Below are 72089 nucleotides of genomic sequence, written 5' to 3'. Positions count from 1 at the left end.
CGTGCTTATGAAAAGCACATGACTGTCATGCCTCTGCAGCAGAGCTGATTGAGGTGATTGCGACGGCGGGTTCAGGGGCGTAGCCAGGGGGGGGGGGGGTTATGAGGCATCAGCTCCCTCCCCCACATTTTTTTCGTACTGTCATGCACAGCCGACTAAACCCCCCCCCCCCCGCGCCGGAAATCATTCTGTATTTTCTCTAGAATGTCATTTTCACTCTCGAAAAGACATTCCAGCGCGAACATTACGACGAACTCGGGCTAGGTGTCGTGGCCATGGCCGTGCACCTGGAGTCACATAACGCAAGAAGACCCATCCGAGCACGAATACACTTTCACTCAAACGAATAAAATAACGAACTTTTTTATTTCTTTAAGTATATCTTTTTCGTTTTAAATGGTAGAAATTTCTGTTGACAAACGCAGATCGAGCAAGCTAAAAAAATTTGCACTTCTTGCCGCGAGTGGCGACAGAGAGGCGAAAGCTTAGAAGCGGTTACATTGAAGAGCGTCGCACGCACGAGGGAGTTCAAATGGTGAGAAGTCACCTAGGGGTGCTGCAGTGCAATTCTCAGTAAAGTCACTCATGACCCATGGAGGGTCACGATCACCCTTTCTCTATTAGGGGCATCAAAACGCAGCGCCGCGGTACAGGTGTTCATCGCAGGCGTTTCACTAGGCTATTAAGGTCCCCGCTTTACCAACTAAAAACAACACATTAGTCATTGATACGGGAGCAAAGGCTGTCGCTGCAAAATGGCGGTACGTTATTTTAGGGTCCGTAGTGACGCAGTTCAGTGAAAATGTACCAGTTTATCTTTGTAGGCGAAGCCTCTGCGATACATTTCGAACAAGTGTGTGCTTCCCAGCGACACAATTCATCGCTTGTCATCGCTTGCGCAGTGAAGGTGCCTCTGAGCGCATGTACGCAGTATTTGAGCGTTTTGTGCAGTCCAAGGTGCTTGCGGATTATCTCTGCTGGAGGCCGCAGCGATCGCAGATGGCTATCGTAACGACACCGCAGCAGTCGCATTTTGGCAGGTGAGGGCTCTTGTGTGCAATTATGAAATGAGGCTTGGAACGGAGAAAGGTGTTGGAACTGTTGAGTGCGCAGTGCTTGTTATGAAGAAATGCCATTGCGCTGGGTCTACAAGAGCGAGCGATTCTCGGACGCTGATTGTGTTTACGACGCTGTGGCTCCAATACATCACCGATAACAGAGCATCCGTCTCAAACGACTGCTGCGATACGCACTCCTCAGCATAGTCGTCCCCCTCGGCGCATCGACGCCTTGCAAGCAGCTACAGTGACGTGCCGATAATTATTTACTGTGCGCTATGTCACCACAAGGTAGGCAATGAAACCGTGTTGTGGGGCCATCTTAGCCCGAGAAGGTGTATGCATAGGCCAGCGACAGTCAACGCTTTGTTTTTGATAGTGGTGCTCACTCAGTACATAACCGATGACAGTGCGTTGTGTGTGTTCTTTGTGATGACAGTGCGTTGTTGTGGGAAAATCCGTTGTGCGTTGTGTGTGTTCATCGCAGCGCATGATGACAAAACACACATATTTCTTGATGAACTATATATGCACCAGGAGGTACGAAAATGCTTTTTGATGACACCCGAATGGCTTCGTATATTTTTTCCCTTTTTTTTCTATTGGACTGGAAGTTACACGGTTGAAGAAATGTCATCCTCCCTAAAGAAAGTCAAGCTGTTTTTCTTTTGAAGTCTCCGATTTCTCGGTAGTAGTGAAAGGGTTAACAGCCAGAAACACATTGCTCATCCAATCGCTGCGCTTTACTGCTTCCGATGACTGATGCATAGGCATCGAAGCATTGACAAAAGGCTGACCAAGGCATTTTTCACTGGCTACCAGTTTGTAAAAGTAGTGCAAGTACTTCTACAGTTGTGTCCAAATTTTCAACATGATACCTAAGTGGTGTGTCGGCACGAACCTAAGCTTTCTTAATTTTCTTCCTCTGCATTTGGGATTCTGAAAACAGTATTGAAGAATGATTAAACGCTTGATGGGGTTTAGGTACTCAAGAGTTTTCATGTTACTGATCGGAAACCAGTAATATCTTTAGCCACATACAGAAACAATGTGCAGCGTTGTCCATTCTTTTGGGGAACAACGCATCTGTATTCACGCCATAGCAATTTCAACATTCTCTTCCGCAGCCGCTACGACGCCATCAGTAGCGAAACCCTGAAGTAAGCTTAGGAAGCACGCAGGCCTTCAACAACGACTGCTGAAAAACTCGTGGCCCGTTTCAGGCCAGCTACAACCGGTGGCATTGGTCAGAAACAGTTTGCATTGACTGTAGGCCTGGGCCAATCTCTACATATTACCGACGCCAAGGTCAAATCAGGTTAGAGCATCAGGCCTCTATGAGCACTTGAGCACTAATGCATGGAATTTTTCCAAGATTGAACAACACTAGACAGGAGCACACAAAAACGATAACGAGCTGAAGGAACGTTATTATGTTTCTAAAAAAGACCCCCTTCGAAATTCTTAAGGCTGCAGAAATCCCGGGACAAGATATACAAGGTATGCACACACACAATGTCATTGGCAAAAGTGCATGGTGAAGCCTTTCAGACCTATTCAAACAACAGCAGTGCTGAACACACAGACAGTTGAATGTAGTGAATAGTACAGTGACGTAGGATAACGAATGAACAAGGTGGGAGCTATCGAACTAATCCCCGACTTTGAATCGCACGTGGTAGTACATGACGAGAGGGGAAAAAAGCACTGATACAGTAAGCAATACGATGATGAAGGGCAGTCATTGTTACAGCCCAAATGAATGTAACTCCATAAATTAAAGCAATCGGACCGCATTGCGTTGGAACAAAATGGCGTAAGTACGCCCAACGGTGGTCCATAAGCTACAGTGAACTAGCTGTACCCATGCTATTGCCGATGCTGGAAGTCAGATGCGCTACAATGGACGAATTCGGTGGTTTGCCCAGCGCTGTAGAATTTGCGAGAAGAACACTCTAAGGTCGAACCGTGTAGAAACAATATATGGTCATATCAACAAAGAACCGCACAATAGCTGGTCTTTACGTATATATGGCATGTCCCTCTTGCTCTTAGAGACCGACGTCGTGCACGTTTCGCGGCTTCAGCCGCGAAACGTGCACGACGTCCTTTACCTTCGTCCTTGAAACGTGCACGACGTCCTTCACCGTTCTTCACCTACCATGCGCCGAGACGGCGCTTCACCACCCGCGGGTCCTGTTACGGAAGGGCGAACGAAGCGAGAAAGAAGATCGCGAGACACTGGCTGCTGCGTGTTACTAGTCCGCCATTTTTAACGCAGTCGACTCTCCCTGTATATAAATTTTAAAAGCAGTCTTATGTTCCCAACATCCCCGCAACAATATCGTCTCAAATGGTGACACACGCACACGTTTATTATTGTGTTTTCATGCGCGCGCCTATCGATTGACTTCGGAATATCCATGTGATGCACGTGACAATTCGCGGGGGACACGTGCGTGAAGCAACATGTTTTCGCGCTCTCAGCTTTCTTGACATTGTGCTACAGTGCAGGAACATTCTATGGCTTAGTGAAAACGACGCAATGGCGTGATACAACCTTTTGCTTGCTCTTACAGAGTGGAAACGATACGCTGTGCTCAGGTCGATTTATTGTAGCCGTCATACTTTCACGCATCAAATTCTTACAGATCCTTTAATGCATTGATCTGTTTGTTTATTAAAGTAAGGGCATCGATCGCCAACGTTGCGCCCGTTAAGCTATGTCTCTTGGATCGCTATAGATAGAGTTGTATGCACAGGAAGCTATTGAAGCGGCAGACCGTCGTAAGGAGCGGAAGGAAGCCATGCTTCCCAGAGCGGTTTTAATTTTAATCCTGGTAATTACAGTAACTGTCCCTGAAAAACAAGCAGACCTCTTCGGTAAGCGGTTCAGCGTCATTTATTTGTGAAAATCATTTGGGACGTTAATGCGATCTCATGCCTGTTTTACGCTCAATCTCTAAAAGCCTAATGATTATGCAGATTGTTGAAGGGGTACGTAGAAAGTGGTTAAAACGCTGCTGACGTGCGCTGCGCTTTTTACAGCGAAGCTGTGACAGTGCAGAAACCGTTGAAAACGTAATATGCGCGGTTTCACGGTTTATGGAAGAACTGCATCATTTGCCATGTTTATAATCACAGGAAATTGAGGGCAGGCTGGGAGAAATGTCCGGACAAAATGGGGTATTTGGGTGTAAGTAAATGCGATAAACCCTTGTGTTGTATGTTTTAAAGCTTTTTACAATAATCCCCGATTGCCGTGGGAGAACCGAAAGTGGCAATTATTTAATGCAGCAGATAATGCTGACAAGTTACTGCAGATATTCACCGAAAGCTATAGTGTGTAGGTTCACTATGCGCTTCGGAAATAATTCAGTGCTTGTATAGGCATCCACACGTAATACAAAGCGCATAGCAAGTTTTCCCGATCACAAAGATGAAGTAAACAAAATAGGTTGTGCATATTTGTACATTACGATGTTTGTATGTTCATATGTAGAAAGGCGGAAAGATTATGTCACCCAACGTATCTAACATTTGAGCTACGCAGTAAATTAAAACGGCCCATCACCGACAACGCCACCGTGCAAATAGTTGCCGCAGTAATTTGTGGGTGCTTTGATGTGGGAAAGTGCAGGTGAACGATAAATGGTCTTTTAGACTGCACAAACTAGCAGTTCTCTCTCTTGTATATCCTTAGAAGTCCATGTTAGGATGGAGAAGAATCCCTAAAATTGAACTTCTGAAGTGTTTTCTGCCACTTTAATTTTATGCTCATTTTATGCGTAAAAAGTGATTTCATTCTGTCTTTGCTCGCTTCCGTACATAGCAGTCAACGCTGGGAAGGCTACGCAATAATTTCGGTGAAGAAAATTTACTACTCCGGGTTTCTTTCTATGCTTCGTCCATGCTTCGCTACGCGCGAAGAGCGTTTCCTCGCGCTAGTATGCAGGTGACGCTCTCGGTGACGGGTTGCAAATAAAAAAGAAAGCAATAAGAAAATGCAAAATCATCTAAGACAACATATTAGCAGCCATATACTACAGTGTGTTTGTTTGTAAGAATTAAAACTTCTTTCAATCAATACTGAGCCTATATGCAAACAACAGTCGGCCACAGTTGCGGTCAAAAACATCGAACTATATTCAAGTGCGAACGAAGCCATTGCAAGAGGTCTCTCTAGCATCCACAGCGTTGATTGTTATGTATGAAACGGAGTATTGTATCCTAGGGAGGAAAGTGACGGCACAGCCTAGGGAGAACAGGACCGATCATTTTCACAATTGTCACCCTTACGCCCCTTCCGGCTGAGAAGGGAGCCATCCTGTGACCTACTGAGATGACTAATGGACAGAAACACTGGATGCAAGACGATGAGCTCATAATAACATGAATCTGCGGATGTTTTCCATTTCTTTCTTGCTTTTTTCGAAGTATATTTATTCAAAATATTACAGCATTGATCTTCATTGCATATTCTCACGTAGGAGTGACGGTGAAGAATGCAGCAAAACTGTGAATGATGAATTTAGCGTTTTATTGGGCGAACCTTTGCCCTCAAAAACAGGCTACTCTCAGCGAATAACGACAGCAATGAACACAGTCGCGATCACCGAAAATCGGATCAGCGGGTCAAGCGTGTCGCTTTAATACGTGAGTCATCGAAAGTTGCAGAGTAATCGTTGGTGCCCGCATGTCTTCCAGAAAGTACCACGCTATAAGCGTCGAGCATACACGCAATCAGATCACACAAACTCCTGTGACAACAGACAGCGGATGGAACCACCGATAACATTCGATAAAATTCCGATTCATGCAGGCTGTTACATACGGGACCTTTTCCTGAACCTACTTCGAGTTCACCAGACCACATCGAATCACGTCACAGCTAATTAAGGAGCGCAGATGCATATCTACCACGTTCCCGAGGCACCGAACGTCCAAACAGGTTGGCGTCCCCTTCCTCGCTGGCCACAGGTGGAGTTATTCACTGCTTGACTCTTCCCGAAAGTGTAGCGGAAGCATGGCACGGTTCCAGGTAACGCAGGTACCGAGCCAAGCTGCTTTGCAGCACTGAAACATCGCCGCCTTCCGCCTATTGTGACGGCGCTTGCAAGCCAGCAAGGCAATACCGCAGAGAGAAGTAAGCCCTCAGACAATTGGAGCCCAAGGAGCGAACCTCTGCGCCGGGTGTGACACAATCGCACGGGCGCCTACAATTGGCCGAAAATGACGACACCTGATCGGGCTCGCCGATTGGCCGAAAATGGCGTCACCTGAGCGGGCTCGCCGATTGGCCGAACGTGACGTGTCTTCGGGACACCGAAGGGGTTAAAAGCCAGAGACCGGAAGCAGCAGGAGAGCATTCCTTCATTCGTATTTTTCGAGCTTCTTCCCACGGGCCGCAGCGTCCGAGTTGCTGCTGGCCCTTAATGAATTTATGACATTTAATTTCTTTGTACTCTCACTGTAAATAAAGTAAATAAGCCTCCAGTTTTTCATCCCGACGTCCTCCTCAACCTAGGCCAACTCCCCCACCCAACGGCAACGTCCAAAATCTGGGGGACAACAACTGGGACTGTCCTCCAGATCCAACACGGCGCGTCCTTCGCTGAGCGGTATCATTCGTTAGACGGTGAAACGCGGTCACGCGATAAGCAAGTATGCGTTGCAATATATTAGAACAAACTCTATAGAGTGATCAGGTGGCATGTAGTAGAAATGATGCTCGATGAATAATTTTTTGCTGTACTCGTTCTACTAAATTCCTAGATCCAAGTAGCTGAAAGGCACTGAGATTTTAAACGCCTGCGAAAAAGCAAGTCAATGCCTACAATGTTATCAGCACGCTGCCTGCACTCTGTAAGAAGTGTCTAAGTGTGCTTTCTCTTTTTTTTCTAGCTTGGATGTCAGTAAACATAAGGTATTGTCAGCATGTATACATTTCCCAACCTGGGCAATAGGCAGCGCTGCGGGAGCTCTTGAGCAGCGCCGCACGCGGCAAGTAATGAATACGTCGCCGGGCAGTGCGCTTACGTAGACGTGTTGTGTATGCAAGCACGGGCTGCGAGATTGTGTCTCCCGCGCATTTGTCCGCACAAGCCTGCCGTTCAATGCCCCAACAGCCTCGTAAATACGAAGGGTTGACATCGATCTGTGAAATCCTACATATTTCTCGCAAGGTAGTGCAAAAAACACAGGTGATACTTCTGCTGTTGTTGGCAGAGTCAAGTTTGTGAGGCTTGTCCGCTTTCGAAAGCAATTTATACTGTTTATTTATTGATTTGGCATGCAAAATTTTTGTCCACATGCCACATTCAGTCGAGAGGGCTCCCGCATGTAAATTGGATCCATTATCAAAGGGGACACCGGGTCTAGTAACCTCCGCTGGGGGCCACCACTTTGCGTGGGGCGAAGCGGCAGCTTCTGGCAGGAGCAGCTAGTGGTGTCATCTGATGCAATATCACTGCATAATTAAAAATAAAACAAAGGAAGAGGTAAATGATTCGTCAAAAAATGAAAAATAATAAGGAGAAAGAAAAAAATGATGAGCGAAATGCAGGGAGGTTAGCCATGACTGAGCCCGGTTGGTTACCCTGCTCTGGAGCAAAGGAAAAGGGGAGGGACAGATTAAGAGAGGAAAAGAAAGTCCATATCACAAGTACTGACAGAGACGATGAGACCATTGCGTGCACTACAGAATGACTGTGACGTCGCTGAGGTGTCTAAACCCTATGTGAACTGACACCCGTGTCACTTAGGAACTTTGGAGCGCTGTCGAGTCCTACTTGGATCATGCGCTTCTACACGGAGGCTTTTGACCACGATTTTACGCGATCCGGACACAGTAGATCGTGCTTGTACGCTGTCGTCTGCACCGTAATTTTCAACGAGCTCAACCAACTCAATCCGAAGTGATGGACCGTGCAACATCTACCACCCTTGACCACGACCGAAAAATTTTGTCCGTTTCGAGCTTGATAGCTTTCGAAAGAGCGCGTTTTGCAACGGTAAATAAATAACACAAGTGCTAGCAACTTCTTATCGTATTGAGCGCAAAAAAGACGGGGACAGAGGGAGAGAACTCATAAACAGCACGGGCGGTAACTTTCAACTGTTTTATTCACGGCTGTTTATGTGTTCTCTCCCTCTGTCCCCGTCTTTCTTGCGGTCAATATGATATACAGTAAATACCAACTAGGCCAAAGTGAAGTTCTTCTGCTAGCAACTTGCTGGTACGCAAAGGTTACCGGTGAAGTGCAAGCTGTCAAACGCGAGAATGCAAAACGTGCCTTTTAAGCGCAAATCAACTGACCCTCAGTGTGTCGCTCAATGCACTACAAAGTAAAGCTGCAACAACACACTCGTCGTTACAAGGAAACTGTTATGACTGAGCTGTTGGAACCACAACGATGTGTAAGAAGATAAAGGAGCTCCCGTGCATCGGCCCACGCGCAACCGCAGCTACCCACGGACTCGGGCTGCGGTTTATTGCTAACCCCACAAAGATCAATCCATTTCTGATAGGCTGAATTTGAAGCCTTAGAAATCTGATTTAATGCTGGAAACCCGATGAACGGCCCATATTAGCGTTCTTCATATTCTGGAGGGAGTGCTCGGTTGCGAATAGTTTAGCAAATGAATTACAAATTAAACAATTACCATGCAAATTAATTTTTTCGCGGTTTTTTACATACCGATACTCCCCATGGCCAGAAATACGTGTGACAAAGTTTTAAATGTCTTTGAGTTTGAATGGCGTTCGAGCTTTGTTGGGTTATTGAAACCCTTTCCCTATGCACTCGATCTCCTACAAATGGTGCCGAAACTCATCGGTTACCGCATATTATTACAAAGTTACCGTCCAATATCACTTACATCATCACGTTGTAAACTAATCGAACATATTATTGCCATCCAGATTAATGAGTATTTAAATGCGCACGCAGTCCTAATTTCCATAACCAGTTTAGATAGGATACCCAACAATTAGACAGCTAGAGACAGTAATACATTCACTCGCTTCATATCTCGATAAGAAGTCAGATTGATGCAATATTTCTTGGCTTCAGTAAACCTTCCGATAGAGTTCACCATGACAAACTAATATTAAAACTCAGACGCATTGGCCTCTCGGAAATTTTAATCATATAGATATAAAACTAACCATTTATGTTGCTGCTGAGAGTGTCGCGCGGTCCCTGTCTTGGAACTAATCGGCGGTGGGTTTAAAGGCTAAGAGCGCCGAGGGCTGATGGCTTCGTGTGGGGTGTGTTCTCACAACTTAGTTCGGGTTGAAGCGAGAGGCAGCACCTGGGACAGTTCGCTCGATGTTACTACTGCACTTCCCACGGCAGCGTCCCATAGGGTATCTCCGTGGTGACCGAGTGACATGTGGTCCTGATTGTCTGTGCGCCCGTGACACCATGCTTCTCATTTTTTTTAGTAAGCGAATCTCTAGAAGTACGTACGGCCGATAAACCTTCTATTCTCACTTCTTATAGCTGTCTAATAATGTGCAATTGCAATCGTTAGTTCGATTTTGTGATGAAAATGAGACGGTATTTTCTGTATTATGTTCTGTGTACACTAAGCCCACGTTGCAATCATCCGTATGCAGAATTTCGGTTAGATGTACTACTCTACTAATCCGGTTAACATCGTTTTTGTAAGAAAGCGGATATGTTGTGCATATGTTGTGAAAGCGTGTTGCGAGCACAATCGCCAGTGGCGCCAGCTCCATGCTATGTGCACAAGCATGTGAGACTGTATCCAGTAAAGGTTGTTATTTGGTACATTGACCGGTTTTTCACTTCAGCGCAACTATTTTGCTTTTGCAGTCCCAAAAGGCATTGCTGACTTCGTCGCTGAGGTGATGGTACATGTTTTCAATGCTACCCGCGTTGAAATTCTAGTCTCATCATATTCAGGTAAGCTCCTTCACTATAAATAAGAGGATCCTAGTGGTCTTTCTATATACTATGTGTGTGTATCATGTTAATCTACAATCAAACTTCAAAAATACTTTGCAGAATTGAAACAATTATCATAAACATTATACTGTTTGCAGTCTACACGAGTTATTCAGGCCATTTTTTTTCAAGTGCGATTAGATAAATAATTTGGTTTAATTGTATAAACTTTCTGTATTCTTCTTTTGCTATGGCATACTGGACATGTCATATTAGATATATCATATTATAAATGTTGCATACTGCACGGAGACACATAAGTCAACATTGTTTGCATGAATTTATATTTTACGTGATTTTTTATGGAGACAGCAAAGTATGAGAAAACAATGTTATGCCACTGGGCCCTCACGCATTCAGGTAAAAAATCTCTCAATTGTGTTTCGAAAAAACGAAGTACGCATCCATATGGGAAATTAAAATAACCTATATATCACATGGACTACGGGAGTCTGAGCTTTGGCAACCCGATAGGACGAAACAGCACATTATAATGAGAAAAGCTCAGCGGACTTGGACGGTGAACGCATCTTGTAACCTGCGTGTAATGACCATCAGCCACTGTGGCTCACTTTCCAGCGCGAAATAAAGTTTTAGACAAGGGTGATATTCTGAATCGATAACTGCTCGTGATTCTATCATCTTCTTGGAATATCCCGTGCCTTTGCCTTGGACACGTTGAAGTAAACGACCGAAAGCTTTCCTGGCGCTGTGCAAAGATAGCGGGCGTGGTACAGCACCAGGAACGCTGTCAGCAGGAACCGCATGGCCCTTTGGTCTTAAGCGAGAACGCGTTGCTGCGAAACTTCCACGATACTGGAGGCGCAATCTGTGGGTTCTGCGGAACGTGATGCGCGGAGGGCAACACCATCTGGTGGTCTTTCAAGGATACGAACATCATTGCATTGCTGGACTGAAGTCTCCCGTCTCATTGGCGGACGTGCACTCGGCATCGGGACAGGAACTGTTCTTGTGGCTAGAGCAGCTAAAACTACTTGCACAGAAAACCAACAATGACTACGAAGACGACAGCGACACGTGAAATAGCGAAATAATTAGCAAAGACAGCTTCGCTTAAAAATTGGTTTCAATCCACGCAGTGAAGTTGGCTGGCCAGCGAAACTGGGGTATCACCTGATCGTACAGACGAGTGTGGCACAGCCTGCAACTGTGTCTTGCCCAGCCTGAGCTCGACGCCGTTCTGGATTTTAACGTTGCTGTTGATTTCGTCACTCATTGTCTTCGCGCGGCTCTACTGGCATCCTAACTGTTCATTTCTGGCTTTTGGTAGAACCGCTAAGTCATATGTGGCCTGAGTGGGAAGGCGTTGTGCATATTGACGTTGCTATTCCCGTTGCCGCTCAGCGTTCTCGCGCCGCTTTTTGGGAATACTAACTAAACGTGGCATTTTCATAGCGCTGTCAAAAGAGAAATCAAATCTATTGCTAGGCTAGTTGTTCTTCTATATATGAAAGTATGGTTACGGCACTCCCTGCTTCGTATGGTAGAATTGCTTCTTGCCGGCATCTGCAGCCTATGCAATCATGACACTAACATGGAAATGCTGGCGGCGAAAGCTGTGCGTGAAGAGGAGCTTTCTGGTTCTTTTTGTTCCTTTCCCCCACATGGCCAGCGCACCGGATGGATGGATGGATGGATGTTATGAGCGTCCCCTTTGGAACGGGGTGGTGGATTGCGCCGCCAAGCTCTTGCTACTATACTGCCTAATGTTCTAAGTTAAACAATAAAAAATAAACACTATGAACTCCCACACCCAAATTTTCTGTTCCCCTATTGGTAACTGTGCTTTTGTAGGTCTCCCTTTTTGTCGTTTCCCTATTTTTCGTCCACCAATCCTCCAATCGCTTTCTACTAATGCCTAATGCGGACATGTTTACTTCTCCATTGCTCCTCCCGCTGAACCCAAGGGCTTCAAGGAGGCCAGTGGTGCCTAAATCGCCCGCTGGGTAGACGTCTTCACATTCTAATATAACATGCTCCATAGTTTCCCTAGCTTTACCGCAGCAAGCACATGCTTCTTGGTCCTTCCTATATCTCGCTTTATAGATGCGTGTTCTAAGGCATCCCGATCTCGCTTCGAAAAGTAATGACCTTCTACTTTGAGTTATCATAAGTTGTTTCCTTCCTGATTTTGTTTTTTCTTCTTAAGTAGTTACCCATGGCAGGTTTCCTTTCCATTGCCGCCACCCATGAGATTATTTCAGCCTCTCAGGCTTTCCGCTTGACCGTCTTTGTGGCTGTGTTGCCCACCCTACAGGCCACATACTTGCTGGTAAGCTTCCTAGTTCTTTTCGTCCACTGTGAACCATTGTTTTTTTCTGTGCAGATACCTGAACACTCTCCCAGTCCATTTACTTTCTTCCATATTCCTCAGGCGTTAGCACTCACTCGCGGATGCGAGCGCCATCTGGTGGTGTTCGCATTGGTAAGTCTTTGCGTAAGGACAGGAAAAATGTACAGAGGGGTAGATATATTGGCAACGCCAGGATCCGCTACTTGAGCAGGTAACAACTTCCAAATATACAAGGATAGCTACGATATCCAGGTTAATAGTGGTTCTTTCGCTTGTGCAGTGGTCACAGTTCTCTTTTTTGGCGTCGAATCAAAGTGGTCCGTTGAAGCCGAAAGGCGCTTTGTTGCCGACAACGTCATTTTGATCGGGCTGTAGGATCTGAGCGACGAATTCGCGGAAATAGTTGTGCTGTGCGTGCCAAGTGCGGCCTCCGAGCTAGCCGCATCAGCTATTTTTAAATTCAACCTTTTGCGCCTCAGAAGTTAACAAGAAGGAAGTGTTTGTGCGTAACCGGCATCCGAAAGGTGCAAGTACTTGTTCGTGGGGTCGCTCCACTGCTATAGACATCATAGTTTTTTTTAGCAACTGTACGGTGTGCCGGTTCTCCCTGCGTGCCTTTCTTTTTTCAGTGGTATGGGATTGGGAAAGGTCATTGAGAAACGCCAAGCGAACGAGAGACCGCTCCGTGCTGCCGAACTATGCGACTGGCAGATGCTACGTCAACTGCTCTCCGCGACAGCGCTGTGCGTGTCTCGGTTAGGCAGGGGCCAGGGTTAGCTCGGTTATAGTGTTCTAGAAGCCTGTAGCATAGAGAAAGGATTTTTAGAATGACAGGAAGCTGAGCTAGTTGGTTGGGATTCATAATGCAAATTAAGGTGCAATTACGTTCAGACAATGGACACAAGAGGAGAGAAGCAGACAACACAAATGCCGCATATCCTGGTCCCTTTCGGAGTCGGCCGGCTCGTGTTACACTCAACGTGGAAAGGCCCGTCCACATTACCGGCACGTCAACTCGCAGCACGCAGTTTGCCGTTCGCGGGCCACTGTGCGGCGTTCGTGTTGTCCACTTCTCTCCTCTTGTGTCCGTGTCTGCATGCCTTACCCCTTCTTTCCATTAAGAAAGGATTTCTATATGCCTGTAGCTCGGTCATAGTGGAGGCTATGCTCGGTCGCTCAGCTCAGCAGGCTCCGTAATCGGCATTTCATCGCTACATACATACGTCACCTTTTTCTGCTAGTGTGCTATGACGTCAATATTTTTGTTTCTCCGCTGTGACGTCCTAATTGCCGCGCTAACGATGGGTCTCGACCACGAGAAGGCGCTTTTATTGAATTTTTGGAGCTGAATTAAAATTATTTTGAAATGTTTGCAGCGTCCAATACTTCGTTGTGGGTGTCCTTGCATACGGAAGCAGCCTAGAACATACTTTTTATAGCCTCAAAATTTAATGGCCCAACCCCTTTAATGCCATTGCTGACGACGCGTTTACTCTGCTCATGTGCATGAGCTGCTCAACAGTTGAGGCAATCATTAAAGAGTGCCGAATATTCGAGCAGGCCAAAAGCCGAAGCGCCTCGCAACAATTCGCCAGTCTTACCAATACTGCCCCAACGGCGACGAGTGAAGATCAACCCGCACAGCTGCATGCGTCGCCATCAGAGGATGTGGTACGAATCGTTAGACGTGAACTGGATGTGATGGCACCCACCGCTTTCTGTTCGCGTAGCCCTGATACTACATCATCTTCAGTTCACCTCGTAAAAGCAATCGTTCGCCTGGAACTTGAAAACATTGATTTACAGTCTGTGTGTGCTGTCGCCGATCCCAGAGCTAACAAACGCCCTTCTACCATTATCGCTCCACTCCGACGTTTCTCTCCACGTTATCGCAACCCGACTGAGTGGAGAACTGCGGACGACCAGCCGATATGTTTCACCTGTCGCCGCATTGGTCATGTTGCCCGATACTGTCGCAACTCGTGGTCCTCAACACCTCGCACTTCCACCAACCTCAGCCGTTTTGATGGGAATACCCGCAATGTTTCATGCACCGCCGAGTCTAAGAGCGCCGCCAACTCTGCTCGGAACACGTGGTACAGCCGCCCACCATCACCGCGCGGACACCAGTCTCCTTCACCGCAAACATGTCGCCCATCTTCCCGTTACGCCGCAGCTTTTGGCCGCACCCTTTCGGAAAACTAAGAAATGCAGCCCTCGGAGGCGGTGCTGCATTGCCTACTACCACAGCAAATCCTCTGTATGTGCCCACAAGGAGAAGTGTAATCGGCGGGAAAATAGATGGCGTACGTGTCCAAGCACTCGTCGACAGTGGAGCCCACGTTTCTGGGATGAGTGCTAGCCTACGTAGACGTTTAAAGAAGGTCCTCACCCCAGCAGCTGCCCGAGTGCTTCGTGTGGCCGGCGGCGGCGTGCTGGTTGTTCTTAAGATGTGTACTGCGCGTTTAATTATAGCTGGCCGCCTACGTCTGCTCTCTTTGCTGTGATCGACAACATCCCTCACGACGTTATGCTTGGATTTGACTTTTTATTTACGCATTCTTTTTGTCATCGACTGCGTGACCGGCAACCCGCCGTGGTTGCTCAGTGGCTATGGTGTTGGGCTGCTGAGCACGAGGTCGCGGGATCGAATCCCGGCCACGGCGGCCGCATTTCGATGGGCGCGAAATGCGAAAACATCCATGTGCTTAGATTTCGGCGCACATTAAATTACCCCAGGTGGTCGAAATTTCCGGAGTCCTCCACTATGGCGTGCCTCATATTCAGAAAGTGGTTTTGGCACGTAAAACCCCATAATTTATATTTTTTTTGCGTGACCGGCGTTCTTCATTTAGAACTGGCTCAACTCACCGATGCTACAAGTACCACCCCCCGCGCTTCTGCTCGCTTCAAGATGTGCATCTGTCAGCTGAGGCAGTTACTTACGTCACTTTGACAGCCCAGCCACAGGCTCCTGACGGTAAATATGTGCTTCACCCCATCATGAACGTGCTTTTGAACAGGAACGTTCCTGTTCCGCATACGTTGATCATGGTTACGAATAACGACGTCGTTCAACCACTTCTTGATTTCAGCCTGTTTGTTCCCTCAAGTGCTTCCAGCCGGCATGTTCTTGGCTAGCGTTTCTGGTGGTTGCGAATTTGAGATTGAGAGGCTGAATGCCGAGATGGCTTACTAGCGCCAATTTCAGCTGACAGCTACGGTTCTTTCACGGATGAGTTCGCGAAAATGATTGCACGTGACCTCACCTCTACACTGTCCATGGACATACGACTCCTGCTTGAATCGTACAGTGAAACCTTCGATTTCGACGACAGGCCATTATGCCAAACTTCTGTTGTTCACCACCGTATAAACACTGGAGATAAGAATCCTATTCGTCGGCGTCCCTATCGTGTATCGCACGCTCAACGTCGAGTCATCCAATTAGAAGTGGACGCGATGCTCCGCAAAGGGGTCATCAGCCAGCCCTTGGGCTTCCCCTGTCGTCCTTGTCAAAAAGAAAGATGATACGTGGCGTTTTTGCGTCGATTATCGCCACTTCAACAAGATCACGCGAAAGGACCTCTACCCACTACCACGCATCGATAACGCCTTGGACTGCTTACACAGCACTAAATACTTTCCGTCCATCGATCTTCGATCCGGCTACTGGAAGATTTCAGTTGATCAAATGGACCGCGAGAAGACTGCCTTCATCACGGCGTATGGCTTATATCAGTTCAAAGTCATGCCCTTTAGCCTATACGATGCTCCTGCGACATTTGAACGTACGATGGACGCTCTTCTACGGGGCTACAAATGGATAAATCATCTAATAATAATATAAATAATTTAAATCATCTCACACTATATGGATGCTAACGTCTGTCGTGCTTTAAGAATCTATATACGGATATTCTGCACTGATAGAACAAAGTTAAATACTGCAAAATTACCCGGTCAGTTTATAATAATATTTGGGGTTTTACGTGCCAAAACCACTTTCTGATTATGAGGCACGCCGTAGTGGAGGACTCCGGAAATTTTGACCACCTGGGGTTCTTTAACGTGCACCTAAATCTAAGCACACGGGTGTTTTCGCATTTCGCCCCCATCGAAATGCGGCCGCCGTGGCCGGGATTCGATCCCGCGACCTCGTGCTCAGCAGCCCAACACCATAGCCACTGAGCAACCACGGCGGGTACCCGGTCAGTTTCCATTGGTATTAAAACAAATGCGAATTCCGTTAGTTGGGGGGCACGTTCCTTTTTTATAGTTAGCCGATACGCGTGCTAAGGTCGCCTGCGACCGATCTTTGGCGCTTGTACGTGTTAGCAGGGCGCGGTCTACGAGGTAGGACATAGGCTTCGGAACGCAGCAGATACCTGCCGCGCGTAAGAATTCACAAAGCCTGTGAAACTTAAGAAGTCAATCACAACGAATCGGCAGAAACTGAGTTTCTTCCAACAGCTTTTCAAAATTTAACGAGGTTTTTCTTTAGGCAGAGTCAGTCGTATCAGTCTAAATGCATGACTTGTAAACAAATTGAACCAGTTATAATTGAATTTAGCTGCGTGCACAGTGTCGGAATGCACGGCACTTTGCGCAGACGGAAAGCTCCAAAGCTGGAAGGAGCACTGTTTGCAGGCGTTCTTAAATTTTTGAAACGAAATAAATTGACAACTCGTCGCATCGAAAGCGAAAACAGCACCTTCTGATTGTGCGGCGAAACTATGCCATGCTATGAAAACAATGTGTTGTTTCGCGGTATAAAAGGAGTCACGATCAACTTCAGACCTTCCGTGGCAATTATTCCTGCTACCGTGCCTGCAGACAAAAGTACATTATCTGGATTATTCTTGATACCTAAAGCTTCAGTAACACTAAACCTGGGGCCGAAAAATATAAGCTAGAAAACAACCAAATGAAGCTGAAGCTTACATCATTAAAATTGATCAAAGCGCCTGCCTTAAATAAGTACACTGCGTGCTTGGAAAAGGCAGCAAGATGTTTAAAATAAACAAAAATAACGCGATGTTCTACTCGCGGGTAATGAAGAAGTCGACCTGAGTGAAGTGTTTCGAACAAACTGGTGTAGTATCTGTCCACATTTACCAGTGCTGAAGTTTCTTATCCAATCCGTTCTCTGATGCGCGACGTCTGGTTCTTTCTAGAAACGACGAAACGATACATTGCTGTATTTCCATCACGATGACACACAGAATACTACACTACAAAATCTTTCGACATCTGCTTTCTTTTCCATTTCGGGCTAGTGCGTGGCGGCATCACGATGGTTTGTGGACTACGACGCATTCAGCGCGTGGCGTGATAGGACACCCTCGTTTGTTTCAATCCTGAATCTGCTTCGGCCGTTTCTCGGCACGGCCGATAGGTAGCGACCATTTACTTGGAGTCGCAAATACGGCTGCGCTGTAACGAAGTTTTGGTGAAAGTTTATAACTTTATCCGAATTTGAAGGCGAATGCCTAGCTGGTCCTTCTGCTGATCTGCTGTTGATCTCTCAGTTGAACTTTCTGCTGATATACTGTTGAACTTTCCGATGAATGGTGGGCTGATCTACTGTTCAATTTTCTGATAAACGCTCTGCTGACCTGCTCTTGAACTTTCCGATGAACACTCTACATGTGTGCTGGTAAACATTCGGCTGATTGGCTGTCGCGCTTTCCGCCGGTACTTTTGTCAGACTTTCTACCTACATTTCGTTAAACTCTGTTAGGCTTCCCAAGAACTTGCCATTGACGTTTATATACATTCTGCTCGCATTCATCAATTGTTCTATTGATGTTTTTTAAAACTCTCAAATATAGCTTATTTTACCTTCTGCCATAGTCTTATGCAGCCGATCACATAGATTAGTACGATCTATAGTACGATCACATAGTACGATCACATAGTAGTACGATCACATAGATTGTGATCGTCGAAGTCTGTATGTAAGCTCTCGAACCAGTTTCTCTTTAATCATTTGTTGTGAACAGAGGCCATGCCAGTTGTTTCATTTCATTTAATTTATTTTTTCCTTTAAAGGCCCGAAGGCATTACATAAGGGGGGAGCAAAATCAAGGCCAAAGAGAAAGAATAAATTGACAAAAGAGAACAATAAGAAAAAAAGAGTATGTAACACTTAGTTGTAGTTGTACACTTTACTTGCATATTGTATTCATACGCTTATACGCTATTTTATTCAAACTCTGCCACTGCGCACTTAAATCACCACAGCACATATATTCCACATCCACTTCTAACGACATATCATTGTCCACTTGATTTACAGCACAACTGTGCACACCAGCCCCAGGAATCCTGAGCTGGCGCTCGGTATCCACACTCACAAGCACCACCTCATTATATATAAGACAATATCAAGCTTACTGTATCATTTGTACAGATTCCATCTTGTGAAATGCAAAATAGATATCCATGTCTCTATAGTAGATGCCGTAGTCTTTCGAGTTCTGACCAATCCTCTCTAAGAAATGCGAGTTCGCCTGGGCGTTTTCATTCATGTTTCCTGAGGGGGTCATCGCGTGGTATTTCCTCTCAGTCGGTATGTTATGGATGACAAATTCAGTCGCCCTTGCTTCGCCTATGTTAGGAGCGGCGTAGGAGCAGAGCACCTTAAGGTGTGAAAGTAGTTGAGCGGCACACAGTTCACCAATATCAAACCTCTCAGTAAGTTCAAGTGGTGTGGCTTCAATTGCACGTCTAACATATTGGAACTCCAACAGCCACATTAGCTCCTTGCCTATCCGCACACACGAAGCGATACTCAGTAATTTCTCGCTCGTTATCTGAGTCTATGAAACCATTCATTGGATGTAGGAGCTTTTGTAGATCATCCGGAGCTTTATGTTGACATGGAACTTATTATAATTAGCTAGCCGCTTTGGTAGCAAGGCAGCAAAAAAACTGTGGATGGCGGAACTACCCTTACTGGGAGAACCTGTGCCCAGAAAAACAGGCTGCACTCAATGCTCAACGAAAATGGCGAACACAGTCGGCGATCGTCGAAAATCTGGTCAGCGAGTCAAGCGCGTCAACTTTTATAGATCAGTCGTCGAATGTTCCAGAGTGATCGCTGGGACCCGCGTGCCTTCTACAAAGTTCTACGTCATTCACGTCGCGCATGCATGCAATCAAATTACACAAGGTTCGGCGAAGCCAGACGGCAGACAGAAGCATCGATAACATTCTAGAAACAACCGATATATGTAGACGCGTCCTGCGCTGAGCGATAGCACTTTTTAGACGGTAAAAGCGCTCACCCGTAAAAGATAAACGAGTTCCCGTATCAATATGGCCAGTTGACTCGAAGTGCAGTAGGCTAATCGCCTGATATCCATAAATGGAATGCGTGGCGAGATCTCTTTCACCAAGTTGGGTCGTTCGAGGTGCTGCTGTAGCTTTGGATGCACATACTCATTACAGACTGCAGGGTTAGGTATTTTTCCCCAGCAAACAAAGCCCCACACATATGATACACGGAGAAGGCATCCACATTCTTCTCCGGAAATTGCGGACTTAATAGAGAGCGCCACTCATGTGTCACTTTTTTCAAGTCCCTCTCGCACCAAATGCGGTCACACACATCACACACTGCACCAAGAGCACAGTCAACAGCCTGTCTGGTACTTGGCCGTCGCTCTACTCTGTCACCCTTGTATTATCGCCACAGCGGCTGCGCCCGTCACCACTTGACCAGCCCGCTGGACACCACCCTCCGAACCTCGTTCCGCTCGCCTTCCTTCGCCAGGAGCTTTCTGTTCGCCCTGGTCGGTACTTTTATATCTCAAGGCGGCTCGTCTTGCACTTGTAGCAGCGGCCTATCTCTGCCAATTCTGCATTCCCAGCACGCCTGTGTCGCATTAGGTCCGCACGTTGCTCTCCTCGGGCGGCTGCTGCAGCATCATCCATACCCGCTTCCACCGACGGTGGTTACGACGAGCGGCATTTCGAGCTGCTCTAGCCTCCTCCGCCGTGCTGTACTTTCTCATGCTTCCCCGCGCTCTACTAGGGCTGGGGGAGTCGTGACACATGTCGATGTGGAATGAAGCTGTGAGCCCACGCGCGGACCTATAGAAGGCAAGCGATCGCACTGTCGCCACTTCGAAAACATTCTTCGGGTGCCACCGTTGACATTTCCTTCGTCGTCCGTTGCCCTTTCTCCGAGCCTTGCTCCGGCGCTGCTGTTTGCCTTTCCAGCCGCACTCAGTTTTTCTGTACCTCACTACACGACCTTGAAACAGGGTTGTAAGTATATCGCCTTAAAGAGTAATCGGCCACGTCGTTGAGCGTACAGCGGCACCTTGACTGTTTAGATTTACAACTGCTGCTGCTACAATCCTGAATGATAGAAGATGGGCAGGCGCTCAATATCGATGCAAACTAACGTGCTGGCAGCGTCCTTTTTTTACGACAGACCTGAGGGCTGAGTTTGTTCTTTACACGGTGGACAGTGCTGCCATATGTACAGCAAATGGCGCAGGTGCGAACGTTTTTTTTTTTCATACTTTGCGGGCATTTTTCATAGCCCCTTCCCTTCACACATACACACGCACAAAACAACAATAAAAGCCAGACAAAATCCTCACGTTGTAATTACGGTCAAGAACACAGTAACAAAAGTGTGAGTGACAAAACTAGCTTTTTAGAAGGAGAACTTCTGCCCAGCGAAACAAGTCACACTCGTGCAGAACGATTGCATCGAGCGCTATCGGCGATGGTCGAAAATTTGGTGTGCGGGCTAAGCGTGTCAGCTTTAATAACAGACGGGTCGAATGTTTCAGAGTAATCGCTGGGGCACGCGTGTCACCCAGAAAGTTCTACACAATGCGTGCTGTACGTACAATTAGACTACACAAGGTTTAGTGACAACAGACAACTGATAGAACCATCGACAACTTTCAAGAAATTGCGATACCTTTTCTCAGCGTAACGTTTATTAGCCGGTGAAAAGCGGTCACCCAAGAAAGATAAACACGTACACGTGTCAATTCCCCCTCTTAAAAAGCATCGTCCCACTGCTACAAATAAACAAGAAGAAAAACAAAAGTACCGGTTGTAAAATAAAATAATGTAACAAAGAGAACATACCACGAAATACGTCAGCGGATGCAGAAATGCTTAAGACGCGCAGCATGAATTACGAGAGGTCGCGAGCGGCGGCGCTGTGATTGCGAAATGATGTCTGGCATGACCTGAAGTCGAGTGCGCCCATACGTCGGATGATCATGTAGGGTGCGAAATAGCGCTTCAAAAGTTTCCTACCAAGTCCTCGTTGGCGTAATCGGAGTCCATACCCAAGCATGGTCGCCGGTCCGGTATTCAACGCAGCATGGTCTCGGCTCTTTCTCCTTCATCGGTGACGTGCGGCAGCATAGGGTTGAGAGTCCTTGTTGAGTTTCTTCCATAAAGCAGCTTAGATAGCGTGACCTGCGTTGTTTTTCGCTATTCCGTATTCTAAGCTAAGGTGACGTACGAAAGAACAGCATCCCATGTCTTGTGCTCGACTTCGACGTAAATTGCTAACATGTAGGTGAGGGCCTTGCATTGTTAAAACGCTACGTAAGACAATTCGTCGGCCGGTGGTATGCCGTTGTACTCCTGTGGCTTGTCTGGCTATATTGAACAATGCTCTACTATAAAGGATGTTCCTCTGTCGGTGATGCGGACTTCTGGGGCACCATGTCGCAACAGGATGTTCTCGACCAAGAATTTCGCCACGTCATGTGCACTATCTTTCGGCAGGGCGTTCGTTTCAGCGAAGCGGGTCGGGTAGTCCGTCGTTACAACCATAAACTTATTTCTGGGTGTTGACCTCGGATGAGGTCCAGGTAAGTCCAGTCCGATATTCTAGCACGGTTGGCAAAGAGTATCGATTGCTTGCAGCAATCCCACAAGCCTTGTTGGCACTGTCTTGAGTTACTCACAGCCTCGGGATGTCTTAAACTAAAGGGCGACGTCAATGGCCAGGCATTACCAGTAATACTGCTCCTGAATCCCTACAAGGAAACGGGAGGATCAAAGGTGCCCAGCAGTCGGATGGCCGTGAAGGCTATGAAGAATCTCGGGCCGCAGAGCTTAAGGCACAGCGGGAACGTAGATGGCACTGTCTGGTGAAAAGTTTTATTTTGCAAACGCCATTATGCAAGGAAAACAAAGACAGCGTTCAAAAACCAGACTTTGTATTGCTGGAGGAGACCCTTGAGCAGTTTTTCCTTATCCCTAGAAAGACTCGCAATATTATCGAAAATGGGATCAGGAACGCACACCGTCGAAGCTTCGGTAGAAGGCGACATGACAAATGCATCGCTGACAGCTACAACTTCCTCAACGTATGCGATCTTCATGCCCTTGATCAGTTACTTATGTTCTCGGATAAAATTTGTCAAAATTACCTGTGCTTTGTTTCCCTGTTACTGCACGATAGCCCTCGCGATGCCTATTTCGCGGTCGAGAAGCAGGTGTCGGTCCTTCCTTACGTAGGCTTCCATTTGTTCGGCTGCTTCAGCCCCATCGAAAATCATGACGCTGGCGTGAGGCTAAATGCTATCTGGAAGACCTCGCTGGCGGCATCGTTCGATTTGTGGACAGCGTTATCGACTTTAACATTAGGTCATTGGCTGCGCCGTCTTCATTGAGAATATCCATTCCGAAGATCACTTCGCGTAAGCACTCTTGCATGATAACGGAGGTCGCCATGTAAGTTCGATCATGCACTGTAACTCTTGCCCTGCAGATTAGTCATAGCTATGAGGTGTCCTCCAGGTGTCAGAATATGAGGGCCACCCATGTAGTCTTTATTTCATTAAACTGCACGCGAAAGCTCCACTGATGACGGAGTAGTCGGCTGCTGTGCCTAGAAGAGCGGCGACGGTGCGGCCGTGACCGGTACAGGAACACGAAAGCACCTGCACCAGATGTCACGTTCGACCGACGGTTAAGAACAAGTTGAAAAACTATGAATGACGAAACTAACTCTTTTACAGCGAAGCTGTTTATGGCTTGATTCTGTTGGGTCGTGTCTCCGTGGTCATAGATAAACATTTTTTCATACTTGGGCAGATCCTGAAGATAGTGCAATACCGCGCCGACCAGTTACGGAGGTTGGGTTCGCCATTAAGTGGCCGACATTCACAGCTTCGCAGGTCATCCTTTTTCACAGAGTGAAAGGGCCCTGTATTTCGCCGGGCGCCCTTGTACCCAGCAAAGCAAGCAACCATCGAGCATCAAGCGCAGCAGTAGCGGCGAACGCAGTGGCCGATCGGCGAAAAGCTGACCTGCGTATCATACGTGTCGGCTCTTATACATGATTCATCCAAAGTTCCAGAGTAATCGCAGCTACCAGCGTGTCTTTAGAAATTGCTAAGCAATTTGCGTCACGCACGTAATCAGATTAGAAGGTCCGGTGACAACATACAACGAATGGAACCATCGTTGACATTGGAGAAACCTCCGAAACATCTAGGCGCGTCCTTCGCTGAGCGGTAACGTTGCACGTTTGTTATCCGGTGAAAAGCGATCACCCGAGAAAGGTAAACAAATACATTTATCAATATGCTAATGACATGACCTGTATTAGATGCATATGAGCACGTGCTACAACTATTGCAATAAGATATCTGCCTCAAACATATGTTTAGAATTTCGCGTAACCAAACTTAACTAAAAGACGAACTAACAGGCACTGTAAAAATTGTCTGGGTAACGGAAAAATACCACGAACCAAATACTGCTGGTCTCATTTGTCTAAGATGCTTTGAGAGTATGGTTCTCATTACATGAAACACCCTTCCAAAGTTTTAGACTAGCGAATAGCTTTTGTTGTATGTAGCAAGGAGATCGCGGGCATTGGATGCAACATAATAGATGATTAAAATAGCAAAGCTTGTCGGCAATATTTTTGTTATTATTTTGGCGCGGACATTTCATGCAAACGCGCTTACTCTCGTCAGCGCATCTTGACTGGCAAATGATGGCTGCCAACTTCATGTGCTAGAAATGTTTTTTTGCCGTTGTAAGATAGCTTGGATTTTTCAAATAAGAAAATATATTAGAGCGAAAGTGCAGACGCACGTGCTCTCAATTTTATTCCAGGTGGAATCCCTTCTCTGGTTAGTTCGACCTTACACTCCTCTTGGGTTGTCACAACCACAACAAGAATTTCATCAACTAAATCTGGATTGGACTTTATAAACCGTGTACTGCATGGGCTCCCGACAAATACGAAATTCTACATCATATGCCTTTTATCGGAGGAAGATTTCAGGATGCTTATTATGCCATCGGTAAGTCGCTTTCTGTTTAACGATGTTCTTAGCATAAACGGGAAAATTGTCATCAAGCCAACAGCAGCACGTAGCTGCAAGAGAAAAGCTCCATACTAGTTTTTAGAAAGAAAACTTTGCGATGAAGAAAAATTTCCTTTGGACCGAGATTTGTACCAGGGACCAAACACTTACAGGGCTATCGCTCTACCATCTGAGCTAAACAGAAAATAGAAGTTCGCTTAGCGAGGCTAAACAGTCGGCAACTGGAAGCGTTGGCACACTGAATACGGCAAATCAGATCAGCGTGCTTCCTGAAACTCATTCTTCATTTCCATAGCTTCTACACCTCGGGAATTTTCACGTACGCTTTTAGATTTCGCATGAAAAGGAAAAGAAAGCGTCTAAATATTCTAGAAGTGTCGTTTACGGGCATTTACTGGCTTGCGCAGGGTCGTAACTTGCTATAATATGCCTTCATCGAAGAATAGAACGATCAGGACGCTGCTTTCGCGGTTCTTCGTCGCCTGTGGCGATGTGCCGAGCTTTTCTGAACACCTTTATGGAGTAAGTGACGATGCTCGTTACTATGAGCGACTGCCTCAGCTGTACAACTTAAGCTGCGCTTTCATGTACTCTTGTCGGCGCGATGCGGTCCTACTTCATTTTCCGGCAGAGTAGGTAGTGAAGCGCAGGCGTCTGGCATTATGGATGACCCATTCTATCATCTACTTTTCTGGAAAGACAATCTTCCTTCATAAGTACCTGAAACTTTGTGGTGTTTGCTTCAAATCGCAGCTGCTCTACCTTGCTCTACCTTACTCTACCTTATTGGGTCCCAACGGGAAAAAAAAATGAATTTATATTGGTGCTCAAGATTTTCAGACGTAGGTAATGCATATCAGCGCGATCATAAAAGTCGCACTTGAAGAAGTTCTCCAGATCAAGTTAGCAGCCTTAACACGGGAAGAGGATCTCCGCGTCCTTACTGCAATTTCCTAATCAATGCTGTACGTGTGCTTGCATTTTAGGAAATTGAATCTTTAAAAACAACACCTTAGCACCTTTTCAGAGATTTCTTATTGGCATATCAAATTCTCCTTTTAAGCATATTTGTTTACGGTGCCTAAAACTAAACGTTGTAAAGAGTGGATTTTTCACTTACGATGTAACAGTTTCTGACCTGCTGAACTATTATTTCGCAATATTAATTCCAGAATATTTCCTAACAGATCAACACATTATGGACTCACCTGGTTTACTCCTACTGGGTTGTGTTTGGCAGTGGCCACAACTTTTCTAATATAATATTGAAGCAGAGGCCATGTACATTTTATCTGATGACCGCCACAACAGAGGTAAGATTTTATATTTTTGCTTACATTATCAACAGTAATAAACATTTGGTTTGACAAGAGTAAAATTAAAAATGAGAGGCGGCGTTTTTTTCTCGCTGCTGTCATTACTTACAGTTATCATTTAGGTCCTCAGAGGTAAAGCTTTTCCCTAATTGATGCAACTGAATGCAAAAAACAATCTTATCATCCACACTGGACTTGAAGCACAAAATCAAGGACACAAGATGGAGAACCAGATAGGACGAGCAGTTCCTGGTCTTGTTTATTCAGTCGTCATTTTTGACACTTTATTTAAGGATTCTTGCAAACTCGCCCAAATTTAAGTTATACTAATCTTCTCATGACCAGAATTTACTATGCAGGTAGAATTTCACGAATGCTTCCTATAACTTCTTTCACCTTGCGCACTTATATAATATGAGGGAGTTGTTCATAGGACGGCTGGAAGTGGTTGGAACTGATAGGCTTGCACAGGCACTCGTTTTACTTAATTCCGGCAGCAAAAAATAATGTTACCACGAGAAAGAAATGTTTGAATGATTAGGCAGGGTGCTAGGTCATCTGATGTTCTTTTCCATCAAATAAATTTACTCAAAAATTCCCTGAGGCAAAATACCATCCAGTTAGAATAATGGGAAAGTCGGACATGATATCGACACGTGTACTTCTTTGCCTTTATCGAGCGACACGTTTCGCCGCCTAACAAATGTTATCGCACAGCGCAGAACGCGCCTGCATGTATCGGAAGTTTCTGGAATGTTATCGATGCTTCCATCCGCTGTCTGTGACCGAACCTTGTGTAATCTGATCGCATGTGGCCGCGACGCGAATAATGTAGAACTTTGTGGAAGGCACGCGGGTCCCAGCTATTACTCTGGAACATTCGACGACTGATGCATAAAAGCCGACGCGCTTGACCTGCTGATCAGATTTTCGACGATCGCCGACTGTGTTCGCCGCTGTCGCCGTTCTTTGAGTGTAGCCTGTTTTAGAGCGCAGCTCTTTGGCGTCCGTTCCTGGGTTTCGCGTCGTCGTCGTCGTCGGCCTCGTAACCAGCTCCGCCCCCCTTTCATCCCCCCAGCGCTAGCAGCGACCGACTGATACCGCTGGATGCAGCTGTCGCCGCTAGACAGTCAAGATAACGTGACTGCATAGAACACCGTCGCCGCCATGCAGAAAGAGGAGGAAAGGGTCCCCCCCCCCTGTTCTTGTGTGGCGGATAGGGTGCTCTTCAGTTGCATCAGTCAGTCGCTGCTATCTCTTCCCTCCTCCCTTTATTGTGTTGTCCGCTTGCTGCGCGCGCTTCTGCCCCCATCGTTTGCCGCTGGGTGTACACGCCGCCCCCCTCCCCCCTCTTCCTGCGAGTCTCCGGTTGTCAAAGCGCCGGCTCGAACTTAATTCCTTTCTTCGCTCCTCCTCCAATGCAACCCCTGTGCGGTGGCAATCAGAGAGCCAGATCGGTGGCGGCGGATCTGTATATGTGCACCGCCCGAGCCGAAATTGCCGCTGCCGTTCGCCCTGTGCGGTGGCAATCAGAGAGCCAGATCGGTGGCGGCTTGACATAAAGACAAACAGCAATTTCCTAACACTTATGCGGGAGAACATCCCGTTCCTCACGCTCGTAACGCGTCCCACGGCTGTGACAACCTCGCGAGGCACTTGTATAGATCTCGTCTTTGAGAATCAAGCATTGGTGTACCAAGTCGAACATATATCAGTCTATTTCTCCGACCACAAAGCTTCCTTCATGACTGTCAAGAACTGTTAGTGGAGTCTTTGTTAAAGGAATACGTGTGAAAAATAAAAAAAAATTCTGTGATAGCGCATACATGTGTTGCTCGATTTCTTTGCCTCAATCTATCGAAAAGGTGAAACAGCTTATTTGCTGCGCTCAAATTTCGCATTAGGAAGTAACGTAATCGTCGGTAATTTTTTTTGAGTGGACAAGTTCGCCCAATCAAACGCTAGTCTCGTCTTTCTCAGTTTGGCTGCTTTCTTCAAAGTCACTACCACGTGACAATATGTCAGCAAAACTACACCAATGAATAAGCTAAGATCCGAAATTTGAAACTCGCTAGGGCACTTGTTGCAGGCACAAAATTTTAACGAGTAGTAGGTTTCGCATTGTTAGAAAAATTGTTCATGAGAAGTGAGGAAGTATGTGTTGAAAATTTTTGCTAAATATTTCCCCTAACGGCTCTTACCTGTGGATATCTTTCCTACGTGCTCCGCCGGAAAGTTACTCATACCGCAATGTAAATTCCGACTAAATACGGAGATGGGTTTCTCGAAACAGGAGTCGATATTATGTTTTTAACACGTTAGCATTCTTCGCGTACCCAACTTTCAGTGATCCCATTATCTATCTAACCGTTTTCCGGCCTACCTGTGTGCCTGCGTAGTGCTTTACCAAATGGGTAGCACCTCAGGCTGGTGTGCTATGGCAACAGGGTTCAAAACCAACCATCTGATCAACATGAGTCACTAAGTATGTGGCATGTGTGCATACATGTTGTTCTTCAACGGGCCTCCAGTGCGCCGGCAAGGCTCGCTGTAGTCTAAGGGCTGGGAAGGTGCTGCTGTTTAAGAAAGTCTTTTTGATGTGAACTTGGGCCACTGGGTATGTTGCATATGCTTGTGCCGCTCTTCAACAAACGTGTTTGACGCCAATCTGGGAGCTAAGTACGTGCCACTGGGAATGCGTCTCTCTAGAACGAGGGAAAAGATTCCTTAAATTTCCCCGTTTATGAGCGGAATCGAATCCACCTCGCAAGGGTTCCTCAAGGAAAGAAACGTGACGCTTTAGAAGATTGCGCCACATATGCACTGCGCATGGGGTGCTTTTCGATGAAGGTATTTCGCTCCGATGCTTTAGCAATCTGTGCCCCCATGGATGATGTACTGCTTACGTGCCACTATTCAATGAACATCTGGCCACCTTGCTTCACTGAGTATTTGACATATGCGGAAAGAAAGATTACGATTCTGAGTGTCGCACACAAGGTGCACCAAGCTTCTGGCCTCGGAGGCCACGCGCGGACTCCTCGACTGCACCACTAGATTGCACAGCATCCCCAGAAACACCAGAGAGAAATTCATATGCAGTACACGTCTCATGCGTGGCTCTTTTTGACAGGGGCAATACGTTCTGAAACGCTAAGGTCTGCACTCTAAGTCGGCGGCTTGGTGCCGGCTGCGAAAGTGAGTTAGTGAGTGAATAAACTTTTATTTGATCCAGCAAAGCGCGATAAAACGCGCACCCGGCTAATCCCACGACGGGACTCACAGATCTAGTCTGCCGGCCCGATCGCGGGCGCGCTGCACGGCAAGGATTTGGTCCTCAAAGACGGGACTTCGCAGGAGCGCGTCCCACTCTTCCTTGGTGAACTTCGGGCCCAGCGACCCGCACTCCCAGAGCATATGAGGCAACGTAGCTACCTCACCACAGGCCATGCAAGAACAATTTGCAGAAATCTCGGGATATATACTATTAAGGGACGCCGGATTTGGGTAGGAGTTCGTTTGCAGAAGTCTTAGTGTGACTGCCTGCGGACTGCTTAGCTTGGACTGAGGCGGGGGGAACACCCTTCTCTCTAAAAAAAGAATTTAGTGATTTCGTTGTGTGTGAGAGGCGCGTCTCTGTGTCCGGGGAGAGAGTCGCTAGATCCGAGGGCAGCGCGGTCGATAAAGCCACACGCAACCTCGGGGGCAGACTCATTGACGTTCAGAGGAACCCCCTCAATTGTCCCGACGTGTGCAGGGAACCAAAGAATCGAGTGCATGGAGGTGTTGCCGTGTTTGGCGCCTTTCAGAATTTGAACTTCCTGCCGGGCTACCCGGCCTTTCTGGAATGCCCTGATGGCGGCTTTCGAATCGCTATACACCTTGTCTCTCCGACCGTCTTGTATGGCGAGTGCAATGGCCACTTGCTCGGCCACCTCTGGGTTCGTCGTCCGGACGGAAGCACAGTTGATTGCTTTGCCCAGCGTGTCAACGACGGAAACCGCAAAAGCCTTGCCGTCTCGGTATGCAGCGGCGTCCATGAAGCTTGCGGCGATTTTGTCCTTGTTTATTTGCTTTAGTAGATTCAATGCTCTTGCCTTGCGACGACCTGCGTTGTGAACGGGATAAACTTTGCGGGGCAAAGGGGCGACCACGATCTTCTCCCCTGTTTCTCTGGTGATTTGGGTGTCTTCAGCCAAGTTCTTGGTGGGTGCGAGTCCGATCTCTTCGAGGATACGCCTGCCGGCCGGCATGGTGGACAGCCGAGTTAGCTGGGCCTGTTCCTGAGCTTCGGCTATCTCCTCCATGGGGTTGTGTATGCTGAGCCGAAGGAGGTCCTCTGTATGCGTTCTGACGGGCAGCCCGAGGGTTCTCTTGAAGAATTTTCTAATGAGGGCATTAAACTTTTCCCCGCTCGCCCCTGAGCCAGTTGTGCATGGCCACCGTGTAGGTAAAGTAACACAGCACAAAGGCGTTGATAAGCCGAAGCAGGTTGTCCTCCTTGAGGCCACGATGTCTGTTTGTGACCCTTCGGAAGAGGCGAAAAGCATTGTCGGTTTTCGCAATTATCTTGCGTAACGCAGTGCCGCTGCCGCCGCTTGATTCTATGAACATACCCAGGACTCTGATGGTGTCGACCCTGGGTATCGGGTCACCGCTCCGAGTGAACAGGTGAATGTCACTTTCCGAGACCGGTTTCCAGCCCTTGGGTCTGCGGCCTTTTTCTTTTCTTTTTCTTTTCTATAAAGCAGAAGCTCAGATTTGGTCGGGAGCAACTGAGGCCGGTAGGTAGCAGGTACTGCTCCGTGACGTCTACTGTCTCTTGCATGGCGCTACACTTGCCCTTCGCTACCGCCGTTGCACCAGATGGTGATGTCGTCTGCGTAGATGGTGTGTTTGATACCTTCAACTTGGGCCAGATTCCTCGAGAGGCCGATCATGCAGATGTTGAAGAGAGCAGGCGAAATGACTTAGCCTTGCGGCGTGCCCCGTGGGCCCAGGAGCACCTCGTCGGAGACAAAGTCGCCGATCCGCAGCTTCGCTTTCCTCCCCGTCAGGAACGAACGGACGTAGTTATATAGTCTGGGGCCCAGCTCGAGCTCTGCCACGGAGGCCAGAGTGTATTCGTGGAGAACGTTGTCAAACGCTTTCTCGAGGTCGAGTCCGAGCAGGGCCCTGGTGTCTCTGGTACTGCCGTAGATGATTTGATGTTTGATCATCTTCATGGCGTCCTGCGACGAGAGGCCGGCACGAAAGCCAATCATGTTGTGAGTATAGATGTTGTTCTCTTTGAGATATCTGTTTAGTCTGTTGAGGACGACGTGCTCCGCCACTTTCCCGACGCAGGAGGTGAGAGAGATCGGTCGTAGGGTGTCCACGTTCGGAGCCTTGCCGTGTTTGGGGATCAGGACGACGTTGGCGGTCTTCCATTGCTCTGGGACGCTGCCGTTTTTCCACGTCTCGTTGATCTTCTCGGTGAGGTATGTGATCGAACCATCGTCAAGGTTCCACAGCATCTTGTTTGTGATTCTGTCGGTACCTGGCCCACACTTCCCCTTGAGCGCGAAAATGGCTTGCCTAACTGCCCCCACGGTCTTCGTCCGATTCCGGACGAGCTGGACCGAGGTAGTCGGGGAACCGGTCTTCCTCGTCTCTGTGCTTTATGGGAAGGTATTTCTCCATGAGCTTGGCAACCAGCTCGCCCCCGGAACAGTATGTGGTAGCTTCGTGAAGGGCTCAGGCGAGCGTGTGTCTCTGACTCGATCCGGTGCTGCCCTCGTCGAGGAGATGTTTAGCATGCCCCAGGACTTCCCGTTACGCATCTGCCCGCCGATCGAGTCACAGAACTCGTCCCATTGCTGCTTGCCGAGGGTCCTGCAGTGATCTTCGATGTCCTTGTTAAGCTCGGAGATCTTTTTCCTCAATCTTCGGTTAAACCTTTGTCCCTTCCATCTTAGAAGCAGTGTCTGCTTGGCCTCGATCAGATGGGCCAGCCTACTGTCCATCTTTTCTACCTCCAAGTCGCTGACGATCTTCTTAGTGGATGACTCGGCGTCACTCTTGATTCACTCGCACCAATCTTCCTGGTCTTTGGGGACGGGTACGCTGTCGTTGCCACAGAGCTTGCGAAAAAGGTCCCAGTCCGTAACAGTGAATTCTCCGGATCTACTTCTGGTGACTTCGAAGCGGGTCTCGAGCACATAATGGTCGCTACCAAAATTTATTGCGGTGTTACTCCACTCGGCTCCCTCGACGTTTTTCACGAACGCCAAATCGGGGTCGCGTCCTGGCTCACCGAGTTGACGATTCGTGTGGGGAACGCCTTGTCCGTGATGAGCGTGAGGTCCATTTCGTTGGCGTTCTGCCACAGACGCCGGCCCTTGCTCGTGTCGTAGACGTACCCCCCCCCCCCCCGCGCCGTAAGGTGCGTTGAAATCTCCGACGACAACCAGGGGATGGGTGCCGGCCAGGTCCACGGACTTCTTGAGTATCGTTTTGAACTGCTGTTGCGAGTCCCTAGGATTGCTGTAGATGTTGAGTATAAACTCGCTGTTTCTCCGCTGCTTGCGTTGTCTCGTGTTGAGCAGAACCTCCGCCATGACGTATTCGACCTTGCAACTCACCAGCTTCAGGTCGCGAGGCAAGTGTGTAAGCCTCCTATCAACTAACGTGCACACTCCCCGACCTTCGGCCTGCACGCAGACGGCACGATAGCCAGAGAGGGATGCGGAAGAGACGAGGGTTTCCTCTAATGCTATTACTTGTGGTTTGTTAGGTCGCGTTCTTAAATATTGCTTCAACGGAGCCCTCTTATTGGAGTACACCCTGCCGTTCCACTGCCAAATTTTGAACTCCTCTTTGGAACTATCCATGATTAGATAAATTGTCTGGGGTACCCGCTGTAAGCACAGGTGCACGCAGGAAATTCTTCCCACTCTGGCGTGCCGATATGCTGGTAGCCCTGATTTGAGTCCCCGACGCGTTCGGAAAAACGACCTGAGTTAAGGACGGATACCAGCAAACTATCGCAGGAGACGAAAGATCTGATCAAGAAACGCCAATGTATGAAAGCATCTAACCCTACAGCTAGAATAGAACTGGCTGAACTTTCTAAGTTAATCAACCAGCGTAAGACAGCTGACATAAGGAAGTATAATATGGATAGAATTGAACATGCTCTCAGGAACGGAGGAAGACTAAAAACAGTAAAGAAAAAACTAGGAATTGGCAAGAATCAGATGTACGGATTAAGAGACAAAGCCGGCAATATCATTATTAATATGGATGAGATCATTCAAGTGGCTGAGGAGTTCTATAAAGATTTATACAGTACCAGTGGCACCCACGACGATAATGGAAGAGAAAATAGTCTAGAGGAATTCGAAATCCCAAAGGTAACGCCGGAAGAAGTAAAGAAAGCCTTGGGAACAATGCAAAGGGGGAAGGAGGAGGATCAGGTAACAGCAGATTTGTTGAAGGATGGTGGACAGATTGTTCTAGAGAAACTGGCCACCCTGTATACGCAATGCCTCATGACCTCGATGGTACCGGAATCTTGGAAGAACGCTAACATAATCCTAATCCATAAGAAAGGCGACGCCAAATACTTGAAAAATTATAGACCGATCAGCTTACTGTCCGTTGCCTACAAACTATTTACTAAGGTAATCGCAAATAGAATCAGGAACACCTTAGACTTCTGTCAAGCAAAAGACCAGGCAGGATTCCGTAAAGGCTACTCAACAATAGATCATATTCACAACATCAATCAGGTGATAGAGAAATGTGCGGAATATAACCAACCCTTATATATACCTTTCATTGATTACGAGAAAGCGTTTGATTCTGTCGAAACCTCAGCAGTCATGGAGGCATTAAGGAATTAGGGTGTAGACGAGCCGTATGTAAAAATAATGAAAAGATATCTATAGCGGCTCCACAGCCACCGTAGCCCTCCATAAAGCAAGCAACAAAATCCCAATAAAGAAAGGCGTGAGGCAGGGAGATACGATATCTCCAATGCTATTCACAGCCTGTTTACAGGAGGTATTCAGAGACCTGGATTGGGAAGAATTGGGGATAAAAGGTAATGGAGAATACCTTAGTAACTTGCGATTCGCTGATGATATTGCCTTGCTTAGTAACTCAGGGGACCAATTGCAATGCATGCTCACTGACCTGGAGAGGCAAAGCAGAAGAGTGGGTCTAAAAATTAATCTACAGAAAACTAAAGTAATGCTTAACAGTCTCGGAAGAGAACAGCAATTTACAATAGGTAGCGAGGCACTGGAAGTCGCAAGGGAATACATCTACTTAGGGCAGGTAGTGCCGGCGGATCCAGATCATGAGACGGAAATAATCAGAAGAATACGAATGGGCTGGGGTGCGTTTGGCAGGCATTCTCAGATCATGAATAGCAGGTTGCCATTATCCCTCAAGAGAAAGGTATATAATAGCTGTGTCTTACCAGTACTCACATACGGGGCAGAAACCTGGAGGCTTACGAAAAGGGTTCTACTCAAATTGAGGACCACGCAGCGAGCTATGGAAAGAAGAATAATAGGTGTAACGTTAAGGGATAATAAATGAGCAGATTGGGTGAGGGAACAAACGCGAGTTAATGACATCTTAGTTGAAATCAAGAAAAAGAAATGGGCATGGGCAGGGCATGTAATGAGGAGGGAAGATAACCGATGGTCATTAAGGGTTACGGACTGGATCCCAAGGGAAGGGAAGCGTAGCAGGGGGCGGCAGAAAGTTAGGTGGGCGGATGAGATTAAGAAGTTTGCAGGCAAGGCATGGCCACAATTAGTACATGACCGGGGTTGTTGGAGAAGTATGGGAGAGGCCTTTGCCCTGCAGTGGGCGTAACCAGGCTGATGATGATGATGATGATGATGATGATATTTGGTATCACCAGGCGCTCGAGGGCTCCCATGCGATCGGCCAGCGCGCCTAGGCCTATCGTCGGGTCTCCTAGGGCGACTTGCACCTGTCCTAAGCCTTGTTGTAACTGCTGCACGCTCTTAGTGAGCGTGGCCAGCACGCCTTTGATCTCATAAGTTTGCGAATCTGAATCGTCCTTACTGGAAACTGCCCTACGCTTGGCGGCCCCGGCCGAGTCGCTGGCCGGAACTGGTGCTTCTGTGGCGGTCGGCGCCGACGCGTTGGATGTAGCAGTCTGACTGATTACCAATTTCTTAATCTCTACCATTTCGCTAGCCATCTTTCTGATAATTTCTTTTAAATCCGCGTTTTGCTTCATAAGGCGCGCTACCTCGGCGTCCCTGGCTTGCTCTGGAAGCGGGTCGCGTGGGCCTCGGGAGGATCTCGCGTCGGCGCCGCCAACAACCATATCTGCCCACGATAGCGTCGACTTTCTCTTCTTCTACTGGCCGGCACTGGACCCATACAGGGCCCTTGAGACAGAGCGGCTCCTGGAGCGGCTTCCGGATCTGCCTCTGGACATAGATCTGCCCCTGGACCCGGATCTTCCTCTGGACCTGGAACGGCGTCCGGAAGGCGGAGAGGCGCTCCTGGATCTCGAGCTCCCGCGAGCCGCGGAGCGACCGGCGGCTGCCGGGAGTTGTCGTTCGCCCATGGCGAGGGCCGGAGACTTGCTTCTATTGGCTGTGTATCGGTCCCCGCGCATGCGTCTGACGAGGTACGGTGTCTGGTACCTCTGTTTGCACTCTTTGGCAGCGATGAAGTGTCGGCCTCCGCACAGCCTGCATTTGGAGTCGCACTTGTGTTGGTCGTCCGGGTTGCGATGCCGCATCCCCTGCACATAGTTTCGTCCGGCGAGAGGCAGACGTCCGCTCGATGCCCGAGACGGCCACAGGCGTAGCACACCTCCACTTGCTTCCTATATAATGCACACCTGACAAGTGTGCCGCCGTACGACACGTAGTTTGGCGCCTTGCAGCCGTCTAAGACCACAACAACGGTGCCCATGCTCTTGATTCGTTTGGCTCCCAAGGCCAGCGGGTTCTTCGAGTTGACAATCTTGCGATCGAGCTCCTCCGGGCCTTCACTCGATGCGATGCCGCGGATGACGCCTTTGCACGTAGAGTTGGGCGCTGCCTCGTACGCGTTCACCTCGTGCTGCTGGCCGCCAACAGCGATGCACTCGACCCTGACGTAGAGGGTCGCATTCTCTCCGCTGGAGGTGCTGATGACCACGATATTTTGTTGGAAATTCGGGCACATCGTGTCCGAGTCCCGCTTCGCCTCGTCGAAACCAACTGCGTTCCATATGGCCTCGGCCACAACTGTCGGCCCCGCCTTGCTGATGTTTAGACTTCCCTTCGGCCTGACGATGATCTTCGCGTCTTCTTTGGGCAACGGAGGCATCCTTCCACCCCGAATAATTTTGGCTTTAGTGCTGCTGCGGTCTCGGCGACCCTTTGCGGTCGCGTTGTCGTTTGGCTTAGCGCCGGTAGAAATGGCACGAACTCGCTCGACGGGCGCCGATTTGGCTCTGGAGCGCCTGGCAGCAACTGTTTGCCCATCCGGGATCCTTGGAAAATTACTCGGGAGTCACAAGCTCCCCTTCCACTTCACATTCCATCACCGCAGGCACTGACGAGAAAAAGCAGGCGCCGTAGCAGCACTTCGCCGCGCTAACACTAGCGCGGCTAGGGTTAGCGTCGCAGCGGCGTGCTCTGGATGGAAAAAGCCGATAAAATCGCAACAAGGTCACCCACCTTCAAGCATCGGGTGTCTACGGGATCGCCACAACTTAAAGAGTCCGTTGGCACTAAAATAGTCGAACTGGGCTCAAATTCAATCCCTTAAATTATTTTCAGAAGCGGGAGCCATTCCTCGCCGCTTACTGGAACTGGCGCTTGCTCGATGCGCAAGCACGGCACGCGGAGTTCGGTTCTTGAATCCTGGTGGGCAGATCTCTTTTGTTAGCACGCTCCGTTGCGACCCCTCGGTTCAGCAACAACCTCACAAACCAACCTTAGCACGGCTCTCATGCAACTTTGCGCCTGACGCTACCTCGCGCCCTCGGAACATTGAAGCTCTTCAGCTCTGCCTGTCTCCGTTCTGGCGCAAGAACTCGCAACTTTCGTTCACCCAGGTCGAAGCCATCTCCGACCTGCACTACATGGCCTCGGAGACTTCTCGGTTTCCACACTTACATTTCGATCAGTCCTCCAGTCCTGCAATCAGTCCTGTTGACGCAGCTCTTCCTGCAATACTCGCCGCAGTCCACCACCCTCGTCCTGGCTGCTGCAGTAGACTTGAACCTCGACCGCCTCAAACAGTCGCCACCCTCTTTTCAGCGCCAGAGTCCTCAGTACTGTGCGGCTTAGAGTCCCAGATCGATCAGCACCCAGTTTCCATGTGAAGGCGGTGCTTACTCTCCGTGTCCAAGCCGCCATTCGTCTTTCCCGAGAGGACGGTGCTCTCGCAGTCCTTGAAGCCCGCCTATTTTCTGGTGTCATCACACTTTCAAGCACCGAGCTCAGCGTAAATAGGGGGGGAACGCGCCACGAGATCACTTGCAGCGTCGTGGGGCTTCGTCTTACAACACAGCCGCCTTTTATTGCAACAGCAATGATATGGGTACTCCAAGCGTGTTTCAGCCGTCGGCGTTGCCGTCGCCGTGATGTTCCGTTTAACTTCCAAGGGCCATAACGCCGTCGCCAGTGCCCTACGCGGTATGCCAGTCAAGGCGTGCGAGGGGAGCCGACATCACGACTCAATTTCGCCCGCGCGAAAGAGACCACAGTGGGGAGGTCGCGCAATCTTTCGTCATGCGTGAGACACCCAACGTTGCGAGGCACGGGGGGAGGAAAGAAAATTGGGCGGTGTTGTACTGCGGCTGCAACTGGGCATGTGGAGAGTGAGCGTGGTTGTGCAGCCGTATATTGAGAGCGACCTGCGTTGAGAGCAGTCTAACTGCGTTGGCGGCTCGTAGCTTAGTGCGTGGTGTGTTTTCTCGGCGCTCACTTTGCGCTCAAGCGATAGCCGCACGAATGCCAATTCGTTTGCTGCTGCTGCCGCGTTTCGTCGCGCAATCATTTTGCTAGCGAGCTTCCGCGGTCATCGGGTCGGGTATGTTCATGATTGCTTGTGTGCGCGTGACATCATGCTTGTTAATTTAGTTGTTGTGCTTCGCTTGACAACTTTGTATGGCTGATAAAACCACTGCCCTCACGTCGTATAGCTGCCCACTAATTTGCTTTCCCTATCGATGCTTCGCCTTTGGGAAAAGTGCGGCTTATTCTTACTCATGGATCACATTTCGGGCCTGCGCTTCATCGCGGACCCGGTTGCCGAAGTCAGAGTACTGCCACGCTCAAAGGGATCCTGCACTTCGTAGTCACTTGGACCTACGCTCCCTACGATGAGCTATGCCTCCACTGCCACGTATATCCTACGGCGCACGTTTCCGATGGTCCTCATCGTAGCTGACGTCAAACAAACGTCAAACTCTGAATTTCTGACCAATTTCGACCTCGACGCCGGCATGTGCCACCGTAGTCTGATTGACAGCAACACGTGTCTCCATCCAGGGCGTTCTGTCAGCTGTCGCTCCCATTGGCATCCGCACGCTTATCCCCCTGTGCGGGTACGCCAGAATCCTCAAAGGCTTTCCTGAGATCACGAAGTCCTGTAATATAAGTCAGCCACCCAAGCACAGTGTAGCCCAGCATATTGTCACGCGTGGACCACCCAGCATGCCTCGTCCGCTCTGCCTCTTCGGTAAGCATCTGGCTATTGCTAAACGAAAATTCGATTACAAGTGGGTACTATTCATCCTTCGTATAGCACTTGGGCCTCTCCACTGTACCTGGCGCTCAAGAATGTACCGGGCGACTGGCCTCCGTGCGGCGACTACGGGGCATTTAACGCTCACATGGTTGACTACAGTTATCCCCTTGCACACATCCAAGATTTCACAGGCCACTTACACGGATGCAAGATTTTACTAAAGCACACTTTGGTCAAGGCGTCTCACCAGATCACAGTTGAGCCTGCCGATATTCCGAACACCGCCATTACCACACCTTTCGGCCTGTTCGAATATGTGCGGATGCTCTTTGGGCTCAGCAACACTGCTCAAGCGTCCCCACGATTCATTGCCTAGGTAACGTACAGCCTCCCTGCGTTATTTACCTGCATCAACGAGGTCCGCTTCGCGAGTTGCACTCCACAATGTCATGAGCCTAACCTCAGGGAACTCTTTGAACGTCAGCAGTTTGGTCAGGTTGTCAACGCACAGAAATGCGCCTTCGGGTCTTACGAGCTGGAGTTCCTGGGCCACCACATCTCGTCGCTGAGAATTCGTCGTTGCCCTCTCACGTCCAGGCTGTGAAATATTTCCCAGCGCCCACTACCTTACGCCAGTTGTGTGAATTGCTAGGCCTAGTAAATTTCCCATCGTGCTTTATTCAATATTGTGCTGAACTTCTGCATCCACAGACTGACCTTCTTCACATAACCAAAAGCTCCTCACTGGCAATTTCCTGACCTGCCATAGCTCAAGCTCCTTTCCGGGCTGCTGAACAAGCAATCGCAGATTCGGTACTTCTTATCCACCCGAGGACTAACGGGCCTACTCGCATCGTGACGGTTGCTTCTAGCGCGGCGCGGACACGGGTGCTGTTGTCCTACAGAAAATCGACACCGACTGGCACCCACTGGGCTTCTCTCGGAAGCTCCAACGTGCCGAAACTCAGTACAGCTTTTGTGCCCGTGAGCTGTTCGCCAATTTCTCCATCATACACCACTTCCGCCACTTCTGTTCTATGTCTCCCGTACGAAGTCTTCCATGTACGTCTCACGTGAGCTTCGCCAACTGACCCATATCGCGGAATTCACAACAGATATTCGGCACATCAAAGGCACCGACAAAGAGGCAGCTGGCGCACTTTCACGCATCATCTCCATCTGCACTTCTGCATCTACTGTGGACTGGTAACATTTAGCGAAGGCGTCGATGGAGGACTGTTAGGTGTTGCGCTGCTTGAATACCCCCGATCTCTCTGACTACAGCTCGTTCATCATCCATTTGCGCTTAGCTCACTCTAGTGCGACATTTCATGGGCTGCAGGTCGCTCCTTCATTCCGGCTACCTTTCATCGTGCGCTTTTCTAATCCGTTCACGACATGTGCCTTCCCAGCACCTGGGCCACGCAGCGCCTCGTAATACTGCAGTACGTCTGGCGGAGAATTAACACCGAGATTCGCGAGTGGGCCTGCTGGTGCCTCGCTTGCAGACCAACAAATGGACCCGGCACAGGAAGACTCCCACGAAGTTTTTTTCTTTTCACCTGGCTGTCGCTTTGACCACATCCGTCTTGATTTCGGTGCAGCACTTCCTCCCTCTCACGGCTGCCGGTACATTCTGACAACGATTGACTGATTCACCCGTTAGCGCGAGGCCGCGCACATTCAGGACATTGCTGCGGTCGCCAAAGCCTTCGATTCAGCACGGGTTTCCCGCTTGAAACGCCCCAACATTCTTACAGCTGATTGCGGCCGGCAATTCGTACGTACTCTCGTCACTTCCCGCAACCGCCTGCACGGCAATAAAGGGACACTAAAGGAAAATACCGAGTCAAGCTAAAGTGATAGATAAGGGCTAGAGAATCTCTAAGGCCTCAATATTATCACGAACAGAGCCTTAATAATCAACAAATCGAGGTAAAGCTAAGACATATTTAGAGACTCCCTCGGCACATTTAAGCACTTGCCCGAAAGCACCCCCTCAGTTAAGTTTTGTCACTAGTACTCAACTACTCGTTGCAAAAAAGATTACCGCATTGTGTTATAAGAAGAAATAAAATGCTACTTGTCCAGTTGCATTTCATGTTTAGAAAACGAACTCATAGAAATTACCATTGAAAATAACGCGCGTGGTCGAAAGGTATCGTTCTCGTACGGCTCTGCACCGCCCGCGCTTTCACGTTTCAGTACTTTCCTGATCGCGTAGTGCTACGATGGTTTTGCTGGCTCGAGAAACTTGCACAAAACGCAAGTAGCAGAGAATTCAACTTCCATTTTATGTCGAGGAATGCCCGAATGGTCTACGCCACTTGACCAAAGAGCAGTTGTTGAGGCGAATCCGCTGCTCTGTCTTGGGTCGGTACCGCCGTCTGTCGGGCGCTGTTTTACTCACTAAGCTAGCAAACAAAGCACGGTAATGGTGTATGCAAGATCACCACTGCCCCCCCCCCCCCCCGTTTGAGTGGCGCGAGATATGCATTTTGAAAAAAGTATTCGGACCTTTTAGATAGAATTTTCTCGTAAGCTACGCCTATTCATGGCACTAAATAAGCGTTGCGAGGTTTCAGGACAGGTATTTAAACAGTCGACGTCGAATTAGTACTTGCCTTTAGTGTCGCTTAAACATTTCTGTGCCACTGCATACCATCCCTGAGCCGACTGCGCGGTTGAGCGGCTCTACGCCAGCTCGAAGCTGTCCTTAACACGCGCCTGGTTCCTGATCACTTGGTCGACCAACTTCTTAAGTTGCTGCTTCGCCTACGCGTCATCCTTCGCCGCGACCTTGGCTGTCCAGAGGCCGAACTGTACAGTGAACCACTGCGGATTCCAGTATACTTGTTCGCTCATTCGTACCACTCACCCTATCCCCTGCAGTACCTCCAGTGCCTACAGAACTTTATTCAGCAACTGCTCCCCGTCGCGCCTCGGTCATCTCTCCACAGCATCTTTCTGCATCGGGACAAGGTCTTCTACGCACATTTCTCTTAGACGAGACGTTGTAAGGGCGCCTGTTAGACATGGGCCTCACATACCTCACCTTCCACAAAACACCGAAGTCTGCCAACATCTTATTGAATTGTCGACGAGAGGTGGTCTCGTAAGACCACCTCAAACCGGCCTAGCTCAAGACGCCTCTCCAGCAGCTCCCTGCTGATGTCGCTGTCGTCCACCGACAGCACCCACCGACGCCGCAACGTGGTGACGCTAACGTAGGCGTTCTCAGCCAACGCCTTGGTGCCGGCTGCGAAAAACGACGAAAAAAAATATGGACAGCACGTGCTCTATGCGCAAGCATGGAACGCGCAGTTCGATTCTGGAAGCCTTCAACGGCGGTACACTGCGCTCCTCCCCAACCCCTCGGTTCCTGACAATGTGACATTAATTCAATGCGAATCGCATTGCTGTCGACAGTCCCCCCCCCCCCCCCATCGTGAGATGGCTTCTGCAAAATTTTTATTAGGTGCAGTTCTCGCGTAATAGTTCTTCGGAAAACCGCACGGTGGAGGGAAGTAATTAATGGAAAATGAGACATCCACCCAATCGTGGCAATTGCTGCAAAGGAAACCTATACGGGTTACTCAAAAGAAAAGCTTCCGAGTTGAAGAAAAATTTGTCCTGGTCACAGACTCGAACCCGGGACTACCGCGTTTCTCGGGCAGCCGCTTTACCATCTGCACATACCAGGCGGCTAACCAGCTGTCCAGCAGGCCAGGGGTGCGCTCGAAAAGCACAAGTCTCACGACCCACCACAAACGGGCCGAACTGGTGTGGTGCAGAGTAGGGCATAACCCCGGGTCTACGATTGGCCAACGTCACGACGCATTAAACTGTCTGTGGCCGGCATTTTAGTAAAGGTATTCCTACCCTATCCTGCCATGCAGTTAGCCTGGTTTGGTCAGTGGTTTCCTTTGTAGCAATTGCTACGAATCTGCATGTGTCATTTTCCCGTTATTATGTGCATTTATGTGGTCTTGATTATAATTGCCTGCTTTGTATTATGAATGTCGCATGCGCAATATTTTTTGTAAATTAATAAACAAAATATAATATCGGATTTGTAAGTCCATACTCAATGTACTGGTTCTATATTTAACGGAAAAATAACGCACAGCAGTTTCTCGGCACCTGTCGCCCCACTTTTTTTTTGTTCCGGTATTCACAAAATGTGTCACCGCGCCAATGCTGCCGTCTTTACCGAAATTTTCACGCATCTAGGAATTGAAGCCATGTTTAAGAGAAAAGGGAACATTGCCATACTATACGAAAATCTTGTGCTATGGCATTGTGATGGCAAAACAGCTCACGTAGCGTGTGTTGATCTCAGTCACCACAAATTGCCTTCTAGTTTCGATGCAAATATTGACCTGTGTTCGTACAGAAGTGCAGTGAGCGCATCCCACCAAGTAAATGACAGAGTATCGATGCCTTGAGGTATTTGACAAGTTACTGCCACAGCAGCTTGGCCGTTTGTAACTATAGCTGTGCTGTCGATGTCTGTTCACTTTAATGAACTATTGGCAGAAAAAAGGCAGAAATGGCAGAAAAAACATAAGAAGGAACACGAAACAAGCAGCACAGGTAAAATGAAGGCATATATCTAGCGCAAAGGAAGACACTGCGGTTGAGGCACTACACAGTGAAATATCTACGCATTTACTAAAACACACTATGAGCCGTCCATATGCGGAGCAACCTTGGATTTACTACCCTTGGTCCTGTATTTGGGTCGGTTTAGCTTTAGATGGGAGAGAAAAAATAACCATATCTATGTGCTTCGCTGCAAATGACCCATAAGCGCGTATGTTTTGTGGTTCTAGGTGAGTAAATGGTAAGCAAAATATGTTCACATCTTTCATGTTGATGTTGCGAAGTGGCGTTCTATTCTAAAATTGTTAAATTCGGCAAGAAATATGCGGCGCCCATGTTCGTTATAACTTGAATAAGGTTTCCTGTAATTTGGGCACAGTCATTTCCTCTTGGTGCAAGAGAACTTTGGAGAACAGCAAAGTATATACGTCCTGACTTCGTTTGTTAATATGATTCCAATTAAGACGCTGTGTTGTTAACAAGGCAAGTTGTACTAGGACACAATATGATCTTCGGTGCAGTGACTTCATTACTTCAATATTTTAGATAAAGCTTAGAAATAAATTTCAGCAAATTTTTCAGTAATTTCAGCCGTTCATTTTCAGGGCATAAACAGATATATTGTTGCAAAAATCATATTAAGAAACTTAACAGCGACGATTGGAGAAACCTGGTGAGATATAGGGAAATATTTTATCAGAGTTATAGCAAAACTGGCTTAGGAGGTTTGCAGCGCTGCTGGACGGTTAGCAGTAGACGCTTGGCCCTTTGGTGGTGCGGTTTGCACTGCGGTGTCATAACTGGCCATTCTGCTAGAAGAGCAAACAAAGAGCATCTGCCAATATATGCCAGGTTCAATTTGCGACATGTCAAAGCTACTCTGAAAGGAGCTGCAGGGAAAGGGTGTGTCCCTAAAAGCAAACTGGAATGGTGCTTCCTCCTGATAAAAGAGATCGCTAGAAGACGCCTACGCCCTGTAGTTGTCATAATTACGCAAATCTGAAAAATGAGAAACGGTGTACACACATATTATTGTGCACATACTGGATATCATGCACCACTTTCTGTAGACGTTCCTACACGTGCGAACGTTGAATTTTGTTATCTAATAGTACTGCCTGCGAAGTATTGCGAAAGCCAGAGATGATTCCTGTTTCCAGGGTTACGTGTTACTGGGGCCGAACGATGCAAAGCGCAGCAATTGTTCTGGAGTGCGGACCATCGCCAGGTGGCCCAAGTCTCCTGGATCCAAATTAGTGATGCTAGTGCCACCAGCGAAGGAACAACGTTCCAATGTCCTTGCGCTTGCCTGCGCTCCCCATGACATCGGAGAAGAGAAAGGGGTGTGTCTGACGGCTTGATCTACCTTCACAAGTGATTATGTTATGTTTTTGCCTGAAGAACCAGTTGGTAGATGCAGATGGAAGGTGTTGAACATTTCAAGGATCAAGCAATCACAGAAAAACAGAAGTTTTAACACAATGAAGCAATGTTACGGGCAATGGCTATTGCATTTACTTTAAACTAATATTCTTCAGAGAAGATAAAGGCGATGGAGAAAGGCGCAGTATTGAAGCTTGCAACGCGTGTTTAATGAGCGGTTGACATTGCAGATATGGCTTTTCTCCAGAAAGCCTAAAGCTTCCCTATTTTTTTTGTATTGTGAAGGTAAATCAGTATTCGGAATTGTAGCAAGCACAACCGAGCACTTCTAAGGGCAGCCCACCGAAGGCTTCGCTCCAACTTGATGGACAGAGCCCAAGCTCCTGTTTAAATGGTTACATTTTAATCTGAAAAGTGGCTCGCTCTATGTTTTTCTTGACTTCAGATTCTTGATTTCTTGATTTTCTTGATTTCTTGACTTCTTTGTTAGATTGTGCTTGTCCAATGTCTTTCCTATGTATGCCGCATATGATGGCTTTAGAGTTGCAAACGTAAGAATATTCTCAGGAGAAAATTGTGTTAAAGCGCGTCTTGAAGAAACGCAATGAAAGGAATGAGGAAATATACGAATTATGAGAGCACGAAACTCATAAAATGGTATTATAAGAATATGGACTTGAAGGAACTGTCCGAGATCAATTAGTACTGGGAATCGGTAGTCTAAAAGATTTTTGCAATTTATTCGTATGTGGCTGCACTAGGGCAACACCGATGATCCCATCGGAAACAGGCGAGGAAGGGATCTTGCTGCCTCTCGCTTCAACGCGTCTGTGAAACTGGAGACTTCACAATGTCCACCAATAGGCTCGCGGGAAGACATCGCACATGCAGCCACGAGCCATTTCGGCTCGCCCAAACATTCGCACTCGCTGGAGTTTACGTCAAAGACAGGGTGCGGGTGGTGTACGCGGTCAGCAAGATGGACAGCAAGCGCAGCCACGGCCAGACTAGCGGAGGATACTGGTGATCACCTGCACCCCCTCCCGCCTAGAACGGTTGATGCCGATGCCATGTGCTCACTTTCTCTCCATCCCAGCGTTGTATGCGCATTATAACGTGGCCTTGGAAATTGCGCACGCATGATGCCACCGTATTTCTTAGCTGTACCTCGCGCGCATGCTTTCGCAACGTCAGAGTCCACCGCGAGGGATGCGATAGGATCCTACCGCACTTGGACTTTTTGTAATATATAGCTCATGGTGATGGCAAAAATTCACCTGAAAGACCCGTATAATTGCTATAGTAAAAGAGGTCACATCCCAATGTGATCTTGCAGTAGTAGGACAGACAATGCGTTCATACGAAGGTGAATATCTAAACATATAGGTTTCTTGCGAGACTCACAATAATTTTATTAAATTGCAGTGAGTACAAGTATTATACGGCATGCCTTGAAGCTATTACATTCGGAGAAGCATGCGTTCTATCGGTACCTAGGAAAGAGGCGGGCATCAGTGAACTGCAATATATTGAATATTCCAACCGGTACACCAAATATGGGAAAAAGTAAATATGATTGAGATACTACGCAGACTGGTAAACCGCTTGACAGTTTGGTTAAATTCAGTCTTAGAACTGCCATTACAGCCGTTATCGTAGATCCCTTATTACTTCTCTAGAATACTTGTCGATAGACTTCGAAGCAGGCAGACCTCGAGGCAACCTGAGTGTCTGGCAATGCCCCTTCGCCAGTTTTGTCGGCCTTTTCTCGCCAGGCTCCTATATGCAATACTTCCGCCCTTTAGGGAACTCTTACTGACACTCAATTCACCGATGGCATGTTCAAATTCCTAGGTGCTCTGGCGAATTCAGTGCACAATGGCAACTGCGTCCTCGCATGAAGTCGGAAAACCAATCCGGAACAGCACCAGAAGGCGCTCCAATGTCAGAAGCAGCGTGGGAGTCTTCTGTCACACACTCGGCATCTGAACTTCGCATAGGTTATGTAATAGGGAGACCAGTGTCGTCGAGAAATTCATTTCCTGCCAAAGATTGATGCTGCGTTTCTTAGACTGTGTCTCTATTATCCGTATGTCTCCCACTGGTGTGATCCACATGACATTTATGCGCCTGCCATCCTCGATCATCGTTGGAAACTTCTACTGCCCCAAGTTCCAACATTCACAGCGGGCAGCCACTAGGTTTGTTCAGGAAGTTCTTCAGGTATTCCTTGTGACCTGGCGTCACCTTGGCACCGCGTGTGCAGTGCCTCCTTGAAGACGTTCGGTGATGGACGCTTTGTAACGGAGGATCTGGCGTTACAGATGTGTCATTCATAAAGTTGATTGCATCTCCGGCTTGTTTGCTGCCGGTGGAGCCTTCGTTATAGCTTCAAGCTTTGAGGCCTCAGTTCAACCATCCTAGATCTCACGTTTAAGCTCACATGTTGCACTTCCCGAACTGCAAACTTCCATTTTCCCTTTCTTGCTTTTAGGCCTGCTTGCTGCAATCGCTGAAGAACGCATTTCGGTACATCTAAATGTTCTTCATTCGATGCTTCAATTATCATCTAGATGGGCATAGACCCAATGAGTCCAGCAAGCAAGCAATGAGCCCATGCAACATTGAAATGTAGATGGAGAGCACAAAATGCCGAATTGTCGACGGTTCACTAAACAAAAGCAGTAAATCCCTGAATAGTACCGATGGCGAGAACCCGCTGAAAAAAGAATACGCCGCTGGCTTGATGCTAGCGTTCACCGTGGTCCTGTTCTAGCTGCATAATCGCAGTGAGCAATTTTCGTTGTTAACGACTGCCACAGGGGTTGCTCTTTCAGAGGCGAGGACTGATTCGAACATAATTTTGCCAATTGTCGGCATGCAGCATTGAGTAATGTCCGTGGCACTTGACGGAACTTCAGTAGTCCCTGCTTTATTCGTGAGCTCAAGTGGTAGAGGTGTCCTACATTTCCAATTGAGAGGTTCATGAAACAGCGCATGGAACTCGGAAAGTGCAGCTTCCATTGTTGCTTGAGTGAGTTTTCTCTTCCCACGCAGCGTGGTGGCCAGTTTCTCGAAAGAATTTTGTCGAAAATACTGCCTCCGTATCCACTAGCCACGAGCATTGGTTTATTGCTTTGTTGTTCAAATAAACTTTGCTGAGCACGGAGCCTCGAACATCTAAACCTTCTACTGATCAGATCAGTAGTCCTTGATTGCATTCTCTTACTTAACCGGGCTTTGTAAGGATTGAGACGAATGAAAGCCGCTCCACGTATTATAGAGAACATCGTAGCCCCAGAATACTACTTTACCTAGAGTAGCCAACCAAAAAGCCATACTTTCCCGAATAACCTTGGCGCGATCATCGTGCCCAGTCATGTGTGTCAAATAAGTTAACGAGGCTGTCTTCGCGTTCCTGTTAGATTTCGATGTTGTCTTGTATAGCAGCAAAACTGAAATTGAAGCTGTGCGTTGCCACTTTCACATCGTGCCTCTATCTAGTGACATTTTATAGGTGTTTAAAAATATTGAAAATGTTTTACTAGACGCGGTAGTCGAAGTGGGATAGACTGAGTGGCGACAACAGAACAGATGGCACGCGTATCGCACAATGCGAGACATGAAGTGTGTCATCAATGTGCATTGCATAATGATGGTATGTCCTATTTCTGGGAGACTGTGGATGGCTTTATGATTCTTTCTCAAATGTCCTGCGAATTATGAAACACTGGCACTTAATTTTTTTTGTTGCGGCCTCTTCAGGATAACTGTTCCTTCGCACCATTCAAAGAGGCACAGCGAGTCATTCAACAATACCTGAACATCACGTAAGTTATCTTCGAACATCCTAGTTTCATTTTAGTGTTATCGCCTCTGATTGTTATCTTACTGAATTTTAACAACAGGCTTGCTTGTGCTATTTGGAAAACGATATGCACTACACAGCTAATAGGAAATGTTTGAAAAAATCCGCTTAGCGATCCCGAAAATAGGGACTATGTGATGATTCAGCGATCGTCTCTGGACATCATAAGGTTACCGTCATATTACACGATGCTAACTGTACACGACCCGCACGATCAATCCTGACGCAATTCTTCAAGCTTGTCGCCTGATCTCCGGAATATTTGTGAACTATTCAATTTGCAAACAGCTAACGCAGGTACAAAGCTTATAGAAAGCTTACAGTGGTGGCTTCTGCCACTACTGTTACACCATTTCAACAGACCAGCAAATATGATCTTACTCTGATGGACAGTGACAAGAGATTGCTAAATGTTGTCAGCGGTGTAGAAAGCGTGTATTTTACAGGAGCAATTGATATAGAACCAGCGCTTGAATAGAATTGAAGGTATCACACAGCCCAAAAAAAGGAAAAAGAAAGAAAATACAACAAAAAACTTTTACCAATATCGTGGGCAATGGTCTTCACTTGAAAACCTGGTCATGTTTCTCAAAACGATTAGTTATAACAAACATTTAATGCGAATACGGCACACGTGAAAAGGGTGAACGGAAGCTTGAGACAATTTGTGTACAATGGCAGAATATTAATTCCGATATGATTTCGATGTAGCTGGCGGAACGTTATGTTTTAATGACATTAATCTCTTGTAGAGAGTTTTGACAGATGGCTAGAGAAGTTCTTGTGTAAGAGGAAAGCATGCGATGAAGGAAACTATTTGTTGTAAATTTTGCAGCTTAGTATGCAAAGTGCCAGACTTTCGGTTAAGCCGTAAAGTTTAAAAGAACAAACTTGGTGGTTTGTGCAACGTTCCTTTCCAAAGAAATGCTCAGACTTTCGAAATATTTACATGCCACGACTTATCCGCAGCAGCATAAATTCTCCATAACATGTTTAACCACTCTGTCAAAAAAATATTTGCAGCATAGAAAAGTGCCCTGTTAATTTTGCTCATTTCATAGAAAACGGAATGTTCATGTGGTATCTGGCGGTATATGGATTCTGTAATTTATTTCTTAGAGAAATATATATGTTTCTTCTAGATTCTGATCAGCATGTATTGATATATCTTAATTCTAAATTAATTTTAGCCTTACAATGCTTTTTTTTTTATCCACACTCTATTCCAGCCGTATGGTTGCAATGGTGGCGCCGTTACCCATAGTTTCAGACGACATATTTCCTCCTGAAGGAACGTACTCCGGCCTCCTGACGCACGGCGTAAGTGACACTCATTCTCAATCCCACATGCCCGTCCAAATGAGAATATATTGTAATCTTGAGTATTGCATGTCGTAGTGAAGCCATGTATTTACTGGAGTAAAAAATACACGAAATACAAAGAGAGGCTGTATGTTTCCTTGCATCTTTCGCCTACGCAAATGAGCAGGCCACTCATTCGTCTCCTTGGTCGACGGTGAGAGCATGCTGCGGAAACCAAATCTGATAGGTATTCGCTCCGAAGATGGAAAAAAATTTAAGGGCACATAGGTAGCCCTACGTGCATGAATGTGAAAACGTTGCGTCGTCTCTCCGCTGACGCCTCTGTCTAGTTCGCTCACTCGCATGGACGTACACTGGAGCCGGGTGCCGGTACTGATTGAGACGTCGACGTCGAAGGTTCGTCCATCGGAGCGCACTACAGAACTCACTGAGATGTACGCACTGGCAGGAGGCGCTGCGACGCGTGGTACTATATACAGACCGGCCACACACTGGCCGCTTCCCGGCAACTGCAGCTTATGCAGCCGTAATATTTACAGGGGAACGCCTCCAGCGAAGGCTATGCACGAAGGCGAGCCTACTGGGTCATATTTTCTTTCACCCGGATGGCCGATGCCGACGCTACCGCGGTGATGATGATGATGTCCTATTGGCAACCCCTTTATTGCCGGATGGTGACAATTCCTGCCTAGCCTGCTTCACTTACTCAGCAATGCTATACATGCGACGCATTCATGAATTTTCGTATACATCTATTTATTATTTTGCTCTTCCTAAAAACTTATGTTACCGCTACCCATGTCTGTAAGGGATCCGGTCGTAACGGATCTGGTCAATCTCGCTTCCTGCTTTTTTTTTTCACCAGTACTCCAAACGTCTCTTCTTCATCTCGTCTGCTTACGGGTTCCTGCTTCCGTCCACTTAAAAGAGCGTCTGGAAAGTGTACGCCGCTTACGAGTCGTCCAAGCGAATCCCTTCGCATTCCCTTGGGATGTGCTGAGTAGTTCGTCTCTGGGTTTTTGCTACAGCATTGCAATGTCTCAGCTAGTTGTGAATATTTGCTCGGTTGTGTTATTCCTCATAGGAAACTATCTCAAGCTTCAAGTAGTAAGACACTTTAATTCATAGTACAGCAGGACTTTTACCTTTCAATTTCTTTCTTCGTATTCTTCCAAATATACACGGTCTTCTTATTTCAATTCTGAGCATCCAATTCACTGTCTCTGTTTTTCTTACTTTATTTCTGATGACTCCTGGTTGTCTATTCCCACTTTCAATTACGCTGTACTTGGTTGCCAATTTTCTTCACCTGTTCCTCCATTCTGTGTTCACGCTTTTCAAGTACAGGCACTTGTGCACATTAGCCATTTATTTGATCCCATTAATTTGAGCCCATTTATTTTGATCCAACTACCTGAGCCTTTCCTACAAATTAATTTTGGTCTGTGTTTCTCTGACATGAGGGCCGAGCGATGTCCCCTTGTATTGCCTCATTTGTGTTTTTATTGTGGGCTACCAAAGCTAGCCGGCTACCCGACAAGATAACTGGTTTTTATTACACAATCCCATTTGGGACCGTTAGCGCTGGCACCATTACTCCTTCTCTGATTCCTCGCTCCACCTCATATTTATTCTGGCCGCAAAGTGTTTTGTTTTCAGTTGATGGTTTCCGCTGCCCTTTTATTTTCAGATTATCTTGGCCTGGGTGATTGAGTAGGTGATTCTTTCATTTATGTATACGGCCAGGTATTTCTATTGCTCGATTATGGGTATGATTATGGGTATGACACGAAGCCCTGCTCAAGGCAGCTTCGCTGCCCGATAAACCACTAGCGAACCGGAATCGCCTCCACACGCGTCCCAATAACAACACTTTCACGCTGAGCGTAGTCGACTGTCAGGGTTGCCAAGCCTACCTCCGCATTAAATCCATCAAGTTGGGCACCCGCACCGTCGACATAGCTCAACGTGTACGCTCCCCCTGCAGACGGCGACGTGCGAGGCATCATGTTTCACGCTTTCGACGATTTCTCTGACGATGAGATAGTGAGTTGCTGTCTCTACGCCAGCATCCCCGACATGCCTATTGTGAGAGGTAGATGCATGGGCCAGGCTCGGCAGCTAGTGTTCAATTTAGCATTAGCGAGTACCTTGATCGTCGGACGTATTTATTTAGTGTGATGGGGTGGATAGTGGCGTGTTGTGGTGACAAGGCCAGCTTGGAACGAAGATTGTGTTGAGGCAACAACAAGAAGAGAATTGGTGATGTTGATTGCGGAAGAAGACCGCGTGCCATAAACAAGGAAGCGGCGTGCAGGGCGCGCAGAGCGTAAGGGCGAGCGCAAGTGTCGAACGGCAGCTGGCAGAACGGCGGTTCAATGCTCGATGACCGGCAACCGGCTGTCATTCTACCGTGTGGACCTGGTCGGAGATGCCACTCGTGGCTAAGCTCCCCTGTGCACCAGTGGCATGCTATTATAGCGGCCTCGCGCAGTGCTTTCTGCTGGGCACCAGGGCGCCTGAGCTACCTGCCTGCCGACCAAGCCCGGCGTTGCAGGCGAGGCGTTACGCGCCAGCTAAGACAGTGGCCTGGTGCTCTGCCGGCCTGCTGTTCCCCTACTCCCACGTCACAACAAGGTGCGGCGGAACAATGATGACTGACGACGTCGCAAGCAACACATCAGCTGTCTTCAAGTGTCAGGCGACCCAGCGACTAACGACGAAAGGGCAACCGTCATGGTCACCGCAACGATGACGCACACCGGCTAGTCGTGATGCATGAGTGCTACGCACATGATTATACAGAAGCACACACAACTTCCGAATTCTAGTCCGCGTCTATGTAAATCGTCTGTATCGTGTTAGCGTGTCTGTATAAAGCCTCTGTTGCATGTAAAAAGCTCCCGTATAACGTGTCCTTATTAAAAGGATCCTGAGTCCAACGGAAACACCAAGTTTGTTTCCATCACATTTAGAAAGAATATAAAAAAAAGGCTGTAGCATTTGTCATCAATGTACTCCTAGTACACATGCCCTATTAAACCAATAAGCGCGGTGTTCTCTACGGAACAGCCTTAACCTATTGTGGAAGCAATGCTTCGTCACAAGCAGTGCTTCCATGGCTTCCATGCTTCCATTGCTTTCGGTTACTTTATTAAGGTAAAGTGTAACAGGTTTTCATATGTAGTACGCTCTTGTCTCCATGCCCAACGCAGCTACAGTTCTCTAGTAAACTGACAGAGAACAATTTCTACATTTACATCTGTAGTCGAATCTAAGAACTCCAATTCGACAGTAAAACGTGTAAAGGGTCATTTGTGATTGAAACAATGGCGTTCTATGGGCTAGCTTTTCGTCTAAGGGCATGGACTCCACCAATACTGAAGTGGTATCGGCAACAACTTGCAGTAGCAAGGCTCCGCAGGCATTTCTGTCGCCTGGAGGAACTGTTATAAAATTAAATTGCTGTTTGACATGCAGAAACATTTCTGTGAACCTCATATATTTGCTTTCCGTTTGTTGGTTTGTTTGCTTGTTTATTCCTTCTTTACGGAATTTTTGTTGGATCTCTTCAGGTGGCGGACGTTCGGTTGAGCTTCGTTGTGATGAACGAGCGCCGTGCATTTTGTACGCAATTCTTAACAGCGGTGCTACCGCCATACAGATTCACATACCTGTATCCGTCACCCCGGGTGCTGAAGAGCAACTTCACGGTGATGAAGATATTTTCGGTTACGGTGAGTTTTGTTTTGCACCTCTTCCTGCACACAGGCCCTTATGACATACTACGGGAAATATAGATATATATTTAACGTTGCTGAAATTAGCTACTAAAACATATCTCGCACCTGCCGCTCGAGTCTTTCGAAGGTACTGTCGCTTGCAGAATCATTGTTGGTAATCATTATTACGCCCATCATTATCTTTATCGCTGACTTCAGCGTATAAGGGCATGCTGCATGTCATAAGATTTTGACCAGAGTTAACGCAGTTCCCAATCTCCAAAAAAGCGTCACGCTCCCAAAACGAATCGAGGGAAGCGCTGCGAGTTTGTAAAACAGTTAGAGTGGCCAATCGCAGCCATTGAGAAAGCGAGTTTGCAGAAGATGGCGATGCCGGTCCTCGTGGATATTCGGCAAAATAAGTGAAATATGGTATAATTTACATTATGTCTCTCCACGTTCAGGGGCGGTACTCATATGGGTCTTGAGTGGTGGCATGCGCTACCATCGGCGGTTGTTCGATGTAGTCATTACTAATTAACCATTTTGTGGCGACATAACATACACAATACCACAAAAAATACAGAGTACAACAAAAACGAGTCGCATGTAGACTGACCAAGAAACTACCGATGACTTGGCGTACCCTCCCTGAAGCGCAGGATCAGTAAACCGCATAGTTTCTTTTTATTATATCTCAAAGCATTATCGGAACTTCGCTCCTATATAAACGTTCAGTAATGTCGGGCACATAAAGGGAAAAATAAATATGTTGCACATGACATTATTATTTCAGGTTTGGTGCTTTTGGGGCAGCTCGCTAGCTGTGATTTTTTTCGCATTTCGTGCGGTATCTCTAGTGGAGCGCCGCTTGAGGCGTAACATCTGTGTACCTAAGGTGTCATCACTGGCCCAGTTCAAAGGTGAGCTGACTTTCTTTCTATTCCCAACATTATAATTGTAGTAATTAGGGCGTGCATGGATACTACGTTTCCTTCTCTTTAACTTGAAATAATCAAAGTGTTTCTGACAAGGCGCAGGTATTCTTTCCTGGAATAACGTTTTATGTATTAATAACCCATGAATATGAATCCCGGAAAGTAAGTCTCAGTTATAGTGCACGTGAATTTATAAATACAAGTGTCTTAGTGCCTATAGCATTATTTGGCTATTTTCCCGAAGTGATTTTCCACTCTGTTTCGTTAGTACTTACAATTAGTGTCCAGGAAAACCCTGGCGACATGTAGGCCTGAGTGTGATTACACAAACTTCTGCACGCTTACCGACACTTTTTTGTGGGCGCACGAACCTCCGACGCGATATTACGACGGGACGTTTAGTACAAATATTCGCCCAAAACTTCTATATCCCAGCATCAAAGAGTTTCGGTATGTTTGTGAACTTATAATTTGAAACAAAGTCCTGTTTAGTAAATAACTTAATGAGCACCACTAAAATGGTGCTCAGCTGCGCGCACTCATATGCTGCGAAGCATAGCACTTGCTGCCCTAAGACAAATCCTCTTGTCAGAACGATAGCTCCAGTGGCACTTTTTGTCCGCCGTCGTTATTCACTTCAAGCATAAATCTTACCTTGCATGTTTTGTTTAGTGCTATAAAGGACATAATCGTAATTATTTTTTACAGTGAAGCTGGTTACCTCTAGCGCCTGTATGCGTGGGGGAACCCTGGGCTCCTTACATGCGCATCGGGGATACTTCACGTGTACAGTAATGGAGACGGAAAGGGGAGAGGGGGAAAGAGTGTGGAGACAGTGCTGCAGCAATCGAGAGGGGCAGGTTAGAGGGGGAAAGAGGGTGGCGACGGTACCTGTAAGTCTGGCCTGCGCTTCTGTGGTTATAACGTCACGCGCATTTACATGTCGTCTTTCCATGGCAGCCCACTTGACTGATGGGAACAATATTGATCTTGCCGCTACAGGTCTGAAACGGTGCTCGAGTATTTCTTGAAAAAGCGTCCACTACTTGAACTTGCAGAGGCGGTATTTCTACTAAAATCTCTTATAACGCACATAATACATGGCCTAGCTAAAGTTGCAATGAGAAATTCAAGATCCAGCACAAGAACAGAGCCTTGCTGGAGTCACTTCAAAAGGTCGCCTGCCATTTGGTGGAGACGATGACAAAGCCGCGTTGGTATGTTTAAGGGGCAGAAATGTCGAGAAACAGAGTTTCATGATCGGTTACCATTGAACGGTTACCAAGAAGGAGGTCACCATAGATCGTTGCATACCGTAGAATGAGAGTCCATGCCTGAGCACTGAAGTTTGCCCAGATTGGAAAAAGAGCCAATAACTGAGGGTTCTCAGTCTGAACCTATGACACAAAACGAGGCTCTTTGTTTGGTTTCTGCGAGGTTTGTTACATATAGGAATTGAGATTAATGGCCAACGTACAACAGCACTCATAGACAGCGGGGCTTCTGTATCCATTCTTAAGAACAGCAACGCAATTCCACAAGATGTATTTCGAGGGAGATCACTTCTTGTGCCTGCGTATGATAGAAGAAAGAAAGAGTATTGTAAGTGGCCACGCCTGAAAGTAAATTGAAAATCTAAAGAAGCAGAAGTGGTTCCATTAGTTTTTTCACACTGTGGAATACGACATTCTCCCATCTCGTCCAGACGTGAAGTTCTTGAGACTGAATAATTATTGGGACGATAAGGTGCCTCTCGATCAAGAGGCTGACCAAACTGAGTCGAGACAAAAAGAGGACCGCCTACAGATGCTGAGCAAAACCAGTGTAATTCCTGAACTAGTTAGTATGCTTGGGAGCATGTCCACCGGCGATAACAAATGTAGAAGTTCTATTTCATTTGTACGACAAACCAGTTTTGAGCAAACGGCCATACAATTTAACGACAGAAAACAAGATGTGGCTAAAGAAAGAGCCCCAAAAGATGTTAGATGCTAATGTTATTCGCCCTTCGGCGTTAAGCTTTGCTTTACCTATCACCATTGCTCCAGAGCAAGACGGCAGCTGGCAGCTCTGTACGGATTACAGAGCAATAAATAACCAAACCGCATTGAGTCCTTTTCTAATGCCAAGAATTGACACCATCATCAATGAAACCGCAGACTGTACCTGCTTTTTTCGCATAGACTTGTGCAAGGCCTTCTGGCAGGTGCCTCTGCAAGAAGACACCAACCAATACACCGCCTTTACGACTTCATTTGGCATATATTAATATAATCGCCTTCCTTTTCGATGCAACAACTCACTAATTGGTTTCAAAGGATGATAAACACAGTTTTGAATCCTTACATTGACCGCTTCTGCAATTGCCACGTAGACGACTTAATCATGTACTCTAAAATGGAAAGTTGTACGAAGAACACCTGCATCATATTCTGGCAGCGTTATCTCATGCTCAGCTGAAGGTTGATTTCAAAAAGAGGGAGTTCTTCAAAACTAAGGTTACATTACTTGGTAGAGTTTTTTTTTGGACGCCACAACGAAGATAATGAAAACACAACCGGTAGCTCGCATAGCAAAACTAGAAAAGCCATACGGTATGCAGTTTCCGTGTTTCTAGGCTTGTTAGGCCATTTCAGAGCACTCATTGACGATTATGCTCTCAAAAGTCGCTGTCTAACAACACTGACTAAGAAAGATGTTCCCTTTTGTTGGACGCAAGACTGAGTACCGCCTACCGAGAATTATTCCGAATAATTTCTTCTGATTCTGTGTTGCGGTTACCAGGCTTTGCGCTGCCCTTCGAATTTAATAAAGATTTATCTCACTATCGAACGGGAGCAGTCTTGCTTCAGAGAGATTCATCAAGACCACCAAACGAACAGCTTCGTGTAGTTGGATAATACAGCCCCACATTCAACAAAACTGAATTGAGCTTTACGACGACACAAAAAGAACCTCTCGCAGTTTTAAAAGCCGTCCGCTACTTCGGTTCATATTTGGAAATTGCAAAGTTCAAGCTATACACAGAGCATGAAACTCTAGCGTACATATTGAAGATGGCCCAACTGAAGGGAAAGATAGCCCGTTCGGCGGGTGATCTTCAAAAATTTGGTTTTGAAGCAGCTAATCGCCCGGGAGCTTCTTTAAAGGCCGAGGATGCAATGTCTCGATTAGCCATTATGCTTCCAGAAAATCTTAAAGAGGCAAATATTGCAAGGACATGCGTAGGAACCGAGGTTTTGCAACGTACTAAAATGGACGAGTTGCCGTTCCTACTTCCTTCGTTCTAAAAAGGTTGCAACTGTATCAAGATATCCCCGAATCAGGAGGCCATAGTGCCTTTTGGAGAACCTACATGAAATTGACAAAAAGGATCCGTAGCCTCGTATGAAGCAAGAAAGAAAAGAACTTGTTATTATTAGGTCACAAATGCCAAATTAACAAAGCAATATTTAAACAAATGACGGGAGAAAAATGATTACACCATCATGTTCTTACACGCCATTCGAGGTTATTCATCTAGACTTTGCGGAACTACAATAAATGTCTGAAGGAGTTAAGAAGACACAAGCCTTCCTGTTGTGCATTGATGAGTGCGCCAGGATGATTGCAGCTAGACCGCGTAAAGAAGACGCTAATAGCGCGATTTTCTTTTTGGATGGGAAAATGTTTGACAATGTATATGTAACTGTCCCCGACAATGGACCTCCTTTCCGAAATCGCCGGCGGCAGGAAAGTGCAGAAAGGCGTAACATCAAGTTACGGTTCACTGCGCCATATGCTCCCGCAGCAAATGGGCTAGCCCAAAGGGTTATCAGGGACATCAAACAATACATTAGCATGGATGCAGCATTCCCAGGTGGGAGGAAATGCTGTCTGCAAGCGGCAATAGCTCACCACAACCACGTGTATGCAACTGGTCTGGAATGCACTCCTCTATTCGCTGCAACTGGCACACTACCTTTTCTGCCTGCGGATATAAGCCTCGGCATTGACAACAACATAAAATCTCAAAGAAGCAGCAAGAACTGAAGATAGCAGATCACGGTATCGTGAAAGAATGAAGAGAAATTTTGACAAGAGGCAAAGTACAATGTTATCAACACTCGACGTCGATGACTTCGCACTGATAAACAGAGGACCAAGCCTAAACGCGATCTATAACGGACCATTTCGTGTGTTCAAGACCGCAAGTCTACAAGGACACTTAAAGACCATATGGTACATTGGTCCCAATGACACCATAGAATGTGCTGCTATTGGGAATATATTCAAATATCATCCCAGGAGGGATGCAAACAATGCTGGGGGGAATGAAGGAATACTATGATGGCCTGCAAATAGAAGTTGAAACAAGACAAGGGGCAGGACAGATAAGAGAACAAAGAAGTGCGAAAAAACAAAAGTTGTAAAGCTGCTAAGTGCAGTTTTATTACGAAACCCTCTATTTCCCTCAAGCTCCTCTATTGAGTGCGCGCGCGAGAGAGAGAGAGCCACGCGCACTTACAGGCTGCCAAGCATAGAACTTGCTGCCCTGACCAAGACAGATCCCCTTGTCAGAACGTTGGCTCCAGCTGCACTTTTTGTCCACCATATTTATTCACTTCAAGCGTCCATCTTGATTTGCATGTTTTGTTTGGTGCTGTAGTGCGAGAAGTCGCAATTTTAAAGCGAGAGCCTTACTGGCCATGAACTTGCGATTTTGCGGTGGCGGTGCTCCGAAGAGGCACATGACGTCACAACGCGCACCTCGCGATTGATATCCCCGCAGGGGCGTCTGCGCAAGCAGGCGTTTGGTGTGTTGCGACACCACGTACCCGAGCACACGAGGGTTGGACCCTCCCGCGTGTAGCCGTGCGCGGCTTAGCCGTGTCCGGGGAAAAGGGGATCCTGGGGGTTGAGCCAATGCCGGGTGTTTGGACCTTTACGGCCCCTCGGCGGCGGCAACACACCCCTTTGGCCGCGGCTTCACGTAGACGGCACCCCCGGACTGACCCACCCGGGGGAAATCGGCAGTCGCTTTTTCCTGTCCTCCTCTCCAATCTTCGTCTTTCTCTCTCCCCCTTTTTCATCTTTCCTGTCTTCTCATCACTTCTCCTCACTTCCTAATTTCCCGGTGGCAAGGGTTAACCTTGTGTAGCTAGCCAGCCTTGGTTATGCTGTATTTGGTTATAGCAGCGATTTACGGCTGGCGTTGGCAGGGTTTCCCTTGCAGGAACTTCTGTCACGTCCCCCTGTAGGGCTCCATGGTGGGTGGTCGGCATCGCGGCCGAAAACCTAACTGTACCTATGGAAAACGCGTTTCCTAAACTACCTGATCGCCCTCAGAAACGAGGGCGCACCGAAGAAGTATTTCAGTTTTTCGGACGCCAAGTCCACAATTTTCCTCGTTTTCATGTGATCCACACAGAAAAACCAGCTAAACAAGTCCGAACAATCTCCCCCTTCCTTGTATCTAAGACCCTTACCGAAGTTTTTGGCCCAGGTTATAAGGCGTCGAGGATGGCCAGCGGTGACCTCCTCTTGGAGCTCCGCGATCAGAAACAATTTGAGAAACTGCCTAAACTAATATCATTTGGAGAGACCCAAGTAGTAGTAACCCCGCACCGCACGATGAATACCACCCGAGGCGTTGTCTCGGACGATGATTTGCTGGAGCTCACTGAGGCTGAACTCTTGGAGGGCTTCAGTGAACAAAATGTCATAAATGTCAAAAGAATCAAGATCAGGCGAGATGGAAAAGAAATCCAAACAAAACACCTGATACTCACTTTCAGCTCAAGTGTCCTCCCCGAGTCCATCGAGGCCGGTTACATCAAACTTCGTGTTAGGCCATACGTGCCCAATCCTCTCAGATGCTTTAAGTGCCAAAGGTTCGGCCACAGTTCACAGAACTGTCGAGGCCGGCTGACATGTGCCAAGTGTAGTGACACTGAACATTCCTCCGAAACATGCCAGAAGACTCCACATTGTGTCAACTGTGATGGGGAGCACGCCGCGTACTCGCGGGCGTGCCCATCCTGGAAAAAAGAAAATGAAATTGTAACAGTTAAAGTAAAGGAAAATATAAGTTTCAAGGAGGCACGCAGGCGGGTATCGTACCTGCCCAAGAAAACCTTTGCCGATGTGGCGCGTCAGGGGGCAGCGTCACAACGGCCTCCGGCGGCTGTCCGACTCACATGCAGTGAGTCGGCAGTTACGCCATCTGCCCCCGCGGCGGTTGCAGCTTGCGCTGCTCCGTCGACCCAGAATGAGGGACCATCGACCCAGAAGGTGGCCGCCGCCAAGGCTGTCTCAACCTCCCCGGCCCCTTCCAGCGCTGGCAACAGCCGGCGCAGCCAAATCCCGCAGGGTGCCCCATCGACCTCTGGGCTGGTGGGCGCAGGGGTCTTGCCCTCCAAGGCAGGACTCTCTCTTGTAACTTCTCGCTCGCAAGAGCACGTGTCCGGAGCCTCACTAGTGGCAATGGACACAACACCTATCCTCAAGGCGCACCAAGCGCCTAAGGAGCGGCGAGGCTCCCTCGAACGCTCCAAAAAGGGCAGAACTCCCGTTACAGGGCCTCGAAAGAGCTCTGTAACCTAAGACATAACCACCGTTTCCGTACACACAGCACTTATTTACTTCCAATATGGACACACAAATAATCCAATGGAACGTCAGAGGTCTTCTTAGGAATCTCGATGATCTACAAGAACTCATCTACCAACACAATCCAAAAGTGCTGTGTTTACAGGAAACACACTTAAAATCCAAACACACAAACTTTCTCCGACAGTACATAACTTTTCGTAAAGATCGCGATGATGCTCTCGCATCATCGGGTGGCGTTGCCATTGTAATTCAAAAAAGCATAGCGTGTCAACGTTTGCAGCTACGAACGGCCCTCGAAGCAGTGGCGGTTCGAGTTATCCTGCTAAACAAACTCATCACTATTTGTTCACTTTACATACCCCCACATTACAAACTAAACAAACCTGAATTTCAGTCCTTCATAGATGAATTGCCAGAACCTTATGTTGTTCTTGGCGATTTCAATGCGCACAGCTCCCTGTGGGGCGACTCTCGTACAGACGCGCGAGGTCGTCTCGTTGAACAGTTCCTTTTTCTTCAGGTGCGTGTCTTCTAAATAAGAAAGAACCCACATATTACTCTCTAGCAAACAGAACCTTTTCGTCAATAGATCTTAGTATAGTTTCCGCGTCTATACTGCCCGAACTCGAATGGGAAGTTACGAGCAATCCTTACGGGAGCGATCACTTCCCCGTACTGCTAAGAACATCCAAAGGAAATGAATCTCCTCCACAAGCTCCTAGGTGGAAGATAGATACAGCCGACTGGGAGAAATTTCGAAATCTATCTAGCATCTCATGGGCTGATATGTCTTCTCTAGAAATTGATGCCGCTGTGGAGTATTTTACAGCGTTCATAATAGATGCCGCATCTAAATGCATATCCGAAGTAAGTGGTTTGGAATGCAAACCACGTGTACCGTGGTGGAACAGCGAATGTCGGACCGCCCGTAAGAATCAGAACAAGGCGTGGGGGTTGCTACGCGCTTCCCCCACTACAGAAAATCTTATTAACTTTAAGAAAGTAAAATCTCAAGGCAGGAGAACCCGCAGGCAGGCCAGAAGAGAAAGCTGGCAGAAGTATTTATCGAGTATTAACTCGTTTAGAGATGAGGCCAAAGCCTGGAACAGGGTGAATAGGATTAGAGGGCGCCAAACATATTCACTCCCCCTGGTAAACACACAGGGTGATACACTGAAAGACCAGGTGGACTCACTTGGGGAGTATTTTGAGAGCGTGTCAAGTCTAACAAATTATTCGCAATCTTTTCTAAAATACAAACAAATAGAAGAATGTAAGCCACTCATAGGAAAATGTCGAAAGAATGAACCATACAACTGTCGATTTAGTATTGCCGAGTTCAGAGCTGCCTTGAGATCATGCAAGAGCTCCGCACCGGGTTCTGACAGAATTATGTATGAAATGATCAAAAACCTACACAATGACACCGAAGTTACACTACTCACAATTTTCAACACTATTTGGGCTGCGGGATACTTTCCAACTGCATGGAAAGAAGCAATTGTGGTCCCTGTTTTGAAGCAGGGGAAAGACCCATCCATGGCGGCAAGCTATCGCCCAATAGCCCTTACAAGCTGCCTGTGTAAGGTTTTTGAAAAAATGATTAATCGCAGACTCATACACTTCCTTGAACTCAATAATATACTTGATCCCTATCAGTGTGGCTTCAGAGAAGGCCGGTCGACAACAGATCACCTTGTACGCATTGAAGGATATATTCGGGACGCATTTGTACATAAGCAGTTTTTCATGTCAATATTCCTTGACATGGAGAAGGCATATGACACAACATGGCGCTACGGCATCTTGCGAGACCTGTCGGAAATGGGCATCTGTGGCAATATGCTGAAAATAATTGAAAGCTATTTGTTGAATCGAATCTTCCGAGTGAAAATCGGCAACGTATTGTCGCGACCTTTCACACAAGAAACAGGTGTACCACAGGGAGGCGTGCTGAGTTGTACGCTCTTCATCGTGAAGATGAACTCGCTTCGTGCTTCGCTACCACCTGCCATTCTTTATTCTGTCTACGTTGACGACATTCAAATCGGCTTCAAATCCTGTAACCTCTCAGTATGCGAGAGACAGGTGCAACAGGGCTTGAACAAGATTTCCAAGTGGGCAGACAGAAACGGATTTAAAATCAACCCCCACAAAAGCACTTGCGTTCTTTTTACAAGAAAGAGAGGCCTGTTTCCGGATCCTTCCTTAGAACTGTGTGGACACCAAATACCTGTCAACAAAGAGCACAAATTTCTGGGTATTATACTTGATTACAGACTCACTTTCATTCCACACATTAAATATCTGAAAGAAAAATGTCTAAAAACAATGAACCTAATGAAACTTCTATCTAAGACTACGTGGGGTAGTGACAGAAAGTGTCTAATCAATATCTACAAGAGCCTAATTCGGTCACGATTGGATTATGGTGCCGGAGTGTACAACTCTGCCGCCCCGAGCGCGCTAAGGATGCTGGATCCTGTCCACCATTTGGGCATCCGGTTAGCTACTGGCGCTTTCAGAACAAGCCCGATTCAAAGCTTATATGCCGAATCGAATGAATGGTCTCTCCACCTACAGAGATCATACATTAGCTTTACATATTTCCTTAAAGTACGCTCCAATCCTGAACATCCATGTTTTCATATCGTTACCGATATGACGTGCGCTACACTTTTCAGCAATCGCCCCTCCATAAGACAGCCTTTCTCGCTGCGTGTGAAGGAGATTAGCGATGAAATGCGTGTCCCACTCCTCGAGCATCGCTTAATGCACCTAACCAAGCTCTTACCTCCTTGGGAGTGGCAGGTGATACAATGTGACATATCCTTTATAAATATTACAAAGCACGCTCCTGAGGCCGAAATTAGAATGCATTTCCTAGAACTCCAGCACAAGCACTCCTGCGCAGAGTTCTACACAGACGCTTCCAAGTCAAATGCCGGGGTATCCTATGCAGCCGTCGGCCCATCTTTTTCGGAATCCGATGTACTGCATCTGGAAACAAGTATCTTTACGGCCGAGGCCTACGCACTACTCTCTGCTGTAAAGCACATAAGAAAATCGAAACTTCCAAAAGCAGCGATCTATACAGACTCTCTCAGCGTCGCGAAGGCCTTAATGTCACTCTACAAACATAAAAATCCCGTATTCAATGAACTGTATTCGGTATTGTGTAAAGTGTACTCATCTAACCAGAACATCATAATATGCTGGGTCCCTGGCCATAGGGGAATCGAAGGTAACGTTCTCGCGGACGAGATGGCCACGTCAATCACATCGCAAGCTCTTAACCCTACCGCTGATGTGCCTGTCACAGATCTGAGGCCTTTCTTACGAAATAAACTGCGACATCACTGGCAGTGCACGTGGGACGCGCACACAAATAACAAACTGCATGTTATAAAGCCCCAGTTAGGTTTTTGGCCCTCCCCAACAAAATCTCGGCGAACAGATGTCCTATTCTGTCGCCTCAGAATAGGACACACATTTGGCACCCATAGTTACCTGCTTACTGAAAATGAACCTCCAACCTGTGGCAGATGCGGTGAGAGGCTTACCGTCCTCCACGTGCTCCTGGAGTGTCGGGAAGCCGAAACGGAGAGAAAGAAACATTTTCCGCTTGCTTACCATTATACCATCCCTCTACACCCGGCTATGTTTCTCGGCAAGGAACCGCTTTTTGACACCAAGGCAATCCTCAACTATTTAAATGAAGTCGTACTACACGTTATATGCCCATTAAATTCGTAGAGCATCCTCGCTCCAGAGGATGCCACTGCGATAACAGTTTTGCATAGCACATGCCTCCAGGTCCTTGTTCTTCAAGGGCTCTAAGGAGGCAACAGTGCTCTCGCATATCTTATAACCATATATATTTTTACACATCGTATCATTCTTTTAAATGCACCTTAAATGTTCATAGTACACGTCATAAGACATCGCCATAATCTTATTGTACAGATTTTGCGCACTTTAGCGCGAACATTTTTAAGGCCCCTCTACAGCCACGTCACACCAACTTCATCGAACTCATGATTTCATTGCAAACTCATTAACATGGACATGGCGCTCTTTGGCCATAACTGGCCCTTGCGCCATTAAAAACCACATATCATCATCATCATCGCGATTGATATTTCTCTCTCTCGCTCTCATGCTCCCTAGTTGCTACTGCGCATGCGCCACTAGTACAACCGAGCCTCAGGTGTTCCGCCACTGCGCATCGCCGCGCCTTTCAGCCGCATCCGTTTGGTATGACGTCGCACCACGTTCCTCGTCGTTGTGCTCGCTTCCGCTCGCTTTGCCAGTTGCGTCTCATGCCTGATAACATTTGGGAGGACTGAAAAAGAGGGCTCGCGTGCGCTGCAACCACAGTTGAGGCGCCAGTATGGACGACGAAAATTCTGATAAGGAGGAGGAGGCCTGTAATCGACATCGGAACGAGATGAAGAGGGAACGAATGGTCCAGGAAACAGGCCGACAGCGCGCAGAAGGACGGGCTAAACACCGCAACATAGCTAGACAACCAGACTAACCTGGAGTTGCAATCAAGATTAACCTAGGGTAGCCATGCTATGCCTTAGCTTTCGCTACGCATATCCGGGCATAGCCGAGCTATAAGCCACTGCTACAGCGAAGTTGGTTACCTGTAGTCCCCGTATGCGTGGGAGTACCTGGGTGTCTTACATCCGTATCGGGGATACTGCGTGTATACAGGAATGGGCACGGGTATGGGAGAGGGGGAAAGAGTCTGGCGACAGCACTACAGCTTTGAAGAGGGGCATGCGAGATAGGGAAAGACTGCGGCGACGGTGCCTGTGCACGTGGCCTGCACTTCTGTGGTTATAACGTCACGCACGTAGAACGGGCCGGGACGGTTGGATCAGCGGTTGAAGCAGGGGAATCGGGGGGGGGGGGGCGTGAATGCGGCGATTCTTGAATCGGCGTACTGCGGCACCATAGCAAAAAAAGTGTGATTTCATAATGTATGCAGCCTAAGCAGCTTCGCTGGCAATGCATGTCCATATGAATTTTGCAGTCCACAAATTTTTCTTCCATTATTTGACTATCTGGCTACGGCAATTTGTCGTGGAATTATGGCGCGCCCTTTCAACTACCCTTCGATGACATACATTTATGCTTTTTGTAAGAGGCCATTTCTTAATTCTCAGATGGAGAAATTAAATCGTTTCGAGCCCATTTGTTAGAATCAGTCTTACGCAATGCTACATACGTTCAATGAAAAACTTCAATTTAATGCTACACGGATACATTGTGCATGGCTTTATCGTCTTTAGAAAGAGACAATCAATATAGTTCGCCGGACATTTTTTTTTTACAATTAGGAAGCGAAATATGTTACACTTCGTGAATATTGTGTTCCCAAAACCTTGTTCGGTGATCGTTCATTTTTATACGAGAAAATTGCATTTCCGTGTGTAAAACCGTAGTAGTTTCGCATTATTCTCGTTTATTTCGCTATTTCAGCACCAGTGGTGACCTGCAGCATGACACGAAGCCTGCGTATCTTGCTGCTGGTGATTGACATCCTTTTATTCATGATAACGCACTGCTTTACGGGCGCCTACATCAGCTTCCTCAACAAGCCTATACTGGAAGAAGCTCCAGACACGGAAGAAAAACTTCTGGCAACGTTGCAGAAGGGCACCCTTGTTCCCTGCATTGTGAACAATTCCTTCGTGGATGTTATGATGAGGGTTTGTATGCTTCACAATGTCTACATACTGTTCCTATGCTGAACTAACTGAGTGAAAGCAAGCCGTGCACCTATGTGAACTGGTGCTGTCACAATCCATCGAACACAACAGTTGAAGTTTATAACGGAGGCATATGTCTTAAAAGGCATCTCAAAGTTAGTGTGCCTTCCTTGTGCTTCAGTGAAGAAAAAGGGCGTTTACAGTCAAATACACTTTCCTTGTGAGCTTAGCGCAATTACTCACGCTATTACATTTGTAATAGGGCAATTCTTGTCGCTTCTGGCGAATCTGATAGAGATACTGCCGGTCCTGCGTTCACACATACCATCACATAACCTTTCTTTATGTGAAAGAAAGCTCTGGCACTGTATATAGTGATGAGTATATTGCCCTTTATCATTTCCCCAACTAAGCAATGAGACGGCAAGACTAATTCAGATCCAGTTGGGAGGTACTAGTACGCTAAGGTCAAGGTAAATTACTAGTAATGCACAAGGTATACGCAGAACAATGAAATAAAATTAATTGCTCATCATTAACATGGCTTATTGCAGGCTCTGCAAATTTCAAAACGAAAAGCTACAATATTTAAACTTTTCAACACATTTTTTAGCATATACAGTCACCACTGGTACAGATACTCAAAGGCAAATTTTGTTTTGTACCTTACCAGTCGAGCTCGCGTAAGCTGGTTTGTTTAAAACGCCAGCTGCATGTGTAAGAACACATTCTTTTTCCTCGTCGGGGCAAGGCTGCCCAGTACAGACACTATAGAGCACATGTACTCCGCAGCCAAACTATTCTGCTTCCCCCGATGAAACGGGAGACGGTATTATGTAGGAGGAGAGAAATGGGCCAAAGGTACATTTACAAAACAACTTATGCAGCTACTACACTGTAATATGGTGTCCAGGGCACTCAGGCGTATTAGGCAACGAACGGGCTGATGTTGTGGCTCGTGATCTCTGCAACCGAGCAGAGCAGCCCAGCTCACACGCCTTGCCTGTGCCGAAACACCCACACGAAATGTTGGAACACCAATCTTTGACACGCCAAAAATTCGTCTCCCCGTACAAATCCTTAAACACGGAAGAGGCCACAAACACCAGAAAAATCCAGACCAATGTCTATCCGCACCTTCTAAAACTGCACGCGCTCTATCCTAAACAATATAGAGCTAGATGCCCGGGGTGTGGCAGTAGACCAACCTTTTCCCACATTTCGTGGATGTGTGAGAGAATGCCGCCAGAGTTAGCTATTCAGCCTAACATAAACAAACAACAATCATTAGCGGAGCAGTGGGAGGTACAGTTCGCCAGCTCGGACCTGGGGGTGCAGAGGACACTCCCCCAGCAGGTCCAGCGTTCGGCTTAGGCCAGTGGAGCCCTTTAATAAGGCAGCCACCCATCGCTCTTTGACCCCTTCTCCCCCCCTCTCTTTCCTAATAAACTGTTACGACTACTATGCAGAGACTCCCTTAGAGTTATCCAAGTATGAGTAATCATTCCGTCACTTGCTGATCTCCGCGTAGCCCAGAGTCCTTATCAATCGTATCAAATTTAATCCGACCGGTATAAATTGTGATCAACCCTTATCGTTCGTAAGCAACATTAACGGGCTCAATCTGACCCTCATCGATTGTTATCTACTTTATCGGACTCGATTCGACCCTTAGAAACCCTTATAAACACATATTTGTAGTTAACCAACTCGCCCAGCAGTACGTGCTCAACCTTATCGCAATATATCCGTTACATATTCGTTTTCAGTCCTTGCCAATCTTATCGGACACGATCCCACCTTTACCACCCTTCTGGGTCGTTATCGACCTTTTTGGATTTGATCCACCCATTACATTAAGCTTACCATAATCTGTCTGAACATTATAAGCCCTTATCACTCTTTAGCACCATACGCATCCGCATCGAACCATTATGAACCATGATCAGACCCAGATAACCCATTATGACTCCTTATTAACTCACTGAAGCTTGTGTCTTTGTTGCTGACAAGAAAATTTATTCACCCGTTGCGCGATGCGAAGCTCATGAGCCCTCAGAGATTGATGGAATTTCGGTCGGTGAAGGCTTTAACGGTAGTCGCATCCCACGACCAGCGAAACGCATCCGGTATGTGGCCGGTTTCGATTAAAGTTTTGGCAAAGCTGGAAATTTCCTGATATTTACAAGGCTCTAAGCTGGCACTACATTTGATTCAAGAGATGTCTTTTTCCGCTATCACCATATCTTTCAATGGTGCCTTCACAGAAACCCTTCTACTTTAACATTTGTTTTGTACAGCGGGTACAACACATTTATATGGTTCAGATATATTCACCTTCTGCTAGCGCGGATGGTTAACCCAGCGGCTAAGACGTTTGGCTTTTGAACGTGAAGTCGTTGCTCCAAAACTCACGTTCACGAATCAAACCATTTTTCCTTTTGAATTTTGTGTTTGGAATTTATTCTGTTTTAGTTTTCTATCTTTATTGAGCACATCATGTCATGCGTTACGGACGAACAGATTTCCTGGTTGAGTCGCCTAAGCATGCTTAAGCATGATTATTTATATACAAACGCAGGGCATATTCACTGAAGAGGAACACGCGCAAGCTTCCCACATATTTGTCGTTGGTGTATTCAGTAGACAAATGAGCAGTCGAAAGAAAGTCTCAAATGGCGCTGAGAGATGTCCGCAACACAATAAAAAGCATTGATTCCTAAAGCAAATTAGTAGACAGCTGTATGAAATAAGGATGCTTGTTTTCTAGGCCGTGTAAACTTGGAAACATTCGCCTAACTGAATTACCAAGCATGGTGTGAGCATGCACAAGCAAACATAAACACATCACAGTCAATTACCGCGCACACTCGCTGTCAAAACACTGGTGTTAGCAAACGTGGCAACAGTAGCGAGCAAAGTGACCTTGGTGTTGTCTATAGCTTCAACGGAAATTGAGCGGCAACAGCACCGCACGCAGAAAGGAATGAGCCGTCTGCAGATTGTTTTGAAGATACGGAGCGCACGACCGCGAGCTTCCACAAACACCGCAGAATGCACAGTTGCTGCCGGAGAATAACGCCGCCCCCACCGCCCTGCTTCCCTTCTATCCCTCACCACCTATTGCGCGATGGAATACGGTGCGTTTGCTCTCTACTTCCCGCCCTCGCGCCTGCCAGATTGAGCCACAATCTTCGGGTCCCTGAACTTTCACTCCCACACACAACGTATGGGGAAGGGTGATGGTGTTATCGCCCTTGGAGTTTACACGGACTATCACAGCGACGCCAACAGCGACGGCAAACATGTGACTGTAGTAATAATATAATTACTATCGCAATAATAAAGCGGTGTATATCCGGTGGCGTGATGTGACGAGTTATGCGCAATGGTAGCAAACGGAAGCGTGCTGTCACGATGATTAGGTGAAACATAGAAGCACAGTATCTCAGTTGGAATTCGGTTATGGCGTTCGGTCTTTCCATTCGGCTACGGGAGATAAGTGCTAATGGATCTGTGTTCAGTGTAGCATGCACGGAGGATGTCATCTACCACTCTTGAGAGGATGTACGTGCCGTAGTCCATGAGCAGATGTCTAGGGGAGCCATGATAGAGACTGACGTCGCAGAGCAGAAAACCAGCGACATCTGTAGGACAGCTTTTCAACAATGCCCCTGTGATGTCGAAGTGCGTGGAGCGATTTGAACCGATTTATTTCCGGAGGTTGATGTGGGGAAAGGAACTAGGAAGTCAAGGCCAACATGGAAGAATGGTTTTTCATAGGCATCGATAGGTTGTAGTTGACCCGGAGAAATCGCTGAAAGACGCCTGCAGCATTGGCAACATTTCGCAACCAGCGATGTAGCGGGGCACAGAGCACTACATGCCAAGCCTAAAAAGAAAATACTTAAGTGACCGGCAGTTAGTACTTCGTGAAGCTGGTGCAGAGCACTGGAGCGTAGATGGCCAGGTTTGGACAAGCGCAAGTTCTTGGTCGTCTCGGTTGATGCTGCAACTTCACAGAACGTTGTTGATTGGGTCAAACAGGCTGACGGCAGCTTTCGTGATGGAGGAAGGAGTTGGTCGATGATGAGCTTAAAGACGCGCTTTGTAGCTATTCGGGTTATTATCCGAAGCAAGGATGGTCAATAGGCAGGCGTCTGAGTCACGGCCAATGAGGTCGGGAACATGGACAGGGTGATGTGCCTAGCAGACGGCGTCCCGGTGCAATCGCCCAGACTTGTTTTGGATCCAACGACAAACTAGTAATCTTGAACGTCTTGCGCCCATCGACCAAGACCCCCAGATGGATCCTTGAGTGGAGACAGGCAGCAGAAGGCTTGATAGTCGGTACCAAACGAAATAGTTCGGCCAAATAACTAAGGCCTGAATTTGGTGACTATCCACACTGAAGCCAGGCGCTCACTCTCAGTGAGGGAAGAAAAAGAGGCTTCAGTACGACGACGAAAGAAGGCGAATGGTCTGGCATGATGCCTCGTTTCTTGACTTCCTGCTGTTTACCTAGGACAGCGCCAAATTCATGGCCGATGGCATCGGTAGGAAGTTATGTCAGTGATGTAAAATTAAAATGGGCCAGTATTGTTGTAGTAAGCATACGGACGGGGGCAGAAAAAAAAAGAAGACGTCCTTTTTCGAGATTTCAGTTTTTGCGTTCGCTGAAACTGAATCTCTGTTGCAGATTAGGATAGTATATCCTTCTTCGATGGCGCGTACACACTGTGGGAAATTGGCAAAGATTTTAATGGTATTAGAATCTCTGTTATGAGCGCAGATCTTCGTCATGGTCTTCTTAAAGGGTTTTTGCCTTCTGCATCCACATCCTGTGTGTCGCTGATGGAGGGCGTCCTGCAGTTTTTGCTTTGTGCACCAACCGTGTCCGTGCTGCTGGTCATGCAATTGTCATTCTATTTGCTCTAATTGAAAAGTTTCCCGATGACATATTCCTTAGTATCCGTTTTTTATTGAGTAATTGTGCACAAGTTCAACTGTGCGACCAGTGCTTTTCAGCTTGCGCTACACCCCCTTATTGATATTCGAGCCGACATACGAGCGGGTTTAAGCGCTCATCATCACGTTCGCTTGCCGCCTGTAGCTGACACGTATGTTACTTTCACGTCTTTACACCACGTTACTGATTACGACTGCAAATTGTCTCCGATGTTCGACGTCCTGTTAGGGCGACAGC

Source organism: Dermacentor variabilis, chromosome 11 (assembly GCF_050947875.1).
Source record: "Dermacentor variabilis isolate Ectoservices chromosome 11, ASM5094787v1, whole genome shotgun sequence".
NCBI classification, from domain to species: domain Eukaryota; kingdom Metazoa; phylum Arthropoda; class Arachnida; order Ixodida; family Ixodidae; genus Dermacentor; species Dermacentor variabilis.
This window is presented reverse-complemented; position numbering follows the sequence as displayed.